General features: G+C 40.1%; 2 protein-coding genes across 2 annotated transcripts; both read left to right on the forward strand.

Moving 5' to 3' along the window:
* The first annotated feature begins 1,439 nt into the window (after positions 1–1,439).
* On the forward strand, positions 1,440–29,006 carry LOC135463974 (ATP-dependent RNA helicase DDX54-like). The gene is made up of 20 exons (XM_064741446.1): positions 1,440–1,718; positions 3,255–3,381; positions 5,968–6,038; positions 8,133–8,321; positions 9,778–9,827; positions 10,825–10,866; positions 12,015–12,110; positions 14,347–14,530; positions 15,709–15,840; positions 16,441–16,651; positions 17,829–17,963; positions 19,001–19,092; positions 20,793–20,928; positions 21,666–21,739; positions 22,664–22,849; positions 23,602–23,747; positions 25,044–25,148; positions 26,168–26,278; positions 27,787–27,908; positions 28,748–29,006. Exons 1-20 carry the CDS (start codon positions 1,440–1,442, stop codon positions 28,960–28,962), a joined length of 2,703 nt encoding a protein of 900 aa, XP_064597516.1. The 3' UTR covers positions 28,963–29,006.
* Positions 29,007–55,271: 26,265 nt separating this feature from the next.
* LOC135463975 (zinc metalloproteinase nas-38-like) lies at positions 55,272–71,884 on the forward strand. Its single transcript, XM_064741447.1, has 16 exons — positions 55,272–55,391; positions 56,369–56,479; positions 57,464–57,731; positions 58,664–58,673; positions 59,338–59,404; positions 60,241–60,444; positions 60,842–60,968; positions 61,343–61,474; positions 62,345–62,457; positions 63,349–63,485; positions 64,663–64,778; positions 66,317–66,401; positions 66,646–66,740; positions 66,899–67,170; positions 68,862–68,967; positions 71,853–71,884. The coding sequence occupies exons 1-16, from the start codon at positions 55,272–55,274 to the stop codon at positions 71,882–71,884; spliced, it is 1,995 nt and encodes a 664-aa protein (XP_064597517.1).
* The last annotated feature ends 205 nt before the right edge of the window (positions 71,885–72,089 follow it).

The raw sequence follows: 72,089 nt of genomic DNA on the forward strand, positions 1-72,089 counted from the left end.
GTTGATTGACTGAAGGATTGACTGCATCCAGACAGGTTAAGACTGTTCAGTAGGTTGTCTGATTTGGTTAATTATTTCATGTTTTTGCTGTTCAGCTTTTCCACTTCTACCACGGCTCACAATTTCAATGGTGGGGGAAAATTTGTTCCTCGAGCCTTGTCATTTTTTTTTTAATTTTCTTCAATAATGGGCCTACCCAAATGTGACTAGATGTCATCAAATTCAAGATGGCAGCGTCCATATTTCAGCTCCTTGTTTTTACACCTACATGTAACTTAGGCCTACGAGCATTATACATAAATGCCCTATATGGCCTACGTTAGGCGCGTATATGGCCTACGTTAGGCGAGTATATGGCCTACGTTAATTCGAACCACCTACATGTAACTTGGCCTACGAACATTATGCATAAATGCCCTATATGGCCTACGTTAGGCGCGTATATGGCCTACGGTAGGCGCGTATATGGCCTATTGCTTCCTTAAAGAGTAGACAACACTAGACCAGATGTTTACATGTATCGGTAAACATCACATAAAGGTTAAAAAAGGTCACTTTTTAAATTTTGTCATTTAAATTTTGACAACCGAGATATTGCAGTTCAAACTAAGCAAAAACGACTACGTAGGGAAAATCAAACCAGCTCTTTGAAACTTAACTTTGATAAAAATTATTTATTATCTTATTATTTATAGAAATAAATAATAATAATAAAAATCGTACGTCATCTTTTCTGTTCTGTAGTTGTCTGTTGCCTGAGAAATACAATAAAGACAGAACGAAGTTACAGTAGAATAATAAAAAAATACGTATGTCACCTTTTCTGTTCTATAGTTGTCTGTTGCCTGAGAAATACAATAAAGACAGAACGAAGTTACAGTAGAATAATAAAAAAAAATACGTATGTCAACTTTTCTGTTCTATAGTTCTATAGCTGGCGTGATAACCAGCTTTTCCACGAAGGTCCCGTTTAAAGAGAAGAGGTAGCTGGCTGGCGCAGTCAGGTTATTGAGTACGTTCTTGTAATAGGTCTGCATAAAACTGTCCGTATATGCACGTGTGTTCTAGTGTTGCCGTCAAGGTTTTCTAGCAACCTGCCGATGGCCGTGGGTTTCACTTGGGTTTCCTTCCACCATAATGCACACCGCCGTCGTATAAGTGACTTATTCTTGCGTGTGGCGTAAAACACCAATCAAATGAATAAATAAATAAACACATGATATGAAAAGAATATTCCATGTTTTTATTTATTTATTTTTTTAAAAAGTGAAAAGTTAAAGGAGCCAGCTTCGGGGGTTACATATAGATACGTATACATCTCAACCTTGTTCGTTTCCTTTTCAAGTCCTAGATTTGATGCAGCACTTGTAGTGGCGCGCAAGCGAGCTTCCGAAACGTGGTCGCTGCTGAAAATTTCTATTGAAATTTAATGTTGTAAAATGGCTAAATTTAAAAGTAGGCGGTTGAGAAGAACCGCCAAAAAGCAATCGAAAAGAGAAAAGGAAGAAGCAAAGTGGGATAACTTTTCAAAAACTGGACAGAAAAATGGACGTCAAGGCAAAAACAGCGACAAGTCCAACAACAACATCAACGAACAACACAGCATGTCAAAAAGTGAGAAAGTGGAAAGAAAGACGTTTCAGAAATACAGGAAGAAAACGGTGTCAGTTGATTCAGAAGAGGAAGAAGTGGAAGTTGTCCCTGAGAAGTCGGTGTCGGTAAGTGCTGAAATTCAATGTGACAATTGAATTATTTCTGACTGCCAAATTTTATTTCATAGTTAAAGGCTCAAGGTTGCCAACGGCTCAGATCAGTTAGATTAACGTTGAGGACTATTTTCAACAATTTGGGATGTTTACCTACCTCAACGTTTAATTTATCTACCAACCGCTTTACCCGGAAATATGCACGATAATCTTGTCCGAATAACCCCAAAACAAGACTTACATTGTGAAACGAAATCAAATGTGTCATAGTCTGCCGAGAAGGAAATGTTTTCCGCCATATTTCTATATAGGGGCCCTTGTTGCCCAGTGTTTACCATGCTAATACAGTACAATGATCTAGGAGACTCTCATCAACATTATCGTATTAGTGAAATATTCCTGAGTATGGCGTAAAATATCAATCGAGTAAATAAATCAATCAAATAAGAGCAACGGGATCATCCGCAAATGAATTTTACAGCTTCAGGGGCGGGTAACCCATGGTAAACTGTACACAGTTTCACACCAAGCAATAGCATCATCCACAAGTGTTATTTCACCGTAAAGTCTGGCCCCAGGAGGCTCTTTCAACTCCCCCACTTTATACTTGGTTTGCAGAGTTTTATAGCATCAGGGACGGGTAATCCATGGTAAACTGTACACAGTTTCACACCAAGCAATAGCATCATCCACAAGTGTTATTTCACCGTAAAGTCTGGCCCCAGGAGGCTCTTTCAACTCCCCCACTTTATACTTGGTTTGCAGAGTTTTACAGCATTAGGGCCGGGTAACCCATGGTAAACTGTACACAGTTTCACACCAAGCAATAGCATCATCCACAAGTGTTATTTCACTGTAAAGTCTGGCCCCAGGAGGCTCTTTCAACTCCCCCACTTTATACTTGGTTTGCAGAGTTTTACAGCTTCAGGGGCGGGTAACCTATGGTAAACTGTACACAGTTTCACACCAAGCAATGGCATCATCCACAAGTGTTATTTCACCGTAAAGTCTGGCCCCAGGAGGCTCTTTCAACTCCCCCATTTTATACTTGGTTTGCAGAGTTTTATAGCATCAGGGACGGGCAACCCATGGTAAACTGTACACAGTTTCACACCAAGCAATGGCATCATCCACAAGTGTTATTTCACCGTAAAGTCTGGCCCCAGGAGGCTCTTTCTACTTTTTCAACTCCCCCATTTTATACTTGGTTTGCAGAGTTTTATAGCATCAGGGGCGGGCAACCTATAGTAAACTGTACACAGTTTCTCGCCACCTTGGATATGTTTTTTTTTTCTCAGCAATAGCTCAAGTCTATAAAAAGCAGTGGCTCTTGCCTATCAGCTCACCCACACCCACAACCTTGCATATATTACACTTGGTAACTACCGTCATACAATTAAGACAAAAATTCTTGAGCACGACTTTAATCATTTGTCAACCAATAAATTAATCAGTCAGTCAATCTGGTCACTCTTGCTATGTGTTTATTGTGCTGTGAGGATAACTTCACTTGTCACGTAGCATACATGTCAATTTTGGATTTCCCAGGCCAAGTCAGCTCTAACAGAAACAGACACCTCTGATGATGACACAGATAAGGAATTCGAGGAAACCAGAAAACTTGTTACGGAACAGAACCGCAAGAAAAGGAAGTCTGGTGGATTCCAGTCCATGGGTGAGAAAATGAGTTCTTGTTATGTATACCGATAAAGGGGAAAATGGTCTTAGTTTTAGTATTTAGCATGAGAAGGGCCACGCCGTCTCATTTATACAGTATTTCCGTGAGTACTCCTACCCATATCAAATTGGACACATTTCATTTGTTGCAGTGGCGTAAATACTTGTCAGATGAGCAAAAAAAAACCCCGCAAATTCAGTTTAGAGACAGCATATTCTTTTGTAATCCTGTGAAGCGGCACTAGTGTGAAGTGCCGGACATTGAGTCATTGTTACATCAAAAATTGATTGTAGCGCCACGTCTGTAATGTTACAGTGTTTCAGTTTCTAGTGTAACGGTCATACTGTCTTTAATTTATTGTGATCATGATGAGCTGGGAATACAACAGTTGATGTCAATAAAATCATGTCCTCACTTAACCTCAAACAAGAAATGCGAATGGGTGGTGATTCTTTCATTTGCCTGACCACGTGAGGCGAACAAAGTTCAAATCTGGGTTTGGACAGGGAATTTTCGGATTTTCCTGCTTTCACCACATGTACGTTTTGTGAAGACCCACCACTATAGTGTGAACACCTGTAGGTCACATGGGCCATACAAATCATTTATTGGTTACTTAACACAGGTTACTGGTTACTTTGGTTTTTCTCTGTACATAAAACTGACCTCCATCGTAAAAATGTAAAATTGTTGAGTGTAGACTGTAACGACAATAAATAAAGGCATCTCAATGAAGCAGTGCCAAACAGAAAATGTTTTGAGATCCCTTCTCCTTGCCCCCTACCACTGTTCTTATTTGGCAGCTCTTGTAGACCCTTCAGGTTGTAGTGCTTGTACCCTAATTCCTCAACCTTTTCACTTCTCAGCGCAATTTATGCACAATTTTGATTTCATTACGGAGCCATAACTACATTTGTTGGATTGACCAGTTTCAGGCCTTCACAAAAGTATAATTTTATCAGTCTACACAGAATGATGCCTTCAGAATATGCTTGAATAAACACCTTGCAAACATGCAAAAAGTTTGAAGAATTACAGCATTTCAATCATGTCAATATCTGTTCATTACTAGTATGCTGTACATATTCATGACTGAGCTTGATTTGTGGGTGAATAAGGTATTGTACATGTATGTATATGTATCACATCTGGTAAAGCCATGGGTTTACTCAGAGCATACTGATTTCCTCCACCAAATTCTGTGAATCTGCCCACAACTGATTTCCCCCACCAAATCCAGTGAATCTGTCCACCACTGATTTCCTCCACCAAATCTAGTAAATCTGTCCACCACTGATTTCCTCCACCAAATCCAGTGAATCTGCTCACCACTGATGTCCTCCACCAAATCCAGTAAATCTGCCCACCACTGATGTCCTCCACCAAATCCAGTGAATCTGCCCACCACTGATGTCCTCCACCAAATCTAGTAAATCTGTCCACCACTGATTTCCTCCGCCAAATCCAGTGAATCTGTCCACCACTGATTTCCTCCACCAAATCCAGTAAATCTGTCCACCACTGATTTCCTCCACCAAATCCAGTGAATCTGCCCACCACTGATTTCCTCCACCAAATCCAGTCAATCTGCCCACCACTGATTTTCCTCCACCAAATCCAGTCAATCTGCCCACCACTGATTTTCCTCCACCAAATCCAGTGAATCTGCCCACCACTGATTTCCTCCACCAAATCCAGTGAATCTGCCCACCACTGATTTCCTCCACCAAATCCAGTGAATCTGCCCACAACTGATTTCCTCCACCAAATCCAGTGAATCTGCCCACCACTGATTTCTGCCACTAAATCCAGTGAATCTGCCCACCACTGATTTCCTCCACCAAACCAATAAATCTGCCCACCACTGATGTCCTCCACCAAATCCAGTGAATCTGCCCACCACTGATTTCTGCCACCAAATCCAGTGAATCTGCCCACTACTGATTTCCTCCACCAAATCCAGTGAATCTGCCCACCACTGATTTCCTCCACCAAACCAATAAATCTGCCCACCACTGATGTCCTCCACCAAATCCAGTGAATCTGCCCACCACTGATTTCTGCCACCAAATCCAGTGAATCTGCCCACTACTGATTTCCTCCACCAAATCCAGTGAATCTGCCCACCACTGATTTCCTCCACCAAATCCAGTCAATCTGCCCACCACTGATTTCCTCCACCAAATCCAGTGAATCTGCCCACCACTGATGTCCTCCACCAAATCAAATGAATCTGCCCACCACTGATGTCCTTCACCAAATCCAGTGAATCTGCCCACCACTGATGTCCTCCACCAAATCCAGTGAATCTGCCCACCACTGATTTCCTCCACCAAATCCAGTGAATCTGCCCACCACTGATTTCCTCCACCAAATCCAGTGAATCTGCCCATCACTGATTTCCTCCACCAAATCCAGTGAATCTACTCACCACTGATTTCCTCCACCAAATCCAGTGAACCTGCCCACCACTGATTTCATTCATTTTACTTACTCTCAGGATGCAACCAGTCAGTGTGTCAAATTCCACTCTGTTTAGATATTTTTTCTTGACAACACCATAATCTTAAGTTGTACTTTCAGGCTTATCACATTCCGTTTACACTGGAATTATAAGAAAGGGTTACAAAGTTCCCACACCTATCCAGAGGAAGGTAATTATTTAGTACATGCATGTTTGGTATTACCATTAGCCTTAAATATGTAATTGATATTTATTTAGTTCATTAATTTATATATATGATATGTAATTGATATTTATTTAGTTCATTAATTTATATATGATATGTATTTGATATTTATTTAGTTCATTAATTTATATATGATATGTAATTGATATTTATTTAGTTCATTAATTTATATATGATATGTATTTGATATTTATTTAGTTCATTAATTTATATATGATATGTAATTGATATTTATTTAGTTCATTAATTTATATATGATATGTAATTGATATTTATTTAGTTCATTAATTTATATATGATATGTATTTGATATTTATTTGAAGGATATATGAACACATACCATAGAATAAACAGTACATTTTAAAGGAAAACGAAGAAAAGGGTCTTCAAAAAAGATATTTTTTTGCATTTTTGAGGAGTATTTTTGACTTCTTAATAACCCCACTTTTGTGTGCATAGTTTCAATAGTTGGAAATATTCAGAAATAATATCATTGATCAACATATTGGTTCTGTGAATACGGGACCAGATTAGTGCCCCCAATTCAAGCTCTCCCCAAAACAGTGTTGTTTTGATAGCTAGCACTGATGTTGTCACCACAGCAGGCTACACACTTCATTTATTTGCTAGTTTATTTATTTATTTATCTGATTGGTGTTTTACCCTCTCCTCAAGAATATTTCACTTATAAGACTGCTGCCAGCATTATGGTGAGTGGAAACCAGGCAGAGCCCGAGGGAAACCCACGACCACCCACAGGTTATTCGCTAGTTTACAATACAGACAAATTTAATATAGTACGGAAAGAGCAAACATTAACATAATTATTTTGTGATATAATGAGTTTAATACATTATGGTACTAAAAAAAAAACAATGGTGGGAATAAAACCCTAAAGGACTTAAATTTACTTAATTTCTGATAAAAGTGCTTGAACTCAAAACTCCCCTATTCCACTATGGAACAGTTGCGTTCAATGAGTCAAAACCTTTAGTAACAGGAAAACATTTAAGAACCTCAAAAAAGCTAAATATGCATGTATATCTGAGAATCCAAAAAAAAAAGCTACATGTACGTCTACTATTTCTGCAGTCGAATAAAAAGCTATTAAAAAAGTTTTTGTCCTATTCATGTAATTCTACTTCAAGGATATATGAAACACTTGGCTTTTACTTGTTACATGAAACACTTGGCTTTTACTTGTAACATGAAACACTTGGCTTTTACTTATTACATGAAACACTTGGCTTTTACTTATTACATGAAACACTTGGCTTTTACTTGTAACATGAAACACTTGGCTTTTACTTGTTACATGAAACACTTGGCTTTTACTTGTTACATGAAACACTTGGCTTTTACTTATTACATGAAACACTTGGCTTTTACTTGTTACATGAAACACTTGGCTTTTACTTATTACATGAAACACTTGGCTTTTACTTGTTACATGAAACACTTGGCTTTTACTTGTTACATGAAACACTTGGCTTTTACTTGTTACATGAAACACTTGGCTTTTTCTTGGCTTTTACTTTTTACATGAAACACTTGGCATTTACTTGTTACATGAAACACTTGGCTTTTACTTGTTACATGTAACATGGAGAGCAGGATGTGTACTAAACATATCAAAGTACAAAAGGCTTTTCATCTTTCTTCTTGGGGGGTAAAAACGGCTTTAAACCACAGTTTTCATAATTTCCAAGTGGTCTGTCTGAAAATTAACTAGCCTGCTGCGTTGGCATTAGCGGTGTCAGCTGTCAAGGAACTGTGTTGCAAAACCCGATTTGGGGGCATAAAACTAACGTCATTTCCAAATATTCCCAACCATTGATGTTAAATGTGCCTAGAACTGAGGGACTCTTAAGAAATATAAAATATTATTCAAAAATGGAAAGAATTTTCTCAGTTTTTTGGCATATTTCCTTTTATTTTCCTTAAAACCATGCTCTGCTTCACATGTGGCCCAAACCACAGGCGAAGTGAAAGTCATTTTTAGAAATTAAAGACCAAACAGTGGTTAATCCATGAAGTCAATTTACTTTTTACGAACAGACAATTCCACTTATTCTGGACGGGAAGGATTTGGTTGCCATGGCCAGAACAGGAAGTGGTAAAACTGCAGCGTTTCTTATTCCTCTGTTTGAGAAGCTGAAGTCGCACTCTGGGAATGCGGGCGCCAGGGCAATCATCATGTCGCCCACAAGAGAGCTGGCGTTACAGACTCTCAAGTTTACCAAAGAGGTACGTGTGCAGTTCTACAAACCTGAAAATAAGCAGCAGGAGTCCATTCCATAAAGCCGTTTCTGACTTTAAGTCAAAATTTAACTTCTCTATATGATGCTTGGTTTTGGGTACTGGAAGTTGAAATTTGGACTCATTTGTCTTAAGATAACATTGATGAGGTTGATAGAATTGTAATGGTTTAACACCCCCCCCCCCCCCCCCAATACGTTAGTTTAAGAGTGTATTTCAACTTTTGACTTAACTCAGAAATGGCTTTGTGAAATCGGCCCCTTTACAAGAACAATGTCCTTCAGCAAATGGTATTTTGAGAGCTGTGTGGCACAGGACATCGCTGCCGTGTAGATAACCCTCTTTCATTTTAATCATGTAAATAACTAGGAGATCTGCCATTATGTCCTGCTCCAACTTCCAGATTATTTCCAGGCTTCTACTGCCACATTCTTATTTTTTTTTTCAGTTAACTAATGAGTGAGTGCTTGGGGTTTAACGTCGTACTTAACAATTTTTTAGTCATATGATGACGAAGGAATCCTTAGAGTGCATGTAATGTGCCTCCTTGTTGCAGAACGTATTTCCATCGCTCTTTTATCTAGTGCTGCTTCACTGAGACGCCTTACCAAAGGCAAGTAAGCCACCAGGCGTGAGCCATTATACTGATACGGGTCAACCATTCGTTGGACTATTCCCTTCATGCTGAATGCCAAGTTACAACTTCCTCATTTAAGGTCTTAAATGTGACTCCATCCAGGTTTGACCCTGGATCTACCGTTCCCGAAGCGGACACTCTATCAGTTAAAAAATGCAAGGCAATGCTAATGTGAAGAACATGTATATCCTATGAAAGACTGTTAAACACTGTCTCAGAAAATGGGTTGATCTTTTTTTTTGTTTAAGATTTTTCCCTGACCCACTGGGTACCCGAAACGTCACATTTTTTGACTTTAAATAGCTAGTTTCACACCCCACGTGTATGTATATGCGGTGTGAATGATGAAATCTCCTCAGTCATACATATATGCGTTATTTATACATCGTTATGAAGACACTGACATGTAAATCATGGAAGTACAGGTATATACAGGTATGCTGTCTACCAAAATCGGCACAGAGATACAGAAAGAGACTTTTTTGTAACATGAAAGATCTCCATTAAAGCATTTCCCAGGAAATAACACCTTGATGGTAAAAATTGTAAATTGGTAACATCTGCTGTTGGGAGGAAGGCATTCAGTAAGGGGTTTGAATATGTAAAAAAAAATATATGCATAAAATAGTATCATGTTATTCATATTTTTCATTGGTAGTCTTTTTCCTGCCATTTAACAGTTATATTTAAAGACTAGAATAGATTTAGTTGTCCGATTTTAACTAAAAAATGAAATTCCTTCTTCTTTAAATTATGCAAAGCTAGAGAATCAAGGTCTTCATAATGCATGGATTTGAATTTTTACAGCTTGGAAGATTCATGGGGCTGAGAGCAGCTGTGATTTTGGGAGGTGATAGGTAAGTCTTTCACAACTTGGATGTTTGCTGATATAGTGAATTCTGGAACCTCTTTTTAATTTTGAAAACGGGGCCTCCGTGGCTCAATTGGTTAGCGCACTAGCGCAGCGTGATGGCCCAGCAGTCTCTTACCAATGCGGTTACTGTGAGTTCAAGTCCAGCTCATGCTGGCTTTCCATCTGGCCCTACATGGGAAGGTCTGCCAATAACCTACGGATGGGCGTGGGTTTACCCCGGGCTCTGCCCAGTTTCCAGCCAACATAATGCTGGCCACCGTCGTATAAGTGAAATATTCTTGAGTACAACACCAATCAAATAAATAAATAAATAATTTAGACTCAGCCAGCGGGAGGTGGATTTGTACTATAATTGTTTTTAACAGGCCATTCCTTTTCTTGTATGTCTTTGTGAAAAAAAGGCAGAAGAGAGGGGTGGGAGGAGGGGAGTAATAGCAATCAAGTTCTTGTCTTCTCCTTTTGGATATAATTGAGATAAGATTTCATGACAGTTTTGTAGGCATTAAACAGACCTTTTGAGGGCGTGCAGGTGCTATTTAGGTTGGGCTGCATCAATTATTCCAGAGTTATCGCCCTTTGAACATAAATGCGGATTTGGAGATACTTGTAGTAAATGCTTGTTAAAGTGATATGCTGTAGAGTCATACCATGGTGATTTATTGGTTCCAAAAAAAAATACTGAGCTTAAAATTGAATTTTTTTTTTATTGGAACCTGAGTGTATTTAGTCAAAAATTCAGCTTTGGTTCCAAAAACTGAATGTTGAAAGAAAAAGGCTTACTATTTTCTGTCTTTAAATGTCAAAATTTTTATTGAAAGGCATTCTGTGAATAGCAGCAGTCACTATCCACTTCGATAATGTATTTGAAAATATTTATCCAGTTAGATTAATTAATTCCGATGTCTGTCGTTATATTATCAGCAACATTTGTAACAAGCGTAATTGTTTCATTTACCATATTTATTTTTTCTTTTTTTTAGGATGGAAGACCAGTTTTCTGCTCTTCATAACAGCCCAGACATGTAAGGGTTTAAGCTTCAACCATAAAGATTCATGCATCAGAAAAATCTTCTCTTAATGGGGGGGAGGGGGGGGGGGGGCGATGAGGGGTAGATTATGGGTTGGATCACCCCAATTGAAACCTAGTATGTTGCTTCACTAAGACAAGTTACAGAAGATCAAGTTTTGGCCTCTTTCGTTTATTTTGAACAAAATTATGGCTATTTTTTTTTCTGTTGTGAATTTTAATATATGGTAAATAACCTTATGACAGAAAAACAATCAACCTGTTGCGAAGTGCATTGACTAACTGCTCAGTGAAGCATGAACTGTTGGTGGTAGGAGCATTGACTAACTGCTCAGTGAAGCGTGAAATGGTGGTGGTAGGAGCATTGACTAACTGCTCAGTGAAGCATGAAATGGTGGTGGTAAGAGCATTGACTAACTGCTCAGTGAAGCATGAACTGTTGGTGGTAGGAGCATTGACTAACTGCTCAGTGAAGCATGAAATGGTGGTGGTAGGAGCATTGACTAACTGCTCAGTGAAGCATGAACTGTTGGTGGTAGGAGCATTGACTAACTGCTCAGTGAAGCATGAACTGTTGGTGGTAGGAGCATTGACTAACTGCTCAGTGAAGCATGAAATGGTGGTGGTAGGAGCATTGACTAACTGCTCAGTGAAGCATGAACTGTTGGTGGTAGGAGCATTGACTAACTGCTCAGTGAAGCATGAAATGGTGGTGGTAGGAGCATTGACTAACTGCTCAGTGAAGCATGAAATGGTGGTGGTAGGAGCATTGACTAACTGCTCAGTGAAGCATGAACTGGTGGTGGTAGGAGCATTGACTAACTGCTCAGTGAAGCGTGAAATGGTGGTGGTAGGAGCATTGACTAACTGCTCAGTGAAGCGTGAGTTTCTTTATTTATTACATTCATGAACTGTCAGTATGATCCCACTGACCATCCCTGATGCTGTCCTGCGGCGCTTAGTCACTAACAACCACAACCAACGCAATGAATCCTGGGAAACACGTTCCGAGTCCCAGGGCGAAACTTTAGGTCATTTATCGTAACCATTGTCCTGATGACTCAAACTTGTAGGGGACATATCTTGTGTTTGCAGTACTTCCAGAATGCTTGCTAACATGTGAATTCTCCCCCTGTATTTCAGAATTATCGCCACTCCTGGACGATTCCTGCACGTGCTGGTGGAAATGGAGCTGAAGCTAACCTCTGTGGAGTACGTGGTGTTTGATGAGGCCGACAGGTGAGTTAATTACCGTACAGGTAGGACTGCTTCAGTGGCCTAATGGTTTAATATTCAGCATCTGCCTTGAAGTCGGGAGACCTGGGATCAAGGTCAAGCTGTGTGATAGTGGAAAAAGGTATTCTTGCTGACTCAGTTGGCACTCAGCACAGAGAGAATAGAACCAGAAAACAGGACTGGTTGACTCAGTGTCGGTATAATGTGACTGGATGGGGTACTGTGTGACTGGATGGGGTGTCATGTCTGGTGTCTTTAGCATAGTACTTCAGTAGCGGCGGCACTTTGGTGGCATTGACTCAAGAAGACACAGTATACGTGTTCATGTATACATAAAGACCTAATAACGTGTCCATAATCATGTGATCAAAAAATTGCTGTGTACAACATAAAACTTCAAGTATACATACAAACATGCACTAAGCTCACAGGTGTTATGCCCCACCTGAATTTGTGGCAAGCAAACATAAAAACATGCACTTAGCTTACACGTGTTGTGCCCTGGCTGAATTTGTGGCGAACGAACATACAAACATGCACTTAGCTTACAGGTGTTGTGCCCTGACTGAATTTGTGGTGAAGAAATATACATTAGACATGAGACACAGATTGGCTGAAAAAAGAGGAAAAGCCAGGTGTCAGTGGGTCTGCTTAGGGACCTTGTAGTTCAGGGGCAATGCCCTGGTAGGGGATTCAGTGGGGTGAAGTGCCCTGAGGAAAATTCATGTCGAATTGTGATTTTTACTTTTAAAGGGGAATCAGAAGCTAGATGTGGTGCATAACAAAACTGTATATTTGTATCATCATAACACTTGGAAATGCGCAAGAGTCCGTGCGTGTGTGTGTGAGGGGGGGGGGGGGGGTCAGGGCGTTGCGGGAGCAGATGAACTCAACGTCCAAGATCGTCTGTGAGTCATTGATAGCAAGGGTTCCAAAGTTTTTGGATACTGAGTAATCCGCACACCCATGCTTGCTCTATCTCCCCCCTATTGTCCTCAATGTGCACTTGGTGCCCTGACCAACACCAGATGAACGTATTTTTCATGCCCTTGTCAATCGCCTCTTTTTAAAGTTCGTACCATGATGGAATTTACACCATGAGCGACAGAGCTGAAACCACAGGCGCACGTGCCAGAACTAATAATGTGCGAAGGTCACGTACCAGAAAACATCCATATTATCAGCTCATCTGATTGGTTAAAATGTCGAAAACAACTGCTGTTATAAACAGCCATTCTACTTGAGTCGACATCATTCAAAATGAACAACATCTCCCATGGAGAATTACTTTGTTACAGATTGTTTGAGATGGGATTCAGAGCGTATTTGCTGGTTACAACTCTTCTGATACTTTGTTACAGATTGTTCGAGATGGGATTCAGAGAGTATCTGCTGGTTACAACTCTTCTGATACTTTATTACAGATTGTTCGAGATGGGATTCAGAGAGTATCTGCTGATTACAACTCTTGTGATACCTTTTTGCAGATTGTTCGAGATGGGATTCAGGGAGTATCTGCTGGTTACAACTCTTGTGATACTTTGTTACAGATTGTTTGAGATGGGATTCAGAGAGCATCTGCTGGTTACAACTCTTCAGGTATTTTGTTACAGATTGTTTGAGACTGGATTCAGAGAGCATCTGCTGGTTACAACTCTTCAGGTACTTTGTTACAGATTGAGATGGGATTCAGAGAGTATCTGTTGGTTACAACTCTTCAGGTACTTTGTTACAGATTGTTTGAGATGGGATTCAGAGAGCATCTGCTGGTTACAACTCTTCTGATACTTTGTTACAGATTGTTTGAGATGGGATTCAGAGAGCATCTGCTGGTTACAACGCTTAAGGTACTTTGTTACAGATTGTTTGAGATGGGATTCAGAGAGAATCTGCTGGTTACAACTCTTCAGGTATTTTGTTACAGATTGTTTGAGATGGGATTCAGAGAGCATCTGCTGGTTACAACTCTTCAGGTATTTTGTTACAGATTGTTTGAGATGGGATTCAGAGAGCATCTGCTGGTTACAACTCTTCAGGTATTTTGTTACATATTGTTTGAGATGGGATTCAGAGAACATCTGCTGGTTACAACTCTTCTGATACTTTGTTACAGATTGTTTGAGATGGGATTCAGAGAGCATCTGCTGGTTACAACTCTTCAGGTACTTTGTTACAGATTGTTTGAGATGGGATTCAGAGAGAATCTGCTGGTTATATCTCTTCAGGTACTTTGTTACAGATTGTTTGAGATGGGATTCAGGGAGCAGCTCCATGAGATCATACACCGCCTGCCTGAGACTCGCCAAACGGTCCTCTTCTCGGCCACTTTACCAAAGCTACTGGTTGAGTTTGCCAAAGCCGGGCTCCATGACCCGGCACTCATCAGACTGGATGTGGATTCTAAAATCAGTGAACAGTTACAGGTCAGCCAAATTTGTCTCGTCGGTTTATTTTTTTGTTTTACATTGCGAATGGAGAAACTCCCCATGGGCCTATTCCACAAGTCCAGATTAAGCTGCGGTCTGAAGGGGAAGTTTGAGTTAAACCTTTTTTTTTGGTCCCGAGGAGGTGAAATTGTTGTTTCAATATAAATTGTGAACTATGCAACAAATTGGAATTTACGTGACTAGTCAATAGTCATATTGTGACAGTCGCTGTGAGTTCAAGTCCAGCTCATGCAGGCTTCCTCTCCGGCCGGACGTGGTAAGGTCTGCCAGCATCCTGAGGAAGGTCGTGCATTTCTCCCAGGCTCCGCCCGGTTTCCTCCCACCATAACGCTGTCCGCTGTAGAATAAGTGAAGTATTCTTGAGTCAGAAATCAAATTAAATGGGTTCTCCTGCCCTCTACTAAGGGAAGCAAATCTTGTAACCCAGAAAACAGTGCAATGCGCTTTACTTACTTGAATGACAATACCACTGATTTCAATAGCAACACCAGTAATCCTGAAAAGTCATAGCTAACCAAAGTATTGTTATTCAAATACATGCAGGTAGAGGACAGGGCTGTTTTATTACTTACAAGATTTGCTTCCCTTTGTAGAGGGCTGGTGAACCCCATTAACTCTTTTTGTGAATTCGTCCCTGTCTCAACATCATCATCATATGACTGAAAAATTGTTAAGCATGGCATTAAACCCAGCTAGGCACTCACTCACTCACTCACTCAGCGTACCAACATGAAGTTCAAACAATTCATACGTACAGTATTTTGTACGTCACTATTACCGTACCATTTTCCTGTACGTGCGATTATCGTACATTTACGACGTTTGTATAAAACTGGGCCCAGGATCTGAGGTCATTGGTACGTCAAAAATTGTGAATGATCACGTCTACAATATTATATTTAACGTGCTGTTTTTAATATGATGTTGTCATTGATGAGCTGGGAAAGGAACGTCTGACGTCAGTAAAATGACGTCAGTGTCATCTCCCGGGCACTTGACAGGTCAACATTGCTTGAAGGGCATTTGTAATCTGATTTTGTGTGCACTTTTCATTTCCTAGCCAATTTGATCAAGTGTAAAAAAACAGCCTGCTCCATGCATTCATGTTACTTTTGCATGGGCTATAAATTTTGGGAATATTTTTGTGTTTGGAGATGTCATATCTGCGGTGCCGAGCTGATGACAAGCCCGCGGTCTTACTGAGCCTCTTGTCTGATATAATCCCGCCTTTCCAGCAGACTGTTGTCTTCGCCGCCACAAAGCACCATGTGGAGTACATCCATTTAGTGAGTTCAAATAAATAAGAAACAGAAATATGTAGATTTGCTCTTTGCTAGCATTCATGTTTTTTGTTTGTTTTTGTTTTTTTTTGTAGTCATTTTTCAGTTTCCGTGGTAAAATGCTGTTCAGGTGAGATGTTTTGGTGTGTCAGCCAGAGATGTGTTTTGACTTTTTCGCATTAAACTTTAGGACTAGTGGAAGTCCTGGTTTAATAATGTTGTACTGTAGTATGGCATATGTCTGTCTGGCCGGCTATCTGTACTTTATTTTTTTGGCAATACAGCTGTTTGATATTTTTGTCCCTTTTTGTGTCTAGCACCACAGGAGTAGCATGTCAAGTCTGTACAGAGTTGTTCCCCTTTGTGTGTCATTGATTTTCTATGTGAACATGTTGTATTGGAACAACAGCTTTCCTTAAGACTTTAAACATGTGACAATCACGTGCATTTTAAACATCAGTGTCCAGTCTTGTAAAATAAAAAAAAATGAGAAAAAATGTCTAATATTTGCTCTGCTACAGCAGCCATATGGTCTGGAAACTATTTTTTTTTTCCTCGTGTTTTCAAGGCACATCACAGGCTTCTGTCTTCCCTTACTGTCCACAGTTACTAACCGCAGCAGGAGTGACCAGCAGTTACATCTACAGCTCTCTTGACCAGACAGCCAGGAAGATCGCGGTTGCTAAATTTCAGCACAAGAAGTGCTCTGTGTTGATCGTGACGGATCTGGCCGCCAGAGGGATAGACATACCCATGTTGGATAATATCATCAACTACAACTTCCCCGCAAAACCCAAACTGTTTGTTCACAGAGTTGGTGAGAAAAACGTCTAAAAAATTTTGTTGATTTTTGTAAATAGTGCTGCGCAAAGCAGCTGCATGTAACTTGGCACATCCCTGATCAGTTAACCCCTTACGATCTGCACTGTGAAACTCTCATTTGGACACCTACGTGCACATATAAACGTTGATGTCTATGAATGCGATTTAATCCCCATTCTACCAAGAGAACGCTGTGATTTTGAATTTATAATGTTTAAGATTTCGTATGTATCTTGTGTATTTGATTGAACAGTTACATGTAGGATTGCCTTTGGTTAGAATTTGACAAGTCTAGCCTGTCCTTTACAAGCAAGTCAGCACATCTCTTGGCCTTTACTGTCATGCTGCAGCATTTTCTGTTAAGTGTAAATGACTTCATCACAATTTTTTGTTACATTTATTTGTAATGTCAGGTCATTTCATAGAGCATATCAGGGCCTCCATGGTTGAAGTGGTTAGCAGTGCGACACAATGCAGTCGCTGTGAGTTCAAGTCCAGCTCATGCTGGCTTCCTCTTTGGCCATGCCTGGGAAGGTCTGCCAGCAACCTGCGGATGGTTTTGGTTTTTCCCCCGGGTTCTGCCCAGTTTCCTCACACAATAATGCTGGCTGCCATGGTATAAGTGAAATATTCTTGAGAACGACATATAACACCAGTCAAATAAATAAATTAATTAATAATTTAGGTCATATCTGAGGAGGACTTTCAATAGCATATTTCTTGAAAATGCTCAACATCAGAAATCAGCTAAAGAAATCAGCAAGGGAAATAAATTTTCGATGGAATAAAAAAGATAATCAGAATGGAGAGTAGTGCATCAACAACGGAAGTGTGATAGTTGGCAGAGAAATACTGGTATAAAATGGTAACCATTGAAATTCGACCTACATGCATTGTTTATTTATCCAGTCACGGTTCTAATTGTTTATGTGCATATAGATGTTCAGGTAGTATGACATGTGAGTCTTGACAACTCCCATGGCTTAAAGAGAATTAAATGTAGGTAAACAATGCAGTGGTGTTTATACTAACAATTTACTTGGCATTGGTCAAGAAATTAAGGCAAAAACTTAAGTCTTGAAATTGATATAATTCTGTTTTTATCTACTTCGCTGGGATTGAAAAGATTGAGTGAGTTATTCTACATGATTGGTCATTTCTCTCTCCCTCAGGCAGAGTTGCCCGCGCAGGCCGCAGTGGTGTGGCATATTCGCTTGTCTCCCCAGACGAGGCACCATTCCTCATTGATTTACATCTGTTCCTGGGAAGACCACTGAAAATTGTGACATCAGATAAGAAATTAGAAGGTAAATGTTTTAATAAAAATCATTTTTAGTTTGCCTGTACAAACCATGTGTAAGGTGAGTTATTTTAGAGTAGGGAGTCTGGTACAGACGGTTGCTATGCTGAAAAATATATAAATGAAATACAACATAAACTGTCTATTTTACCTCCTGCTCAGATAAGTACAGTCGACACGTTTACCTGTGAGTGTGACGTCGCCTGGTGCAGACCCGAAACTGGATGATTTAGTTCACTGAACCAGTTCAGAGCATTCAATACATGGGATGGTCTGCAAGCAACCTTATGAGTTTCCTTCTGGTTCTAACCGAGATTGCTCTGACGTTAGGCTTGGCAAAATTTTGTTCTGCCAAGGATGACCCCAAACCAAGGTCAGAGTGCACTCCATTTGAAAACCTGATACAGTTGCCGTGATAGTTTGTCAGAGTGTTGGGAACAAAAATTACAAATCAAATATTTCTCCAGGGCCTGAAGTTTTTATACATTTGTGTTCTTGATGTTTTCGTCTGTTGATTAATCGCAAGCAACATGTGGATCGCTTATTTCCTAGGGCGCAACATATATGACAGGGAGGCTGTGGGGAGGTGGAGGGGGTGCCTCAGTTGATTAGCTTGCTAACGCAGCATAACGACCCAGAAACCTTTCAGCAATGAGGTCGCTGTTAATGCATCTTATGCTAGCTTCCTCTTCGTTCGTGGGAAAGTCTGTCAGCAGCCTGCGGATGGTCATGGGTTTCCTCAGGCCTCTGCCGGGTTTCCTCCCACCATATCGCTGACCGCTATCATATATGGGAAATATTCTTGAGTACGCCGTAAAACACCAATCAAATAAATAAATACATGTTTGTCAATGTTTGTCACGCCGCATGTGACTGCATTATGTTTTTAAATGACGCTCACTCTGACGTTGGGTTGTTACTATCCTTGGCCAAACACAATTTGTTCCAATCCTAATGTCAGAGCCAACTCGGACTAATATTAAAGTAAAAAATATTTGAATACTGTGTAAAAATAAAACATGTATGTTTTATCTTTCTCCCTAGATACAGATGGTTGCTATGGACAGGTTCCCCAGTCTGTGATAGATGAACAGAATCAACACATCCTACTGTGGACACAAGCCTCTACAGATCTGGTGGGTAGAAAGACAGTGTGCAATACTTCACAGTTTTCTCCCCAAGTTTGCTGAAAACTTTTTTAAGAGCCAAACTTACCCCTCGCGCATTTTATAGCCAATTGCTGATTGTCGTCGAACTGTTTGCCGCCGTACGTGGCAAGGTCTGCCAGCAACCTGCAGATGGTTGTGGGTTTCCCCGGGCTCTGCCTGGTTTCCACCAACCATAATGCTGGCCGCCGTCGTATAAGTGAAATATTCTTGAGCACAGTGTAAAACACCAATCAAATAAATAAATAAATAAAACTGTTTACCAGTGTGGAGAAAAGTCATCACAATATAAGTTAAACCACTCAGGTAGTGACTTCATATTAGGTACACAGGTTCTTATTGTTGTGAACTGGGTTGTTACCATGGCAACTGACTACAAATGGAAAGTTTTTTGAATGATGTGAGCTCTGTAATATCCCAACCTATTACAGGATCCTATTTATTTATTTATGATGATCTAACTGTCATCATACAAGTGGAAAGGAATATTCTTGTGAACTGACTTTAATATAAACATCAGTTATTCAATGAATCACTTACGCATATGAGGATGAAGTGCTGCCAGTGGATGGATCCACCACATCGGATGTCCACAGTTTAAGCATATTTATAATTAGATTTTGGAGACAAAATTACACTGGATTGGACAATTTCAGGGCCTCACGAAAGGTATAATTTTATCAGTCTTCACAGAACATTTGCCATCAGAATATGCGTGAATAAACATCTTGCAGGTTGAAGAACTAAAGTAACTCCAAAGCTATAGTCAGTGGCTGTTAAGCTAGAAATGGATGCCATGTCTTTTTGGCACTCTATGAATTCATGCTTTCAACATGAATGTGCCCAGTAGAGCAAACTTCTGGGCGGAAATGGGTGTGATAATGGTACAGACTGTATTAAATTGGTGTGATAATGGTACAGACTGTTTTAAATTGGTGAGATAATGGTACAGACTGTATTAAATTGGTGTGATAATGGTACAGACTGTATTAAATTGGTGTGATAATGGTACAGACTGTATTAAATTGGTGTGATAATGGTACAGACTGTTTCAAATTGGTGTGATAATGGTACAGACTGTATTAAATTGGTGAGATAATGGTACAGACTGTATTAAATTGGTGTGATAATGGTACAGACTGTATTAAATTGGTGTGATAATGGTACAGACTGTATTAAATTGGTGAGATAATGGTACAGACTGTATTAAATTGGTGAGATAATGGTACAGACTGTATTAAATTGGTGAGATAATGGTACAGACTGTATTAAATTGGTGAGATAATGGTACAGACTGTATTAAATTGGTGTGATAATGGTACAGACTGTATTAAATTGGTGTGATAATGGTACAGACTGTATTAAATTGGTGTGATAATGGTACAGACTGTATTAAATTGGTGTGATAAAGGTACAGACTGTATTAAATTGGTGTGATAATGGTACAGACTGTATTAAATTGGTGTGATAATGGTACAGACTGTATTAAATTGGTGTGATAATGGTACAGACTGTATTAAATTGGTGTGATAAAGGTACAGACTGTTTCAAATTGGTGAGATAATGGTACAGACTGTATTCAACTTCAAAAAGGAAATTTGTGCTACACATATGTACTTGTATTGAAAAATGTGATGAACTGTTCTCGATGTTGTATTTGATGATTGCAGCAAAACATGAAGAGAGTTTGCTCAAACGCCTACAAGCAGTATGTCAGGTCAAGGCCGGCACCATCTGTCGAATCAGTCAAGCGGTGCAAGGAGATGGTGCGAGACCAGGTGGCAATGGGAATACATCCGATATTTGGTGGGTGAAACATATTACTCAAGTCCTTGAAATCCTTGAAAGGTCCTGAAGTTTCTTGAAAGACTTTCAGTACGGTGCTGAAAGAGTTTATCTCAGGATAAATTCGTGGAGGATTTTTTTTTATTTTTCAAAAGTTTAAATGTCACATTGTGATAGGATTATCTTTGAAATGGACAGCTACAGGAGCTGAGTGCAACAGTACCAGTTATTCTCAATATGAAGTTTGAATTTAAGCTGATCGTTTTTGAAAGGGTCGGCAAGAGAACGAAGGAAAATAAGCCCTTGGAAATCCTCCAAAAAAAAATATTTCCTTTCATTTGTGCTGTTTATGGGAACCCTGGTCACATACATTTGTATTTCCTGAACACGTCAGTTTCAGGGTTCTCACAGCGGAAATACAGAGGAAGTTGTCCTAAATACTCACCATATATAAATAAAGAAAAATATTAACGACAAACATTTACAAATAAATATTCACATTTCACTATATTTTCAATTTATATGAAATTTGCATAATTTTTATGCTTTCACTGCCTTTTAACTGTTGATGTTTACAAATAATAACACATAGTTATTCAACAAGTTACCTGTCATTTGTAGAAAAGTATATGGCAATGATGTAATCTTAGCTTAACTATTTGTACAAGTTTTGTATTTTTTGCTTTTTGGATATGTTTTTTATCTGTTTATTATTACATACATATATACAGCGTACATTTATTTGTGTATAATTTCAGGCAATGTTGACCAAGAAACAGAGGAAGAGAGATTAAAGCTGCTAAATGCCATGAAAACCTACAAACCTGTTGCGGTATGAAAACCTCATATATTGTGAACTACATTAACTCCTCGACCTTTTCGCATGTGAAAGAGCAACTTTCAGTGCAATTTGTGCACATTTTAAAGTTTGTTTTGGCAACAAAACTACTTTGGTTGGATTGGCCAATATTCGGGTCTGCACCTAAAGTATAATTTTGTCAGTCGACACAGAATAAAGCTGTCAGAACATGCTTGAATAAACACCTAGGAAACTTGTGAATTGGTCCGCTACTTTTGTTGCTATGTCCCCTTGCAAAAGATCTACATCTTCATGCTAGTCCTGTCAGCTCATGGTTAGTGTTTTGCATAAAATACTTTCAAAAAAACCCTTACAGGAAAAAAAGAGAAGATAGTTTTGAGGACGAGATACACAACACTCATCCGAATTTCATATTTACACTTCCTTTAGTTGATGCATCATACCAGAAAATTGCACACATATTTTCCGTGCCCAAAATATGGGTTGTGCTACTCTGTGCTATGGCTTTTTCTGTCATCGGTTTTGTCTGTCTGTAAACTCTGTCTGTAAAGTCTACCGAAATCTTAGATTCCATGATTCACTTTGGAGATGTGTAAAATTTATTCATGTTTTGTCTACCACAAGAGGCAAAGCTTATTTAATATGACTCCAGTGAACAAAAAATTTTTGAAGTTATCTCCCCTGGCCATATAGTGATACACTGTATTGGTCTTTCATGTCAATACACTATAAATTTATTCGATTTAGAAGTGGATATAGGGCAACCCTGTGAACTTCAATAATTTTAAATTTCTTAAAATGAAAGTCCTCATAAAATCCAATAAAAAAAACGGACAATATTTGGAGACGGTATTGCAACAACTAATCAGAGCGATGTACCCAAAGTGATTAGCCAAGTTTATACCTCTGGCTTCGGTGTTATGTTTGTTTTCACAGACAATATTTGAGATAAACTCAACGACAAAAAACAAAGCCATGGTTGTGATGAAACAAAAGAGGAGCTTCCATGGAGGTACCATAGTTTCCAATACCAAACGGGTGATGGAAAAACGAGAATCTGACAACAAAGCGGAGAGTGAGGAGTCCACTTCACTGGTTCAGAGTACGCAGGATGATGTTCAGGTTAGACTAACGTAGATTTCTACGAATTTGTCCTGTTTTACACCAGTTCCTAATTACAATGCTCTATAATGAAATGAAATGACTTTTCAGATACACAAATATCATTTCGTTGTAAATTTTTTGTTTTCTTGTGATGCAATGGTGGGTTAGTAAATTGGACACCTGGATTCAAATTTTTTTTTTACTTTTTAATTTTTATTGTTCTCTGGTACTTGGAGAAGGTCTGTCAGCAACCTGCAGATGGTTGTGGGTTTCCCCTTCGGGTTCTGCCCGGCTTCCTCCCACCATAAGGCAGACCACCGTCGTAAATGTGAAATATTCTTGAGTACGGCATGAAACACCAATCAAATAAATAAATTAAATGCTTATCCACTGTTACATTGTGCTGTTGATCGCTCATTAAAGTCCCTCTAAGATAATTCTTCACAATCAAATAATGATATGTTTTGAAAGACATGTGGATTAACAATTCTACAATGTCGGTTTCTTGGTTCTAATATGTCCTTGGTACGAGTGACGTTGAACTCTGCTCATTGATTCAGTCATTCAATCCTATGTGAGAAGGTCTGCCAGCATCCTGTGAATGGTTGTGGGTGTCCCCAAGGCATGGTCCCAAACCAGCCAAATCTCACCATAATGCTGGCTGCCGTCATGTAAGCAGAACATTCCTGAAAATGTTTTAAAACACCAATGTCCGATAAATTGATTCAGTTTGGAATGCTTGGATATTTATTTATTTATATTTGTTACAGACTACCTTTTCCACAGTCATTGTGTCCAAAAAATATCATGACTCTGACTCGAGTGAAAAACGAGGCAAGAAACAGAGACGAATACAGGTCAAGGATGAGGAGAATTACCTGAGTTACAGACCCTCGGATTTCCAAAGTGAAAAAGGGTGAGGTTTTCTCCATTAGTATTGCTATCTCACAGGTTTTGAGCTTGTGTTGCTAGGCTTCTCGGTTGTTCAAGAAACTGTTATGTATTTGTAGATCTTTATGTAGAAACACATGTAACTGGCAAACAAGTTAAGTTATGGCGTTAGAATCTGACTCACTTGAAAGGGTTGCAGTTTTGGTTCAACTGCCCACTTAGACATTTTTGTTGGCAAGCAGGTTTTTGTAATTTTCTCGTGGTTTTTATCAGTAAACTACCTCTGGTGTCTTATTCCTTACATAATATAGCTCGCATCAGACAAGATCCTCCACTTTCCTTTGATCAGCAACAGCCATTTAGAGGACCTGGACATTCTAATATCCTACAGCTGATGTCTGTGGTCTAGGTTATCTCCCTTTGTCCGATTCACATCTGTACTGAATTGATGGGCTTTTTGTAGGATAAATTCTAATGCCTTGCCCAAAGTGAGGGTCACTGACACTATATATTTCTGTATCCTATCACTTAGTAACCATGCAACTGTAAAAGTGCTATATTCAGAAAGTGTAATCCCTATTAACAATAATACTGTTACTTAATCCACTTTCAAAATAACTCCTGGGGGCCTCCGTGGCTCAGTTGATTAGCACGCTTGGGCAGCGTAATGACCGAGGAGCCTCTCACCAATGCGGTCGCTGTGAGTTCAAGTCCAGCTCAAGTTGGCTTCCTCTCCGGCTGTAAGTGAGAAAGTCTGACAGCATGACCTGCGGATGGTCGTGGGTTTGCCCCGGGCTCTGCCCGCTTTCCTCCCACCATAATGCTGGCCGCCGTCGTATAAGTGAAATATTCTTGAGTACGGCGTAAAACACCAATCAAATAAATAAATAAAATAAATGACACCTGTACGCATCTGATATATTCACCTAAGGGAGTGATGTCATTTGTGATCATCAGAGGGGTAATGCATGTTTGCTGTAAAGTCTACCGGTCAACTACAGGTACCTCCTATTTTTGTGGGAGGCCTGTTGGTCGAGTGGTCTAGACAGTTGACATGTATTGCTGGCGATTTGGTGCCTGACTCTGACGTCGCTGGTTCGAAACCCACGATGGTAACAGCCAAATTTCAGCACTAGAATCTGTGCTATGTTCAGAAAGTGTAATCCCTGTTAACAATAATACTGTCACTAGTAATTTGTAAGTAATTTTTGGAATGCAATTAAAGGCCACAGAGCATTTCAGTTTTATTTTGTGAAGTTATAAAAATATGAACATTCTAACTGTCTGTGTGGTGTTTAAATTCTTGATTACTTTTGGACAGGTTGAGTTTGGGGGGCAGTTTTGAGCAGCAGGTGACTGGAGCAGTCTTAGATCTTACCGGGGATGAATCCAAATCCATGAGTAGTGCAGCAAACCAGCTTAAATGGCAAGTACAGTACTCTAAAGCTTTGAGAAACCCTTGATTGCTCCTTAATGTATTTGGCATTGTGCTTGATGCACAGGTTCAAATCCAGCTCTGGCATGTTTCGCTTCGGGTTTTAGTCAGGAGGTTTGTCAGGTGACTGGCAGTGGTGATTTCCTTCAGGCACTTCGATTTACGCCTGGGCCTCTGTGGCTCAGTTGGTTAGCGCGCTACCGCAGGGTAATAACCCAGGGGCCTCTAATCAACGCGGTCGCTGTGAGTTCAAGTCCAGCTCAAGCTCGCTTCCTCTCCGGCCGTATGGGGGAAGGTCTGGCTGCAAAATGCGGATGGTTGTGGGTTTCCCCCGGGCTCTGCCCGGTTTCCTCCCACCATAATGCTGGCCGCCGTCGTATAAGCGAAATATTCTAGAGTATAATTCAAATAGATCAATTCACGCCACCACAGCCTGACCACCTGACCACTGTCTTATATGTAAAGTATTCCCTGATATGGGCAAGCGCCAGTCATTTTGAAATTAAAATTAAATTTCAAAAAAATTCCCAAATCTGATTGTAAGTTTTTTGCTAATTAATAGTTTTCTTGATTCTGTTCATTGTTTTTTTTTTTTTGTACAATACAATGTAACTGCCTCAAATATTCTCCTGTTTTGATAAAAATTTTGTGTGCAGTTTAATTTTTGATAGATACATATGTAGAAATGTGTCGCACCTTACATTGTTCCATTTCCATGGTTACCATGGTAACCAAATTTGAATCTTCAGTTTTAATTTTCTGTAGGATGCATTTACATTTACCTACACATGGATACCATCGTGCTGTGGTCACCAGATAGCTAATACCTACTCTATATCTACCGTCTACTAAAGTAATGATGTATTTTTCTTTGTGAATATTTTGTGGGTATTTTTCTGTGGTTTTTCCCCCCATTTCTGTGCCAGTGTAATGTGCATATATTCTTGCATCTGAAGTTTGTGTTAATATACTGAAACTGAAAAACTGTGTTCTGTTTCTTTTTCGAACAGGGACAGAAGAAAGAAGAAATATGTCAGAGTGGGAGCTGGGCAAGACCCAAAGAATCGCAAGATTCAGACAGAAAGTGGAGCGTGGATTCCAGCGTCTTACAGATCCAACGTATATCCTTTTGTGAATTTTGTAATGGTTTTTTTCCAATAGTTCAGACACGCTAGGTGCTGTGTGGGGAGTTTGAGTTTTCCACTTTTTCCAAACACCTGGTAGCCAGAAGAGCGAGTGCTTGGGGTTTAACGTCGTACAATTTTTCAGTCATATGACGACGAAGCAATCCTTAGAGTGCATGAAATGCACCTCCTTGTTGCAGGACGGATTTCCACTGCTCTTTTTATGTACTGCTTCACTGAGATGACTTACCGAGCAAGTAAGCCGCACTGCTCAAGCCATTATACTGATACGGGTCAACCAGTCGTCGCACTCTCCCCTTCATGCTGTAAGCCAAACGAGGGAGTTACAACTTCCTCTTTTAAGGTGTTAGTTGTGACTCGACCCAGGATTGATCCTGGATCTACCAGGGACGGTACTCTACTAACGGTGCTGTCGGGGCCGGTGGTAGCCATAAGAGCTTGTAGGACTAGTGGAGTTGCCTTACGTGAAGGTCTTCTGATTTGCCTTCAGCCATGTCCATCCAGTGTTCTTTTACATTTTTCTGTTTTGAAAAGTTTGTCAATTCTGGTATTTTTCCTTAAGTCTGCATTTTTTAAGCAGCATATTTTGCTTGATTCTCATTGATTCATCCACCTTATAAAACCACCTAAGACCCTTTTATTTTTTGAAGTTTATTAATTTCCTTATAGAAAACCTTAAGTGTTACCATCAAAACAATCATTTTATGCTCCAAACATACATGTACATATATTTGTATAAGGTAATTATATCTTTTTACATACCAAACTTGAAGTGAAATATCTGTTTCGGGGTGGTAGATCCAGGGTCAATCCTGGGTCGAGTCACACCTAAGACCTTAAAAGAGGAAGTTGTAACTTCCTCTCTGGGTGTTCAGCATGGAGGGGATAGTGCAACTACTGGTTGACCCGTATCAGTATAATGGCTCGGGCGGGGCGGCTTACTTGCCTTCAGTAAGGCGTCTCAGTGAAGCAGCACTAGATAAAAGAGCGATGGAAACCTATCCTGCAACAAGGAGGCACATTACATGCATTCTAAGGATTCCTTCATTGTCATCTGACTGAAAAATTGTTAAACCCCAAGCACTCACTCACTCGTTTAAGTGAAAAACAACGCATTATTTGCTCTAGGTTGGGTTGTTTTTTTTTTTAACACTCCTATTTTCTCTACCCTTGGAACTGATATTGTACATGCACATGTGTATTTTTTTATATCTGCATGAACTGCTTCAGAAAACTTGAAGCCAACCCGTACTAAAGATGAACTGCCTATTTCCTCAACAAAGTTAATAACAAATGTTATAACACAGTTTTGAAAAATTGAGTTCAGAAAAATCTCACCTTGAATTCCATGTGTCCAGTGTTAACATTTCCTTAGTAGTTCATCTGTACTGTTATTTATTTATTCGCTTTTGTTTTTTATTCTTCACATGTAAAGATCTTGTCTTGAACGTCAAATCTATGTGTATTTCCTTAACACTCTATACTTACAAAGATTGGTTAAACAAGAACAAGATGGCGGATGGCGGCGGCGATGATAGCGACAAGGAAGACAACTCTGCGCATAACAGGTTCTCGGCGTCAGGAACCACGAACAGGCAGAAGCGATGTGAGTGACGCTTTCTGATCACTTTTGTTATCTAATTTTACATCAGTGCTCTTTATTGGGGACCTAACTGGTCTGAATGTTGGACCGTGTAGACCATGAAAGGTGTCACGGACGTTACAAACTTTTGATTCTAAATCACTAGTCAGCTTTACTAGGGTGAAACTAAAATTCTAAAAACTCCTGCCACAGAAAAAAAAAATGACTATTCTGTTTCACAAAAGTAAAACTGTCTGAATCATAGCCGGTTTACCATAGCTGGGTTTGTGGCCACACTGCAGCAGTCTGATTTTATGGTCATTGTTAAATTGGCGTCAAAATACACGTATAAATGAATTAAAAAGTACTTTGTACAAGTAACGCAGAAAGATATTTATTCTACGTTTTTGCAAACGAAGGGCGATAACTCGACGCGAAATAACAATACAGGATGTGATTTGGTAGTTTGTGAGCTTTAAAAACTTTCAAAAAACGGGAATGGTAACATCATTAAAGCCGAATTTGTTTCGTGATTAAGGATTTCGAATTTGGACGTGATTTAGGATTCTGGTTTTTTATTTCAAAATCTCGGACAAGAAAGTTTTAGACCATAGTCCATATCCAAATATTTTCTTTGTGAAACGTGTTAGACAAAATTGTTGGCGAGTTCGCCGTCTAAGCTTAGCCTTTCTTGTGGAATGGGCCACAGTGATCTCCCCTTTGGCGCCTACTTTTTACCTCTTTGACTATATACTAAGCCTACTACTGACACGGATCTCTAGGTGTATCTTTTATATGTACATATATCCCACTTCTTTGTTTTAACTTCATTTCATTTACACGAGAAAGGTTCCCTTTTTCAGGGCACACGGCCGGTCCAGATAATTCCAAGTCAGGACCTTCTGGACAGAAAAAGTTCAGATTTGGCAGCAAGGAAAAGGAAATACGTCGACCAGAGCAGATTTTAAAGGAACGTCGGAAGAAAGCCAAGCAATACGCTTTCCAAATGAAACGCCAAAACATGAGACAAAGACGGAGAAACTTTCAATCCAGTCGCACGAAGAAAGGAACGCGGTGAAACTGTCAAGTTCTGGATTGTGTAAATTGTTTGAAAACATGACCTACAGAAAGTTATTGTGTTTTGGGTGTTTTTTGTTTGATCTTGTACCGGTCATGCATGAACTGTGTTAACAGAGAAGTACATGTAGGCTGCTCTGAGGTTTGTGATCTTAATGCCTAAGACGTATACAACAGTCATCAGTTTTATGGCTGGGATAAACCGGATTAAACAACCCACGTCAGGCAAGTTAGTGGCAAATTTCCCACGCCTAACGTTCATCCATTTCTTTATTTGATTGGTATTTTACGCCATACTCAAGAATATTTCACTTATACGAAGGTGGCCAGCGTTGTGATGGGAGGAAACCGGGCAGAGCCTGGGGGAAAACTCAGCATGAGAGGAGGCCAGCATGAGCTGGACTTGAACTCACAGCGACCGCGTAGATGGGAGACTTCTTCTCACACCTAACATATTGTTGAAAAACAGCTATGTTAATATTCACTGTATTAGTATTGAAACGCCAATTATCTTTGTTAATTAGAGTAATCAAGTTAATTCAAGTAATCCAATACATCCATTTGCAGATTTCAAATCGAGCGTTCCCCCGGGCTCTGCCCGGTTTCCTCCCACCATAATGCTGGCCGCCGTCGTATAAGTGAAATATTCTTGAGTACGGCGTAAAACACCAATCAAATAAATAAATAAATCAAATCGAGCGCGTGGCATGTAAAACGCCCAGCACGGTATATCGGGGTGTTTTGAGAGTGATCATGATAGGTCTTAAACAGCCAAGGGCAAGGATTTTGCACTTCTCAATAACCCGTCTGTGTCATGCATTTTTTCCATCAGTGGTCGGAAGCATTCGGTGATGACGTCATAGACGAACATAGTGAACGTGTTTGTATCTTAGGAATTACGCAACTCCGAATACTAGTTTCTCAGGACACATGAAAATGGAGTATAAAGCGAAGAGTATAGTTGTAAGGAAAATAAAGAAACCTGCCCCAAAGAATAACTGAAAAATTTTCATTTTACAGGCATATTTTATACTTCTCGATAAACCCAGTGATATGCATATTTTCCGTCAATGTTCGGAAGTATTCAGTAATGACGCCAGTGATTGACATGCTTGGAACGCGGGACCAGCCTAACGCCCTCTATTCTATTCCAAAGTACTTCTGTATCTCGGGCTTAGAATGGGTAATATTTTCAGGGCTATACTTCGTTCTCGGGAGGGCGCCACAAGAAAGCTTATCCGTACTCGTATGGTTTACCACATGATTAAATGAGCAAGGCCATAACAGGTATTCAGAAAGCAAGGTAGCCATGGCAACAATTCTCCTGAATATAAATGTATAGACCTTGAAAGAACAGACCATTTAAAGTAGGCTAAGCATCACCCAAAAGGCCATTTCGTGCTGATTCCAAATACGGTGTCCATTATTTTTGGCTGTTTGTTTTACAGTTATTAAAATGGAAATAAAGATTGGTGAACGTTTTGAAGCATATTGAAAAGGATTTCTTTTTTGGCTGCTGAACATGGTCTTTTAATTTCACACTAAGTACAAATACGGTTATTGTACTACGTGTAATACTCTGTCCGGTTTCCACCCACTATAATGCTGGTCGCTGTCGTGTGCGTGAAATATTCTTGAGTACGGCGTAAAACACCAATGAAATAAATTTATTTATTTATTTGATTGGTGTTTTACGCCGTACTCAAGAATATTTCACTTATACGACGGCGGCCAGCATTATGGTGGGTGGAAACCTGGCAGATCCCGGGGGAAACCCACGACCATCCGCAGGTTGCTGACAAACCTTTCCACATACGGCCAGAGAGGAAGCCAGCATGAGCTGGACTTGAACTCGCAGCGACCGCATTGGTGAGAGGCTCCTGGGTCATTGCGCTGCGCTAGCGCGCTAACCGACTGAGCCACGGAGGCCCCCTCCAATGAAATAAATAAACAAATAAATACTACATGTAATAAACATGTAGCAAGCCATGGTTTTACTATGATGTTACAGATGCTTTGAACCAATCATCACCAATTCTTTAGTGACGTGACTACATTACTGGAGGTGAAAGCAAAGTGGAGTAACCCAGGAGAAACAGGCAATTTAGACGATTTAAGCATAAAAAATGAAACATATCGCTTTTAATAGCAATGAAGTCAAGGCATCACCACAAATGTAACGAAGTGATGCGAGTAACAACTGTTACGTTGCGATACCTTGACTTCATTATTATTATTGAACCCACATACAACTATGCGTCTAAAGAAGTATATAACGTAGATTTTAGGTAAGAAATATTTTCTGGAAAAGTAAACAGTATATTTAGCTTTCATATATGATAGTTTCAGTGTCCTGCAGAACTTTAAACCTGAGGAATCGGCAAAAAAATAATCATTTCGCCCATTTAGCTCCATGCTAGTCACCTCTTAGTCCGATATGGTGTAAAAAGTCCACCGTAACCCCTGAATCTCACGTTGATGCACGTTATGTACATAGCCTATGTACTGTAGTTTACGGAAAGTTTCAACTGTTTTTTTTTTTTTTTTGTAACAGGAACGTGCGATGGACGCCAGGCAGGGCGAATGAACGAATGCTTGGGATTAAAGGTCGTAATGAACATTTTTTTCAGTCATATTACAACGAGGACCGAAGAGCCGGAGGCGGTGCCATGTTTTGTGGAGCACTAAACGGGGTCCTCCAGCTTTATACGCTGTAACGCTCGTCATTTTCGAACTGTATCTAATACCGCTTAACCTGGGGCTAGGGGCCGTAAAGGTAGCCATGCTCATCACATCTGCATGACGCCTCTATGAACAGTTGCAATCAAAGCGGGACTGAGATACTTGTTTAATTGTTATTTGACATGGAACTCATTCACGGACTACAAATTTGAACTTTGATATGGAATTCATGCCTGGAATATCCACTGTCTGCCCGGTATCATTGAAAACTGATGACCGCCTATCTCTTGTTTGTTACCGGCTTTATTTCTTATTTGTATAATTTCTTACATACTTTGTCTTTGGGAGCTAGTGTTAAACGTTGTTTTGGAAATGGATCTTGCGATTATCGACTTGGAACGCCCTTTACGGACTACGAATGGTATATGAATGTCGGACATGACACTTATATTTATACAGAAAACAAATCTTGTATTTCATGAATCAAACCTGCCATCTAGCCTACATTCATGTCTGAATAACACCAACATTTTTATAACAATTCCGGCAATAATCATGGTCTTGACCACTGAGGTCGCGTGTTCTAATTCTGCATGTGCTAGTTTTGTTGCAGGTTCAAGTCATGTACTCCTCACATTTTGCTTTCTTCTACCCCAAGAGAGAGTAAGTGAGTGAGTGAGCGCTTGGAGTTTAACGTCGTACTTAACAATTTCAGTCAAACGAAGGAATCCTTAGAGTGCATGTAATGTGCCTCCTTGTTGCAGGACAGATTTCCACCGCTCCTTTATCTAGTGCTGCTTCACTGAGACGACTTACCGAAGTCAATCAAGCCGCCCCGCCCGAGCCATTATACTGATACGGGTCAACCAGTAGTTGCACTATCTTCCTTTCATGCTTAACGCCAAGCGAGGAAGTTACAACTTCCTCTTTTAAGGTCTTAGGTGTGACTCGATCCAGGATTGACCATGGATCTACCGACCCTGAAGCGGACGTTCTACCACCTGTGCTATCGGATCGGTCTTAAGTGAGAAAGTTTTAAGAGTAGGCCTACAGCGTTAATTACCGATCAACTATATATAGTTATTTCCTGAAGGAAATTTTCAGAAATTTTCAGCACAGACGTCCTTCAAAAATGGCATTTTGCCCATTGAAAGATCTATCATTAGGCAAAGAATACTCACTGAGAATATTTAGGTAAATACATATTTTGAAAGTGGCATCACACATTGTTGAAACGTACATACATGCATGTAAATATTATATTCTTAATCATCGAACGCAAAGAGCTTAGTACAACTTCGAAACTTCATCTCGTTGAATATCTGTCTTTAGGAAAAACAAAGACACCGTAAAATAGTGAAATCCTGAGCCAACCTCGAAGGCGTCCATTACCATTAGTATGATTAGACAATAGCACTCTTAGTCCCAGTGTCTGTCTGGATCACGTGATCTTTGATGATAAGATTCATTGGCAGGATTTTAAACGAACGGAAACCATGATTTGTGGGGCTGGCGTAACATTCAAGGATAGCAGTCATCGAGTGGCTTGGAGAATTCCACGAACAGATTCCCTTTGCCATCAACTCTTCCAACGTCACCTAAAGGAACAAAATAATAGCAATCGATCAAATTCATCGTACGTGTAGAGTACCATTAACTGGCCTTGCTTGGAGCATATTTTGGTCTTCGTATTATCTTGTCTTGTGGCAAAATTATGGGTGGCAACATTGTGGACTCCAACTGTATCGGCGATATCGATAAGGCAGACACGCTAATCGGTAAACAACATTGTTTAAACAACACTAGAGGCTCGCAGCAACCTGCGGATGGTCGTGGGTTTCCCCCGGGCTGTGCCCGGTTTCCACCCACCATAATGCTGGCCGTCGTCGTATAAGTGAAATATTCTTGAGTACGGCGTAAAACACCAATCAAATAAATAAATAAATAACTAGAGGCTCGACCAACATGGGTGATAAGATAATGGGCGTATTACCACTCTAGAGAACAACTGAGAAGGGAAGAAATATTCTGCTTCCGTTCTTGTTACTTTCAAAGATATTTTTTATAGTCTGCAATCCTTATGAATTGAATTTGAAGCCATAAACGCCATGTTAAAGTGCATAGGGCTAGCTTATTATATTTAGCGATGTTGTCAGTAGGCGCAAAGACGACAGCACTGCGGTGCAGTATAATTAGTGCGAAATCCCGCTTCCCAACGTGAGTTTTTCAAAATGAGAAGGCTGACACGTGAACATTAATCTATCTCATAACATGTAGATCTCGTAAAGCCTGAATTTGCTGCTCATGAATTCAACAACAAACCATTACACAAACCTGTGTATATCCATTCGTGTGTTTGCCTGGCTTTCCCGGGAGTACTTCGATCACTAACCATCGTGCATTGCGGCCCTGTCACCCATATCTCTCCGCTTGTGTCCGTATACAGAGGTCTCCGTGTGCCAATATCAAGTATCTGCTTGTTCAGGTGTAAAATGACATACTTTTCAATTTGTTACGAGAATTTAAGAACCTTAATAGCATCTTCAGTCATTCACGGAATACGAATTTAAACTTTGATATGAAATTCATGCCTGGAATACCCACTGCCTGCCCGGCATCATTGAAAACTGATGACCGCTTCTCTCTTGTGTGTCGTACGAGATCCTTACATATTAACGGGAAAGACGTAACCGTCCGTTACTTTTGAGTCACAATCTTTTTGCTTAAGGTCTGTAACGCACGTCATTTTCGAACTGTATCTAGTACCGCTTAGCCTGGGGAGAGGGGCAGTAAAGGCAGCCATGCCCGTGATGCCTTTATGAACAGTTGCAATCAAAGCGCGACGAGATACCTTGTTTAACTGTTATTTCAATTGTTATTTGACCTGGAACTCATTCATGGACTACGAATTTGAACTGTGATATGGAATTCATGCCTGGAATATCAACTGTCTGCCCGGCATCATTGAAAACTGATGACCGCTTCTCTCTTGTGTGTTACTGGCTTTATTTCCTATTTGTATAATTTCTTACATACCTTTGTCTTTGGGAGCTAGTGTTAAACGTTATTTTGGAAATGGATCTTGCGATTATCGACTTGGAACGCCCTTTACGGACTACGAATGGTATACAAATGTCGGACATGACGCTTATATTCCTACGTCGTATCGAAGTGTTGTTTTTTTTTTTTCATGGCACAAAATCTGATCAACTTTGAATCTAGGTGTCAAAACAGACATTCGTATAGGAGCTGTCAACGGAAATTGACGTTTGAGGTCAAAAATCATAATTTATTTATTTATCTGATTGCTGTTTTACGCCATACTCAAGAATATTTCACTTATACGACGGCGGCCAGCATTATGGTGGGGGGAAACCGGGCGCAGCCCCGGGGAAACCCACGACCATCCGCAGGTTGCTGACACTTAAGACTGGAGAGCAATAATCACAAGGCCAATTCCTAAACAACGTTGGATTCTAACCACCAAAGCACTATTATGCAAATATCCAAAGTACGAAGTTAAGACGGCTTCACGCAAAGAGAGCAAGTGAATACTTTCCAGTGGAGTTAGATATAGACGCAAAGAATGCTCTATGAGAAATAAATAAATAAATAAATAAATAAATAAATAAATAAATAAATAAAGTCAATATCCAAATCATGTACCATGTTACTGTAGCTTGTAAGTTCTCGAAAATCAGAATATGAATCTCCGTTGCGCTTTTATGTATACACAAACAATAGCTACGGCTCCAAGTGATATTCTCTCCGGCCGTACGTGAGAAGGTCTGTCAGCAACCTGCGGATGGTCGTGGGTTTCCCCCGGGCTCTGCCCGGTTTCCACCCACCATAATGCTGGTTGCCGTCGTATAAGTGAAATAGTCTTGAGTACGGCGTAAAACACCAATCAAAAAAAAAAAAAAAAATCCAAGCGATATTTAAGCCAGTTTGTAGCGAGAACAATACACTATGTGTGAATGCTTGGAGTTTTATGTCGTATTTTACACTTTTTCAGTCATATGACGACGAAGAGTCAGTAGGTGTGTGTACACTGTACAAAAACGGTATATTCTTGTGGCAGACCAAGTCCATGCCGCTGAAGTGTATCCGTCACGTAAGTATCATGCCGAGGACACCAGAGATGACACCCAACCCAGTCACATATACTGACCCCGGACCAAACAGTCATGTTTCCTTGCTCGAACCTCTCCGTGCTGAGTGCCGAACGAGGCAACAACAAGTTCCATTTTTTAAATATTTTTGGTATAGCTCAACCTGGGTTTGACAACACAGTACGAGGCACGTAATGCACGTGACACCATGTCATTTATAGATAAACTACTTGACGAATGAACAGAAAATGAGTTTAGTGGTGTACCTTACAGGCTGTGTTGGGCGCCAAGCTGCCACAAGATCCGGGGGGTGAGGGGGACAGGGTGCACCCACAGTGAGTTATCAGTGTCGATGTGGAACCGTAAGCTGTAAAGAGAACAATATTTCTCTAATCTATGTCTTGCATTCATGTTTTAATCTGTGAATATTATTGATATTCATAAATATTTATAAAAACCATGATACACTGACCGCAAATAACCGTTTACGACAATCAGCGGTAAAACCTGAGAACTGGACCTGTATTTCAAGCAGGTTAAAACATATATTTTACAGCCGAACTTACCAGTTAATGGATGTTGGAAGAGGCCGTGTTCAAAGCCGGCCTTGGCCATGGAATCTTTAGATTATCTTGTTGTCAGTGAGTGTGGATCATTGGTGATAAAAACAGCAGACCACCCTCAGGTGGTAGTTCCCACAGTCAAAAGTTCGTTGAAGACCGTCTGGTTTTCTGATAGCTGTGGCATTTTGTCGGGTGTATGTGACTTTTCTCTGCTGGTGTGATCATCTATGACCAGTGTGACATGTTTATAGGCCAATGTGGTTTTTGATGCCATCTTTGATTTATTTATTTATTTGATTGCTGTTTAAGGGTTACTCAAGAATGTTTCACTTAGACGGCGGCCAGCATTATGGTGGGTGGAAACCGGGCAGAGCCCGGCGCAAAACCAAGACCATCCGCAGGTTGCTGACAGACCTTCCCAATTATGGCCGGAGAGGAAGCCAGCATGACCTGGACTTGAGCTCACGGCGACCGCATTGGTGAGAGACTCCTGGGTCATTACAATGCGCTAGCGCGCTAACCAACTGAGCCACGGAGGCCCCTGATGCCATTGTTGATATGTAATTTGTGCCTGAGTTACTACAAATGCGATATTTCCAACACATCCCTGCTGGTATACTTTACCTTGCGAGACAACGGCTGGTTGGACTTTCTCAGCAATGGCGGATTGTGCTTCTGGTGTGAGCGGTGACGTTCCGCACAAAAGATGTTCCAGGTTGGACAGATCACAAAGTGATATCATCTCATCATCAAACATCGTGACGGCCAGATCTGATGATATGTGGATTCGCCTCGGCTGCAAAATTGATGAATCCTTTTTGATAAATACTATTAAAGACGTACAGCAAAGAGATGTAAAACTAGAGTAGCGACGACAGTGTGATAGATGGCAAATACTCCGACGTAACCGGTGAAATACGGCTTCTTGTTAGTTTACATAGTTCACCTCAGTTAGGATTTTGTTCTAACTGTCCACGTAAATAGTAGCACCATGGGTTTAAGCAGAAATGAGAATAAAAAATCCTGAAAGTGCTACGTTGTCATCACATTTAACACACAATAACATTAAAATTATGCAAACTGACCGGATCTCGGGGATGGTTTGATCGATAACAAAGATCAAATGCCATCTCTATATACAATGCACACTTTTCTCCCTCTCTCTCTCTCTGTTTTTTGCTTTTTTTTTTTCTTTTTTTTTTCTTTTTTTTGTTCTCTGAGCACAGAAATAGACATTCAGCGACTTTACTTGGTTAGTAAGTTTTGAAAGCAAGCTGTCATCAAAACCTTGTGCAATTGTCGCAATCAGTTGACCTCATTTTGATTTTAACCGCCAACCTTTTGAAGGTTCATAATTTCTGAATACAAATGCATTAAATGAAGTCTACACCGGAGGTCACCTAATAGGCGTTACTTCAGATCTATTTATGGACAGAAATGCCAGAAATGACTTCAGCGAGATTGGTACGTCAGGTGAGCTGGTATAGACACCTTTTAAACTTTCTGGCCATGGTTGCCATGGGCTATAGAGCTTTACTGCATCCTTAATTTATTTGTTTATTTTATTTGATTGGTGTTTAACGCCGTACTCAAGAATATTTCACTTATACGACGGCGGCCAGCATTATGGTGGGTGGAAACCGGGCAGAACCCAGAGGAAACCCACGACCATCCGCAGGTTGCTGCAAGACTTTCCCACGTACGGCCGGAGAGGAAGCCAGCATGAGCTGGCGACCGCATTGGTGAGGGGCTTCTGGATCACTACGCTGCGCTAGCGCGCTAACCGACTGAGCCATGGAGGCTCCTCGACAGAAATGACTTCAGCGAGATTGGTACGTCAGGTGAACTGGTAAAGACGGCTTTTAAGCTTTCTGGCAATGGTTCCCATGGGCTATAGAGGTTTACTGCGTCCTTCATCCATTCCCAACGAATTTAATATAAAGTAACAAGACCAATGCACTATAGGCCTGAGTGGCCTAGTGGTAAGGGTGGTAGCAAAGAAGAATGATTCAGGAGCCTCTCTACAATGTGCTAGCTGTGAGTTCAAGTCCAGCTCATGCTGACTTCATCACCGGTCGCACGTGAGTTCCCTCCCATCATAATGCAGGACGTATTGAATAGATGTTGAAGATTCTTGAGTACAGCGTAAAACTTCAATCGAATTATCAAATAAATAAATTCATTTGTTATGTATTTCATATCGCATATACGTATTAAGACAAATGTATTGTACAGATTCTATCTCCATTCAATGCAGATACATACAGAGCATTTCTCAAGCATGTAACTCAAAGACAGGCCTACTTATTTACTGTATTATTGTCCAAGTACCATTTTAGAAAAGCCGCTTGCTTCTTCTGCAAGTGTGTCCCATTCGACTTATTCTATAGAGCCGTCATTACTTCACCATTAATTCCGCTGTAAGAATTTGGTGTGAACAATTTTAAAACGAAAGAAATTACGTCACCTTGTATTTGATAAGAGCTGTAATGCAGTGCTCCATCGTATCCGACTTCACCAGGATGACTTTGGTTCCGGCCATAAGGCCACACAGCAGAGTTCCTATCATGCCAAAGTGGTGAGTTATGGGTAGAAAACATCCAAGTGTCGACCCTCTCTTCATGCCTAAGGTTGTTCTGCAATCATAAAACGTTAACTACCTGTAGAACTGCCTGCAGTGTCACGGCTTCCAAGCAATCTCCATGAATGGCTGCCAGACTCTGTTTCATTACAGTATGCATTTGGCGACGTGATCGTGTTTGTAACAGTCAATCGCCGTACTCAAGAATATTTCACTTATACGACGGCGGCAAGCATTATGGTGGGTGAAAACTGGGCAGAGACCAGGGGAAACCTACGACCATCCGCAGGCTGCTGACACACCTTCCCACGTACGGCCGGAGAGGTATTATTTAAACACATTTGATTTTGTAGCAAGAAACTTAAAATGGTTCAGCCCCACGAACTGAGTATATATACAAAAGAAATAGTGGCATAACGCCGCAATGAAAGTAAAAGAAGAAGAATGTCTGATACCATATTGTGACAAATTAATTATTGATCGTTGAAAACAATATAATATGGTGTTACATTGATACGATTTATTTATTTGATTGGTGTTTTACACCATACTCAAGTATATTTCACTTATAGGACGGTGGCCAGCATTATGGTGGGCGGAAACCTGGCAGAGCCCGGGGGAAGCCCACGACCATCCTCCGGTTACTAACAGGCGTTCCCACTTACGGCCAGAGAAGAGCTAGACTTGAACTCACAGCGACACAGAACTTAAAGTACGTTTTACAACACTCAACTCACAGAACCTGAAGTACGTTCGACAACACGCTGTAATGGCTCAAATGGACGGGTTTGGGACTGCTAAATTGTTCGGATGAGAAAAGAATCAGTGCGCATGTCTTCTTGGGTTGTAGCTTTATTCCAGTCGGGAAGCAACTTCCGTTATCAGCGTGGAGTTCGGAAAGTGAGTGGAAGCCGTCCTCTTTGCCAATTGTGTAAATTTCCTGGAATTAGTAAATACGTGCACAAGGTACACAAAATAAGTGAGCATAGTGAATAATAAATCAATCAATCTATCAATCAATAACAATTGAGGAAAATAACCAAAAGTGATCACATTCAGTTAACAAAATAATGTTCTCCAATGCTATTCGAACTCCGAAGGGTCTATGTGACCGAGTGGTTATCGTGCTAGCTCTTATTAATGCGATCGCTCTGACTTCAAATCCAGCTCAGAGTGGTACGTGCAAAGGTCTGTCAGCAACCTGGTGGTGGGATTCCGGCGGGCTCAGCCAGGCTCCCCCCCCCCCCCCTCCTCTCCAACCACAATGCTGGCCGCTGTCGTATAAGCGAAATATACTTCAGTATAGTTTAAAACACCAATCCAATAAAAAAACTTAAATTTGAAGCCAGAACGCATTTTGGTAGAAAGGGTATTCTTCAGAGTTGTACAAATCTAGCTTTTGTAAAAGTGTCTTGGGATTATAAAAAGGAATTATCAAAAGGGATTATCGAAGGGAAATATCCTCTCTCTCTGGTGATCGGTAATAAGTGACAGGGATTGTTATTAATTTCAACCTTTAAGGTTATTATTTTGATTATTTGATTGGTGTTTTACACCGTACTCAAGAATAATTCACCTCGGCGATAATTCAACGACGGGTAACATAATAGTGGCAGAAAAACCGGCAGAGCACGGGGGAAACCCACGACTATCCGCAGGTTGCTGCAAGACATTCCCACGCACGACATGAGAGGGGGCCAGCATCAGCCGAACTTGAGTTCACATCGGCCGCATTGGAGAGAGGCTTTTAAGTCTCTACACCAGGACCCGAACCACTTGGCCACGGATACTCCGAACCTTTAAGACAAAATTAAATGCCGAAAGGACAAACCTTGGGTTATTTCCAGAAAAAGGTGACGTTTAATTAGCACAAAATCAGATCGTCTACGTTACGACTATAAGTAGATGCAGTCTATATTACCACTATCTGCAGATGAAGGCCTATATCTTTTGAGAAAAGTTCTCCATCCACATAGCTGGAGTTAAAATATCATTATTATTATTAAAGGGGTGGACAGTATCTAATGAAGAAACTTTTAGAGGAGATTTCAAATATTTCCCATCTGTTCTTTCCACACACACACATACAGTCAAAATGCCGGCCGTGGCAGTTGCTCTAAGACAGGCATCGGCGAGAGCAGCTTCCGTGACAATGACCATAGGGTGGATCTCCCGTATGCGGCGGGATAGTATCACTAGAAAGATAAACATTTAAGAGTAAGGCACAGGTTATAAATAAATTTGTAGAAAACATCTCCATTTAATCAACCCAGCGATGTCCAACATCTGCTACCTTGAATCAATAAGCCATATTAACACTTTAAAGCCTGATCGTTAGCTCGTGATTCACGGCCCAATAAGGTTCCACTTTACAAAGGTCGATGGGCACCTATAAGTTGTTGACAATGACAGAAGTTGAAAAAAACATGGGGCAGTGAGACAAAACAGGCATGATAGAAATTAGTGGCGGACAACAACAAAGGCTACATTAGTCGTTCGACTTCTTTCGTTATCGTCGGTATTTTCTCACATTACAATGAATTTCCGCTGGCTCTTCGTTTCGATAAAAGCACTTCACCGTTCATAGCACTGCTTATTGGTGGCGTGTAATATAGTGTCACGAAACGAATCGAATCTGAAAGTAGATGCATTTGGCTCGAAAGAAGGGAATACACACTTATAAGGGAGGATCACTGATTGGCGGACAATCCTCTGGCGGAAGCACGCTGGCCGCAATTCACACTATATTGGTGGGAGACAAGAGGACTTCAACAAACGTTATACTGTGCAAACGGTCATAGGGCCTTGACAGCGAGGTCTCACAAACTGTGACAGTGGGGGAACTCCAATTGTTAAGCAGGCATACGGAGTTTTACACCATTCAAATAATTACTCAGTTCCATCTTCACTTGAATAAAACTGGATAGTAAGAGGAATTTCTGTATTATGCTTACCTACAGGTATGTTGGGTTCTATCATGGCGCAAATCCCTCCACTGCAGAGGGCTGCGCACATAACAGGGATGACGTCGATAGAGTTGGAGGACACGACACAGACAGTGTTTCCTTGACGGAATCCCCTCTTCCAGAGAGCGGAAGCGATACTTCGGACCATTTCGGCCATATCCCGGTACCGGTAGCTTTCATCGCGCTGTGAATCTATCTGGAAAACGCATTTTTATTCAGCATCAGTCTGTTTTAATACTGAATTTCTCCACGTTTTAATCGTTAATATCTGCAATTTTTATTTTGTTCTTTTAAATTGAAAACGAGAGAGCGGGGGTGAATGCAAATTCTTTTGGAAACGCAGAGAACCATTCTATAAATCTCCTAACTGACATAAACCCCGCACTTTTTGATAAGTATGCCTATATTATAAGTATGCCTATGTTATAAGTATGCCTATGTTATAAGTATGCCTATGTTATAAGTATGCCTATGTTATAGGTAAAGAAACATGGCAACAATCCATTTGTGAATTAACCTTAAAACTAGCAATATAAAAAATTACGTACAACGTATTCTTTTTAAGCATACATTTTTAGAGTTTCTATACTACCTATCTAAAATATTTAACGTTTTAGTTTTCTGCACGAATTTCTGATGGATTATCGTAAAGGTGGTTCAGTTTTAAGACTTGAGTGAAAAAAAGTCACTGTACATTATATATAAATCTAGCTAACAGAAGCACGATCGATTAACTATTCCATTTCTTGTAGGCTTCATAATTTCAATAGAACTACCTCAGTGCTCCGCTATACTGGTACCAAAGACGCCATGACCCAATTCCACAAAGCCATTTTTTTTTTAAAAAGGCAGAATGTCCTGAATATGCTTACTTTTTTGTAACCGAAGGTGAATATTGACACCTGTATTAGGTGGTCAAGCTTTTAATTTCTACGGCCCAACAATAACTTTTATAATCGCATTTCAAAAGTCGACATAAGTCAAAGAAATCGGTCTTAAAATTTAAAATGGTGTTTGAGTAACTACGTACCAAACGCGTTGGACACGACACGGTTATCTCATCTAACCACAGCCACTGTTTGTTAACTCGCATAAAAGTTGTGTGTACTCACAACTGCCACCTGGTCGCCATGTAGATCAAACTGACGGAGAAGGTAAGAGCCAAGTGGCACTTCCGGAATATCAATGTGAGTGTAAGACATGAAATGAGAGACGTTATGGTTCCCATCAGCTATCCCCACGGACGTGGCCTTACGGCAGGCACCTCCGGGGCTGGTGACCAGGATCTCGGGGACAAACCGCGGGGCAAATTGCGGGGCAGCCTCAAAACCTTCGTTACATCTTTCTTCACCGTTGTCGGTCTTCTCCTTGCCCCTGGTTTTTTCCTTGCCCCTTTTCTTGTTGAGGAGAATCTTGGACCGCTTTTTCTTCTGCGTACGCGTCACCGTGGTTGTTTCTTCCACCTCTACCTGTAAGGAGAGTCAACATTTCTTTCTAAACAAAAGTAGTGGCATTTGGAAGGTAGGAAGTTTTTTTTGTGGCAAATGTGAAAGTGACCAAAGTCAAGGGTCAAATCAACATCTTCTGTCAGCTTGCTGTTGCTCTCACAGTTCCAGTCATTTTCTTTAACCAAGCGTACTAGCAGTTAGACCCTGCTAAACTTTATAGTCCGGACTAAAATGTCATTAGTTTTGTGGGTGGAAAACGGGCACAGCCCGGGGGAAACCCACGACGATCCGCAGGTTGCTGACAGACCTTCCCACTTACGGCCGGATAGGAAGCCAGCATGAGCTGGACTTGAACTCACAGCATTGGTGAGAGGCTCCTGAGTCATTACGCTGCGCTAGCGCTAACCGACTGAGCTACGGAGGCCCCTTTAAACCTGGCTTAACTTTTAATAGACTTATGAAACACCCACCTGTAGGCTGTAGGCTCACATTTCTCGAAATTTCCAAGTCATGTTGTACTGGATCCAATTGTTCAGAAGTGTATTAGTTAATGTTGGTATTGAGTAATACTTCAAATTTTAGCCAAAAGTCATACTTCAAATTTTATCATTCTTTGGCGACCGGAAAGTTGTGAAAAAAAAGAAGATACACGCAATGAAGAAAGGCTACTGACCTGCGAATATTATAACTTCCGACATGATGTTATCTAAAGTCAGATTATAACACCAGAGGGCTTAGTTTATAGCTAAATACCACTACTCCAGTATTTTGGGAATAACTACAAATTTGAAGATTTGGCGATAAGATTCTGGTGATAAGTGTTAATAAGTTTAGAACAACTGGACCCTGGATTTCAACATCAGCTAGAAAAGCATACTCGCGCGGGTCTATGAACTAAATGGTCCACACATTTTAAGGATCTAGGTGATTTGGTTAAACAATGACAGCTGGAACAGTGATAGACTGTTGAGTTGGCCTTGCGGTTTGTTCAATGTTAAACCTTAAAAAACCAGTCCCATCTTTATATACAAAACCAACGGTACCAGTGGGTCCGATTTTCTGAAGAAATGAATGAATGAATGAATGATAATGGCTAAGCGTCACTTTTGTCAGTACTGTTTGATCTCACAACAGCTTTGGATTGCCGGTAATATGTCCAGAAAATTGTAACGTTTAGGTCGATGCTTTGCCTTTAGATGATTTTACATCATAAAACAAAGAAGTATGGAAAACTTCGTGTCAATACCGCACAATGGCGACTCGGGTCCAAGCTGGACTGACCATTGTTCTTTTGTAATGTGTGAGTAATACCTCACCAGTTGTGGCGTCACAAAACGTCATTGCTAAAGGAGGAATATACAATAGAATTGGGGCGCTTAAGATTATAAGGAAACGCCGGTGTCGTCAGCTTATGGGGACCAATCACATAACAATAACGGCGAATAACGTCACACGATTTGCTAGGCTAGGCTAGCGACATCATTGTTTCCGTATAATCGTAGGCGCACTAAGCCTCTACTTTAGGATGCAACGCTTTTTGACTGTGTGAAGGTAAATTTGATCTGTCTACAAGTACATACAGAAAGGATGTTGCAAAGCTTATAGTTCTTTTTTTATTCTATAGTTCTATGCCTTCAGTTGTCCGTTGTAAAAGACATCTTTTCATTGAAAGTGGCGTTTTATCCTCTATCATGTAACTAAAATGGTAGTATACTTTACAGCTGCGAAGTACAGTTTGCTAAACAAATCTGCACCAGACTTTTGTGCAAAATACATAATAGCTGAACCTTTCATCTTCTATATAAAACATCCTTACAAGCAAAGAAATGACGAAATTAGGGTGGAAAGTATTCAAACACATCCATGTTTATATCTGTTCATTTGTTTATTTGACTTTTGTTTAACACCATACTCAAGAATTTGTATGTTATATGATATCGGTCAGTTTGATGCGTGGAGGAAGCAAGTGCCCGGCGTAAATCACCAACATTTGGCCAGTTAGTGATGAACATTCCCCTATGTGACACACAGATAAGCAAACCATATTGACAGAGGACAAGAACCAATGGTCACACGAGCTTTTTGTCACCATGGCGACGCAAGCAGTGAGAATGAGGCAATCCACAAATTCCTTGAGGAAGGCCGCTAACTGTTCTTATCACATACCTATTGTTACATGTTACCCGCCTGATACAGGACCGTGCGATATTTTTCCATATCACCACCCCCCTCTGAGCATTCGCACGCGCCGAACTACTTCGGCACTGGGTGACCTTTGGCTGGGAAAGCTTTCTAAATGGGAATTTCCATGCAGCGCTCACCTACTTACATGATCATGCGATTTACTGTCTTTAAACCCTCGGAAAAAAGTGTAACTTTCTACACTGTCTGCATGTCATTATCAAAGGCAAACTTGTCACAAAAATGCTGCAAAGGTCAACAATTACGCTGCAGCTTCTCATAGAAAAGCTATGTAGGAAATAATGAGCTACGTCATTTCAAAGGCACCAGTTGCACGTATCCTTCCACCTCAAGCGTAGCCCTGTCCTACCCACTCAGTACATAAAAAGAAATGGACTCGTGTGTCCCATCCAGTATTTCTCCCTTGAAGAACGATGCGTTTTTTGTTTGTTTTTTTTTCCCACAAAATCTCACACACAATGTCAACCATGGCACTCGCAGAAGTACAACTTCAGGAATTTTCCAGGGAGTATCCTTCTCAAACTGTACATTCCACTGTACAAGTCCCGATAGCCATGAACTTTGATAACAAACTTTCCAATGCAGAAACCTCAGAAGTTTTGAAAGTCTTTCTGTCGTCTGGCGTGCAACTGGCGTGCAACTCACTAATTTTGTAAATTATTGAAGTTATATGTTCTCTTTTAAAGTAGGTCAATTTTTTGGGGGCGCATACAAGTCTGGACTATACTCTTATGTCAAAGTGTACCACTTGACCCCACTGGTGAGGCACAATCCATATGAAGATTAGATTTTTGATTTTTTAAAAATTGACCGTATTTTGAACCAGGTCATTAATTATCCAACGGGCTATTTTCTCAATTTTCACTCATTTTGTTTGGAAAAATTGACCTTCTTAGCGCAACAATCGTCTGTTTCAGGTAAATGGGACGAACTAATTCTAACTAGAAAACACAATTTTATCATTCTATGGCGACCGTAAAGTTGTGAAAAAAAAAAGAAGATACACGCAATGAAGAAAGGCTGTTGTCCTACGAATATTATAACTTCCGATAAAATAATCCTACCGAGGTGATTAAAATGTCAATTTAGATCTTAATACACCGTTGATGTGCGAGGATTATGTTAACGCTTTTTCCATAGAAGCACATAACGGGATCCCTCTATAGGCAGATCATGCGAAGCTTCTCTCGTGTGTGCACTTTGAAACGCGATATCGGACATTTTTTCATTTCATTTATTTACTCAATATGTGGCGGATGCATTTGATCTATTACAGGTATCTAAAAAAATGTCTTTAAAAGCACTGCTCCACGTACAGAATGTCTTCTAAATTTCATTTTCATCGCTTTACACAACTTTGCATTGTCTGTTATTTTTTTTTCCTACGACTAAACTGCGGCTGCGAACTATTGCAATACGTTAAAATTTATAACAATCTCCATGAGCGCGTACTGGTTTTAGAGCGTGGCGCAGGCCATCGCACTACCAGACACCACGTAAAGCAACAGAGTGCCAGGTACATAACTGGATTTTAATGTCACAAAATAGCTTTTATATGAGATATGTGATAGATAGATTGTCAGTGCAGTGATCTGATCGGCATCATCGTATTGCTCGAGTTTTGCACTATCTAGAAATATATATGTATTTTTTATTTGATTTATTAATTTATTTATTTGATTGGTGTTTTCCGCCGTACTCAAGAATATTTAACCTAGACAACAGCGGACAACACTATGGTGGCGGAAAACCGGGCAGAGCTGGGGGAAACCCACGACCATCCCTACCTAGAGATAATTAGTGTAAATTACATTTGGTGACAATTTATAGGGAAAGGAAACAACCGTGATTCCAGCAAAGTATCGTTATATACATGGACGTCTTCTTTATTCACTGTTTCACAAGAATTACTTCTCACTGTTGTGCTATGTTTAGTATAAACCAAAGCATGGACGAATAACGGCACATTCGCAGTTTGAGAAATTTAAAACGAGGAAACCTTTTTGTTGAACGAAGCAGTAGAAATAAAGTGAGCATCAGTTAATATTTGTACCAACTGTATTTTTACGTTTTCCTTTCTTTTAAGGGTCTTCTAATGTAATATTTCTGCAAGTTCATACTACATTATACATGATTTACGCTGTACATAGCACATCTAAACAGAACTCAATATAATCTTTACAACACAGTTTACATATACATATACATGCACCCACAGTATACATGCAGATAGAACAAAGACTGCTTTACATCTAGCGGTACCTAAGAGCTTCAATGATACATGAATAGGTACTACAAAGCGATGAGTAATGTTTAAAGGAAAATAAAGACAGATATGCCAAAAAACTTTTTTACATTCATTTTTGAGGTATATTTTATATTTGTTAATTTCCGCTCTATTTTATACATATTTCCGTCAGCGGTCGGAAATGTTAGGAAATGACGTCATCTATGAACACGTTAAGAACACGGTACCAGGTTACCGCTCCCAATTCGTGCTCTCTCCCAGGAAATGTTGTTTTGAGGCTTATCTTTAAGAACGTTACCACACCATACGACTTTATCTCCATACCGACCGCTGGGGCGTCAGCAAAACTGTAGTTTAAGACAACTCTTACATCCAAAGAGGAAAGCTGATAATTTTTTTCACTAGTACTTTAGTATGTTAAGGATACATCCTTCACTCGTATTAACATGTAAAAACCAAGCATTTCATCCTGCAATGTCTTTCTTCTTAAAGGTTGGTACCTTATAAATAGATCCAAAAGTCTCTGTGAGGGGAAGGGGACGTTGGGCGATTCAGTCACCACGTGAGCCAAATATAATTGTGTTCCAGGATAATCAGAAATTGTTGGAAAATATTTAATTAGTGTTTCGTCTTGATCTATAATTGTGCACATTCTCTGTATTGTTTTAATGTGGTTGTATGTTAAATGTGATGACAACACAGCATTCTGCGTAATTCTAGACCAGCGATGCCACTACATTTTTTCTTACCTAATTCTGCTTAAGCTATGGTGCTAGGGGGTGTATAAGTTGTTACTATGTATGCATTTACATGAACAGTTAGGAGAAAACCCTGACTGACGTAAATTGGTAAGAGGCCTTACTTCACTGGTTAGGCTACATATGACCATTTGCCAGCTATCAAACCGTCGTCACTACTCTGGGTTTTCTCTTTATGCTGTAAGTCTAAATCATATCCTGAGGGATATTGTGATAGGCACACTGTTAGACTGCGCGAAGTCGAAGTCAAGCACAGCCTTGGCAGATCTCTGATACATGACACACGTATGGATAGCTCGGGTTACCTGTATGGATTCGCTGGAAGTGACAGGGGAGAGATACTCAAAGGAACGGTACGTTGCCTCGGCTGACCCCAGACGACCCCTGGACATGCGGAGAGTCGATGACAACACTGTGACGTCTCCCTTGTGGGTGATACAGTTGCCCATCCTTAACCCCGGGGCTTGTTGTAGTTATGTCCGACAATATTTCTTGTAAGAGTCCACTCTTCCGTGCATGACCAGAAAGAGGAAGTCAAGAGCGTGAAGCTGCGCATGCGGAGTCTCTGGTTTCTCTCCGAATCAAATGCTACTATTTAGTCTTTTGTAGAATCGTTATTGTCATTGTATTTGTAGATCTCCAACTGAGTTGACACCAAACTGTACCGGTTTTATTGTGTAAAGCGAAAAGCTGGCCTATGAGACATTTTCAAAAACAACCAGGTTCTACATTTTAGCAGCTCTTGTAAATGTGGGTGAAGCCAGGCTGACATAAACACACGACGTGTTATGTAACAAATACGTTGTTACCAGAATTGCGTGCAATAAGAATCTGAAAAAGTGTAGTGGGCACAGCTTACCTTTGTACAATGTGTCAACTCTTTAGTCTCGTGCCTTGTTACACAAAGGATATATGCACAGACATAAGAACAATCCCTAATCCTGCACTGTTTAATATTTGTCCACAACACATTGTCGCTCACCCTCCTTTGGTGATGTTGCAATGAATTGACGTCATATCCCCTACCACATGACTAAAGCGGCAGTCGATTCTTTGCCAGTCCCAATCTAGCACCTCATGGTCTGCTCATCTTCATCTATTTACGATAGTATTCTTTGCCTGACAGTTTTCGTTGTACATTTCGCCTTCTCACTACAACGAATTGACCGCAGTCGTATAAGTGAAATGATTTTGAGTACGGCGTGAAACTCCAATCTGATAAATAAATAAATACAATAAATTGTTAACATACATCCATAGACATGTTTCTCTCTTTTTCAAAATACTCAATAATGTTTTAATTCAACGACGACAGCTTCAAGTACAGCTCGTGCTAATTTTCTCTAGTCATACGTGTGACGGTCGTTCAGCAACCTGCGCATGGTCGTGGCTTTCCAACGTGTTAAGCCCGTTATTTTCCCCCTTGGTTATACTGGTTGTCATCGTGTAAGTGAAATATTCTTGAGTATGGAGAAAAAATAAACCGTATCGTTTGGCAAGATACTGACACTCTTTCTGTTATATGAGGTACAAATATGCACCAATGTGCAAATATGTGGAAGACCAATCGTTTAAACAGCAGAAACGAACACATGGGCGTCATCAAAAGCTTTATGTTGTCGCCGAGTCACGATCAGAAGTGAGAGCGGGTAATCTACAATTTTTACATTCACTTCAAAGAAAAGACAACTCTTGACTAAATGAATATATGCATCGTTAAAGCTTGTCATATTAAAGGAGAAGAAAGCTTAAAACAATGACACTATAGGCTGAAAAGAACACATTTTTTATATCTGGTGGTGCCTGCTGCATAATTTTGCGATTTTTTCTCGCCATACACGTAAAGCCTGAAAACGGCAAAGCTGGCGTAAATCCCTGAGTCCATGGCCTCCTCCATGTTTAACACCCTGTAATTTATGCTGGGGGTGTGTTGCCTCTCAGCCAGTGAGAGTTGTTAAACTGTCGGCTGGTTCGTGTAAACTCGGAACCTACGTCCAACATTTCGGTTTCCCGATCGTCAAGCGAAAAACAAATTGTACTCTTCTGGGAAGAAGAGTTCTACCGGAAATATACGAACTGTACTTCGGCGGTTTCCGACAGCAAATCTCTTCCTAACACAGAAGACTTCAGTACTAGTTCTTAGGCAAAAAAGGAGTCGCCCACAGTGGATTTTGGCGCTGACGTTATTTATAATTTATCAACTTGAGGTACATATTGGAATTTTTTATGGCATGCACCCGTGAGGAAATGCATACTCTTTTCAATGGTATTTGTTTGATATTTAAATTTTCTTCTCCTTTAAGACGCATGCATTTTTACTTTTTTGATGTTGTTCACCCGACATATCATATATCGTACTAAGCCAAATAGCGCCATACTCCTTACAGCGCATGCGTATATGCATGATGACGGATATGTCAGTTTCAATCTGTCTAGGTAATCTACATGTACATCCAGAGATGACATCAGCTGACGTAAGATGACGTCAGATGATTCGCAACCCCTTGAAATACATTTGCTTACAGCACAAGAAGCATAACTGTCGACTTATTCCTTTTTTTGCAAATACACAGTGTAAAAGTTTGCTACGTCTGGATACATTGTCTTAGAGCTTCAAGCAGTACTGACATGTGTCAGTTCAGAAATTTTTTCCCAATCGTCTGTGTTGTAAGGACAATTTACAGGATCGACCAAGCGTGAAGTCGTAGACGTTGTTAAACGTTGGATTCATTTGTCGGCGGTATGTGATGAGCGGCGAATGTTTTTTTTTGTTGTTGTTGTTGTCTTTGGATTTTGAATAGCTTTAAGTAGAATTTGGGTACGGTGGTGTCTAGCAGATTGGAGGGACATCCTTGGCGGACTGGTTTCTCCAGGTAATTAATGAATGACAGGGACTGAATGAATGAAATAGGGGAAAAGAGTTCACTGGGAAATAATTTCAGCCATATCGTGAGAAATGAAACTGACAAGTAGTCATCTATCTCCACGCTTGGGGATTAACGTCGTACTTAATTTTTCAGTGACATGACGATGAAGGAGTCTTTAGAGTGCATGTAATGTGCCTGCTTGTTGCAAGACGGATTTTCACCGCTCTTTCATCTAGTGCTGCTTCACTGAGACGCTTTACCGAAGGCAAATAAGCTGCCCCGTTCGAACCATTATACGGATACGGGTCAACCAGTCGTCGCACTCTCCCCTTCATGCTGTAAGCCAAACGAGGGACTTCCTCTTTTAAGGTCTTAGGTGTGACTCGACCCAGGATTGACCCTGGATCTACCGCTCCCGAAGCTCTACCAACTGCGTTATTGGGGCAGTACGTATAGAGTGTAAATGTTTAGTATACATCAAACTACAGGTAATGACTGATAAGAAGCCTTCTTGGCCGAGTGGTTAGCGTGCTTGCGCAGCACAGTAAACCAGGAGCCTCTAAACAATATCAGCAACAATATGCTGATTTCCTTTTCAGTCCTGCGTAAGAAGTCTGTCAGCAACCCGCGGATGGTCGTGGATCTCCCTCCACCACGACCCTGATCGCCGTCGTATAATTGAAATGTTTGTTTTATTGTGATGTAAAACAAATCAGTATTGAATCAAATTAAATCAATGACTGATTAATAACGTCGTTATCCTCATGTATGGGCAGGTCTCAAGAATTTTTCAGTGTGTATTCATGACAGTCAGTTTTACGGGTGGAGAAAACGGATGTACCCAGTGTGAACCACCAATCTTTGACAGGTTACCCAGATATCCACGCCGTCTTGGTGGTAGATATTCGAGTGCTTCTCAACAAACGTCAGTCTGCACAAAGGAACACGAGCGTTGTCAACCGCTCAGTGTTATACAAGTTCCACGAACATGCAGTTAGATTTGTTTATTTATTTTATTAATTTCATTTGTGTTTTACCCCGTACTCAAGAATATTTCACTTATACGACGGCAGCCAGCATTATGGTGGGAGTAAACCGGACAGAGCCAGGGGGAAACCCACGACCCATCCACAGTTTGCTGGAAGACCTTCCCATATACGGCCTGAGAGGAAATCGGGTGGACTTGAACTAGCAGCGACCGCATTGGTGAGGGGCTCCTGGGTCATTGCGTCTTGCTGGCCTGCTAATCTCTTCGGCCACGGAGGCCCCAACATGCAATGAGAACCTTAGAATGTGCAAATTTTTTTTTAGATATTAAAAGAGCTGTTCAGCGAACGTCAGTCTGCGCAGACCGCCACAGACCGTCGTCAACAGCTCAGTATTATGGAAGACTCACCAACATGCGGTGAGAGCCAACGAATCTGCAAGTGTTCAGTCCTATGCCAGCTTTGAACCTGCGCCGTGCTAGTTTTAGCTACTGAAAATCATGGCTGTTCACCACTTGTCAAGGGCAACACTGAAAAAACTAATCTGCTAATTTTTACAGAAAATCCTTTGTCTGAATGATGTTAGAATGCATTACGCTAGACTATTCTGTTAAATATAACACACACATTGTATTGATTCAATATAAAGATTTTATTACACTAGCAGGATACTTTGTTAAATATGACAGAATATTATGTTATAATAACAGAATACATTCTAGCATCACTCAGACAACAGACTTTCTGTTAGAATTAACAGACTAATTTTTTTAGTGTAGCTCCCAATAACGGCAGTAACTACAAAGTTTTTGTCACTGCAGCTGAGTTAGTGATAATGGTGTGAGGTTGTTGAGGAAATGTTGTATGCCCATTTTCACTTCATATCATACACTCTTTGTGTCATGCAAGCGAAATAACTTTCTGCACACTTTGTCAGTTACAGGCAGACCAAAAAAATAAAAGCATCACAAACCATTTGAACTATTGTTACTAAGCCTACTTCCTTCAATTAAATTCGCCATATTTAAAAAACTAATTCATATCTCGACAAATTATAGGACGTTTCGTAGTTGTTCCTCAGCCTGCAGGCTAAAATGGCTGTATCTGTTGTGACAAGATGAACACTACATGCCTGTAAGACTTCCGTGCAATGAGCTGTCAAGATGACAGAGTGATAAAGCGTGATGACGATGTTCGTACCGCTTACAGGGTAACACAGCGAAGACAGCAGCAAAATTATACACCGCCACGTAAAAAAAAAAACAGATCATACACATTGCACTAGGTTGTGCGAATTTAATTTTAGTGACATCCGTTTTGCTAACCTAGCGATCGAACAGAGTTGGTTTTGCTAGATTAGACAGGTACGGGTGGTGTCAGTTATGATGACGTCACGGTTTAAGTTATTAACTCCTAAATGCCTAAACATTACCTCTCACCATAGTAATAGCCGCTATCGTATAAGTAAAATATTCTTGATTACAACGTAAAATACCAATCCCACCCCCCCAAAAAACATCAATAAAAAATTGCTCACAAAAACTAACAAAATGCCCTTACATTATAACGAGTCCATAAACTCCCACCCCCCAACCCCCACCCCCCAACCCCCACCCCTTTAGTTGATCAACTGATCAGACTATACACAAGAAAATGTGAATGAAAATGATTAAGGCATATCACCAAGCTCAACTTCCGCTATATTGTGGCACCGAGTCTGCGATTTAATCATGAAGATAATATTATGATTTTCAGTATTAAAATGACAATACCCCACACAATATCCAAATGGACTCCAGGAATTCAACCTACATGCTGCAAAGCATAGCACTACTCTTTTGTTTTACATTTCATAGGGACAGTAGTTTATTTGTTGTATTTGGAACGAACTAAGCATGCGCAGTGCATATGTTATCCATTATTCATGTTAAACGAATAATTTGATTTTGATTAGTATCTAATCGTGTTTGACTGTCATAATTATGTTTACCTCCAAAGGCTCTTTTGATTTTATCTGATTTGTCTTTAGCGCCGCGCTACTCGTTATAATTCAGCTGGTTCATGGGAGAAGACGGCAGTAAGCTAAATGTAACTTTCTAATGTAACCTTTTCTCTTGACAAATATTTACTGCTCAAAATCTGATTGACAAATCTCTTAATTTCACCATTAGCCAAAGACTTTGACCGATTAACTCTTGCCGCCCTATTATAATTTAGATACTACGGTGTAAAACACAAATCAAATAAGATAGGCCAAACTCTTATAGGCCAAAGGTTCAATTTTACTGTACCGGTAACAAATAAATAAATAAATAAATAAACACGAAAAAAAACAATAAGAAAGCAATATAAAGTGTTGTCTCATGATATACACCAAACTGAATTTGACAATTAAGGCAGTATTTCAAGGAACTCTGAAATAAACAGCTGAGTGAAAGCATCGCTTGATTGCTCATGTGTAACTAATGTCGATGCGCCTTCAGTTGGGAAAAAAAGCCAACCAATAAAAAATTAGCAGGCCCAAACATATAAGTAGTGAGTTTCACCTAAGATATCATAATAACCCCGGGAATCAGTCGATCAGTCTTGAACCGTTCAGGCAGTCTCTATAACGGTTTGCTTCTTTTTCTGAATAGCTGCCGTGGTCTTGGAAGGAAAAGACACAGACGCTAAAAGCTAACATAAGCTGAAAACTTATCTATAGCAACTGTAAAAGTGATTAACGCAAAAAGTTACTGCGTTTAGATTTCGGATTTGGATCAAAGCTCCGAAACCGTACCCCAGCAGCCATGTTGGTTCCGTTATGTATATGGCTCTACGTGGCCTGTGTGTCCTTGATCAAAGGTATGCCCCTACTGGGGGAGAATGCTCCTCATTCTCGTGTTACACGAGCAGCGATGGAGGGCTTGATGAGACGGACGTTCGACTTTAGCACGACGTGTCCTGGTGGCATCATCCTTAAAGTTAAAGACACTCAAATCAACAGGAGAGACCTCCGGCTAGGCGCGGATGAGGCGGTGAGTTATCTCCCTTAAAATGGCCTGTTGCGATTTCTTGTTTCGTAAAAATGATTTCAATTTCCACTATAACCATTCGTAACTGTGTGAGACTTTCCGATTTCTGTGCATTCTAAATTCTACGACGCACTCTATTTCTTATACTCTCTTAATTGCCACGGTCTTTCTAATTTTCTGCGCAGTTTTCAGTTGTATGAAAATTTAAGATCCCGGTATCTACATATACGGTATCCTCATCACCACCCTCCCCCCCCCCCTGTCCCCCCACTGCCCCCATCCTCTCCTTCCCTTACATGCTAATATACCTATATTGGTATTTCTATGAAAATTTCAGTTGTATGATTCATTCTTTCCTTGTCAACTTCTCTTTTCGATACACTCTTCACCGTGGTCATATACGAGATACCAGCCATTTTAATTATTACTACTTGGGGCCTCCGTGGCGCAATTGCTTAGCGCGCTAGCGCAGCGTAATGACCCAGGGTTCTCTCACCAAAGCGGTCGCTGTGAGTTCAAGTCCTCTCTGGCCGTATGTGGGAAGGTCTTGCAGCAACCTGCGGATGGTCGTGGGTATCCCCCGGGCTCTGCCCGCTTTCCTCCCACCTTAGCGCTGACCGCCGTGGTATAAGTGAAATATTCTTGAGTACGGCGTAAAACACCAATCAAATAAATAAATCAATAAGTTAATACTACTATTATTTAATAATATTTTACTCCGTGTATTTCACGCATATCTTCGTTTCTTTGATTCTCTGGGCTCGCCGTCTATTCTTTCATTTCCTTCGCATTCCTAGATGTTGCCTTTTCTATAAATTCCATCATGGGTAGTTTTAAACATTCAGCTTGGCTGAAAAATATAGTCTTGAAAGGAAACAACTGAGAAAGTCCTTATCATTTCATTCATCTAACAATCGATCAGTCACTTAACAGTTAATCAGAAATCAGAAACAAAAACGTCTACACTGTTTACTTGGCAGGCGGTCATAGCTGAAGGGTTGTTTGACCAGAGCTTTGAGGACCGAGTGGACGTCTGGTGCAAAGTCGCGAAACTCACCCAGGAGTTGGCGGCCAGTATAGGCCGAACAGTGGTAAGTAATTTAATGTATTACTTTGTTGAATCTATTCGTTTATTAAACAACTTTAGGGTGCCTCCGTGGGTTAGTAGTTAGCGGGGTAGTTCAGTACAATCACCCAGAAGCCTTCCAGCAAAGCGATCGTTGCGAGTTCAGCTCATGCTGGCTTTCTGTCCGGTCGAGCGTGAGAAGGCCTGTCAGCAACCTGGTCGTGAGTTTTCCCTGGGCTCCATCCGGTTAGCTCCCATCATAATGCTGGCCGCTGTCGTGTAAGAGAACGCCAACATTTTATACACGCTTAATTCTATAGTGTGTCCACCGTAAAAAATAATTTGACATTATTCACAAGACAAGGGTAACAGTGAATTCAAGCACTTCCAAATTCCTCCGAAACTCTTGTTTTACTCTTTTAATCAAGTAAAAATTTTGAAATTAGGAGGAAAATTAATATTTTATCATCCAAAACATCATTCGGAATGCTTAACCCTGTTGCTGCAGTTTGAACACCATCAGCCATTAAAATAAATAAACAGATAGCAATTCCTTTGCTTATGGGTATAAATTTTCCCTGAAAACTAAAGTAAATATCTTATCTGGCTGCACAAACATGCTGTCGTCGCTAACCAGTTTAAATAAAGTTATCGTATTTAACTTGAGACGGGCTCTGTCCAATTTCCTCTCATTGTAATGCTGGCTATCGTCGTATAAGTGAAAAAGTCTATATAGAGTAAGGCAAAAAACACCAGTAAAACAAATAAACACCACATGTTATTTTTTGGGGGGGTTTGTTGTTGTGTTCCTTGCTTTATAATTCAGCATTTAGATGTTAATATTCTTAATAAAGATTAGTCCTCTGTACATTGAGAAAGTAGATGACAACTACGATAAAAGTGTGTGTTATCGCTCATCACTTGTATTCATTGGGTTAAATTATGTTCTCATCTACTAGTATTTAAGTTGTGCTAAACACGTCATAACTTATAATGACCCGTTTTCCAGGACACCTTTGATATCAGCGAATTGAAGTTGTATCAAGGTGACATCCTCTTGACTCCGAGGACGGTGGACAAGCTAGTTGACCATGACGAAACTCCCGGACGTAAGCAGAGAACCCTTCGTCCCAGTGGTTCAAACCCGGACTTCGCACTGCTCGCTAAGGATCGTTCAGCCCGCTCTGCGGAAAGAGTAAAGAGGAAGGTGATCACCGATAAACAGTATTTCTGGGACAACGCAATAGTGCCATGGAGATTTGATGACAGCAAACTTAGTAAGTAACAAAGTTTGGTGGTATTTAGAAGTTGGTTGTTGTTGAGGAAGAGCATGTTGTTTATTGCAAATGCCGAGTTTTATGCTCAAACTTGAGACTACTGATAATATGATAATGTGGAACAATTCCCGCCTCCAGTAATTCGCGTCCAAGCTGTATATTGTATTCATTCCTGCCTATATGATGACGAACTGTGTGCGAGCTGTAAGCCTGCATGAAGTACTCATTAGAAGAGAAAATTGGTCGTCGCGGATTAGACCCTACTATTCCGGCGTTCTCATTCACTCTGTAAATATGGAAGTCGTTAATTTTCTGAAATGAAATATCGATATCATCATTGAACATTACTTTGTAACTTTGCCTTGTACATATTCCCGATATATGTAGCCAACATATTTAGAAACATTTAGTTTTCATTCGTTTTATTTTATTCCTCTGTCCGCGAACTACTGTTATAGCGTTTCGTGTCTCATTAGTTTCATTTTTTCGTAAATTTGATATGTAAAAGTTTATGGGTGAATGGAGGGTTTCAGGGAAGATCATTATTGACTCAGTGTGTCATATAAGCGTTGAAGTTGAGATTAGGCTTGGGACTTGAGATTATCTTTATTTCTCGCTAATATCGCTTGTGTTTCACTTCAGCCCTTGATACAAGAGAGCTCATCAGGGAAGCTATAGCTTCATGGGAGACAAATACATGCATGCGATTCCCGGAAAACAATAGCCCTGGATCCACACCACATCTTCGATTTATTCAACATAATGGGTAAACGTTATCTTCATATCTGTTCCCCGAAACATACGTATTATAACAGACGTAATATATTTATGTCTCTGTTATTGTATTTATTTATTTATTTATTTTATTGGTTTTTAACACCATACTCAACAATTTGTCACTTATACATTGACGACCTGTTTTATGAAACCAGGTGGCCCTTGGTGAGCCACTGACCCTTGTCAATCTGCTAACAAACTTTCTCATCTACGTGTTTACGTACCAATATTAGTGGGGGGGGGAGGGGGGGAGTGGCTCTCGTCAAACGGTAGAGTGCGCCAGCGCTCACGTAGGCGTTATTGTAACCAAGGCCTCTCGAAAACTGAGAAGCAACAAGTCAACTGCCCAAACACAAAAATGTTTGAATCCAAATAAGTAGCTAGTCTTTGAATGTCTCAGATTGTAATCTAGTACATGTATTCATTTGGTGGTCTTGCAGCACCCTGCGGATGATTTTGGGTTCCCACGGGGCTCAATCCCGTCCGCACCTCTCCTAATCTTGGCCGCCGTCGTATAAGTGAAATATCCTCAACTACGGCGTAAAAGTAAATAAATACAAATATATAAATGATTTTGGGATGGGGCTAGTGTGGGATTATTGGTAAGATTTGCTCCAGCAATTGCTGTCAGCTAATGTACCCGGTTAACCAATGGTGGTTTCCTTCTGGATAATGTTTTCCCTTTAACATTTGACATTTAACTCATATGTAAGGCTACGGCTTACATTTTTGAATATTGATCTATTCCACGTTGTTTCATTCACAGCCACTATAATCTGTCACAATTAATAACAACTGATAGATCATTTCAAACTGTATATTTCCACAGGTGTTATTCCTACATCGGGAAAGATCCGGCTGGACAACCAGTTTCAATTGGTCGTGGTTGCGAAACTGTAAGTCATATTAACATTCAAGCTAAAATGCCTTAGGATAAAATATTATAATAAGAAACAGAATCTAAAACACCATTAGTCATAAATATTGATCATAAAACATAGGTTACTAATGAAGCGCTGGATACAAAACCATGCTCTGCATTACATTCCCGGGTAAGTAACATTATCACTTCAAGTGCCTGAACATGTCACTGGAAAAGAGAGATGTATTAAAGACTAAGTGTAATATAGGCATGGAGTGTAATAAAGACATTCGGTGTAATAATACCGGGAAGTGTAATAAAGACATTCGGTGTAATAATACCGGGAAGTGTAATAAAGACATTCGGTGTAATAAAAGCGTTGTATGTGAGACAAACCTGAATTATAAACAAAAAAAGACATGAGGCGTGAGAAAGATCTGGCCGCGGTATCCCGAAGAGATTTTCGACTTAGGTCAAAATTTCAAACCCCTTTAAATTTGTTATTTCTCGTGTAACAAGGTCAAAAAAAGTTCTGTGTAAGTTTTTGTATAACAAATTTCAAATACCAAATTAAATGGTTGAAGTTTTGACTTTAGTTTAAGATTGCTTCTTGTTACCGAGCCGTGAGGTGTTAACACGCATGAGATTTAATGGGAAAATGAGATGTCATAAAAGCAATGGATGTAAAACAGATATGAGGTGTGATAAAGGCAGACGATGTAATGGATGTATGATGTGTAATAATTGGGAGATAACTCTAAAAAAAGTCCAAAATGCACTGGGTATGTCGCCATAACTCTTGTATTAGAACTATATCACCTCGTCGACGTTTTCTCACTCACTGTCATTTTTTTCATTGATGTATTTCAGTTGGGAATAATCTCTCATGAAATTGGCCACGCAATCGGATTTTCTCACGAACAGTCTCGCCCGGACAGAAATCGTTATGTCCGGATAAACTTCAGTAATGTCTGGCGAGGATTTGAAGGGAATTTCTACGCTAACAAATGGAATACTTTTCATACAGAGAACACGCCATACGATTACAGCTCTCTCATGCACTACGCTTCCAGAGTAAGTACGAAGTTCCTTTGGCCGTTTGTGAAGTCATCATCGAATTCCTCTAAATTCGAATGAAAATGGTACGCACTATTGGGTTTTCTCGACCAGACACGTGACTCGTAAATTCTCGTTTAAATTTATGCCCCAATATACAGGTCTCGCGTGATAATGCGTGAAAAGCCAGTAGTGTACCAGGCTTCCTGTTTTCCATCAATATCGTGTGCATATTTGTATCTCTCATGTGACAAAGTTCTTCAGTAACTTGACACAATTCGGTGATTTACGCAAGAAACTGGAGTGGCAAATCATGGTACCAATCAAAACTGCCTTAAAAATGAGTAGACGCTTTCCTTATTCTGGAAAATAACTTATATCATTACTGTGTTTTTTTTCTTTTTCCATCTCACAGGACTTCGCTCGAGACGTGTCGCGTGACACTCTGGAAGCCGTGGACCCTGCAATGAGGGCGACGATGGGCCAAAGAGACGAATTATCTTTCTGGGATATCAAGGGGGCCAACAGCAGATACTGTTCTCGTAAGTCACAGCCAAAGCAGGGTCACCACGGGAAGAGCTCTTATAGACTCATACCTTCATAACAGGGTACAGCACAGAGAGTAAAACTGGAGTAGCGACGACCAATGTGATAGTTGACAATTTATCACACGTGCTCTAAGAGATCTTTGCTTAAAGTTAATGCTATTTTTGAAATGTTGCTAGTCTTGACCCTGAAAATGTTTTTGTTGCCATCATTGTGGCTCATCATGCAAATACATTGCACCATGTATCATATCTCAGCTGGATTTGTTGGGGGAGTAAAATCACTGGCACAATATCTAAAAGTTATGGACAACGACGGTTTGTTCTTTCCTCATGGAACATGTTTATTGGGATTGTTTTTTGTTTTACAGAGAGCTGTGGCGAGGATTCCTTGGAATGGGACCGATGTGCTCATGAAGGGTTCAGAAACCCAAATAACTGTAGCGAGTGCCTTTGTCCATTAGGATGGGCGCCACCATTCTGCGAAGAGCCCATCTCTAGTAGTAAGTCACAGCTTTGCTATACTCTTCAGTGTGTGTTGAGACCAAGTTCGTGTTGAGTACTACTGTGTGTTGAGTCTAAGTGTGTTCTAAGGCAAAATGTGTACTAAGATCAAGTCACTGATAGGGCTAAGTCTAAGCTCAGACAAAACGTGTGCTATGTCTGTGCTAATCCGGAGTCACCGCCAGGAGCTTGTTTTCAAAAACGGAGTCGAGTCAGTTGTTTGGATTTTGTTTATAGCAATCTACATGAAGCTTGTTAATCTGGATTAAGCTGTACCCCTGCTTCACATTTCTTATACAGTAATAAGTTATCTAATGTTAACGCTAATGTTAACGCTTAAATTATTCATTTAATCATTAATTATTACATAGTAAACAAATCGTCTGAAAAGAAGACGTTAACAACAATTTCAACTGATTTTATGTTATTTTCTGTCTAGAATTTTTGGTATTTATAAGTGTTGTTCAGTAGTTTCTAATTTTAATTTTTGATGTAAATCTTTCTTCATGAGGAATAACCACAGTCTACAAGGCACTCGGTGGAAAGAGAAAGCTAGAGAGTGTGTGTGTGTGATGGGTTCGGGCGTGAGATGGTGTCCTCAGTTTAAATGTACATAACTGTAGCCAGGAAAAATTGAAATACATTACATTATAGTTAATTATTACACAGTCATAAAGTACACTTATATACCCTATATTTATTTGTTTATTTGACTGGTGTTTCACACCGTACTCAAGAATATTTCACTTATACAACCTCATATATGTGCGTACTTTAAAATACAGGACTGACTGGAGGAGTTCGCCTACATCTTTCCATTCTTCACGAGAATGTCAACCAATAAACTGTGTTTTTTTTTTATCCTACAGCTGATTGTGGCATTAACACTTTTGAAGCAACAACCTCCGTTCAAACTTTCACCACGCCTGGTTACAATGAAGATGGAATGGCGCTGGAGACTACCTGCGCATACAGGTTCACGGTAAGCACAGAAGATTTGATCTACTGTTTTGAAAGATAATACAGCACATAACATAAACTTAGTTCATTCGTAAGAGAGATAACTGTAAATATAAATCAACTTTTAGTCTGGGATTTTTATGAGGCCATGCTAGAACAGCGAGAAACGACGTCGCGTCAGTCGTACCCCAGTAATTTGAAATGGTGCGCTCATTAAACTTAATGTGGGATACTTCATCGATATGTATTAGACTTCAAGACTAGAATTCCAAATATGTATAAAAACGAAAATTTTCCGTTTATCTTCCGTTTTACATATACACACTGCCAAAAATGATTTTACAACAAACATTTCTGGTAGTTTTCTTCCCCAAAAACTGACTAACTTAAAAGACACGCATCGTTAGATAGACCACATAAAAGGTGCGCATAAAATAGGCCCATTTATTTGTTTAGAATTTTTAGAGAGAGTTAAAAGCATTTAAAGGTTTGAATTCCAAGGTGGACTTTATGGATAACCCTATCGGTGTATAGGAACAGCCTTAGGAGAATAGTGCAGATTAAAATTGTTAAAACATCTACGGCCGTAAGTGGGAAGGTCTGCCAGCAACCTGCGGATGGTCGTGGATTTCCCCCGAGCTCTGCCCGGTTTCCACCCACCATAATGCTGGCCGCCGTCATATAAGTGAAATCTTCTTGAGTTCGGCGTAAAACACCAATCAAATAAATAAATAAATAAATAAATAAATAAATAAATAAATAAATAAATGAATGAATGAATGAATGAATGAATAAAACATCTAATTATTCATATCCGTATTATTATTGTTATTGGACATTCCGTCAAAAGGTCAGCTGTACATCCATTTTCTTCGATTCTAATTAGTAATTCAACATTTTTTACGCATGCCAGGCCCCGGACAACATGAGAGTCAGGATGAAGTTTGTGAATGACTTTGTTATCGAGGACAGCTCTAGGATTGCCCGTGCCCCAGCCTGTGGCTCTTTCGTAGAAGTCCGACACCAAAACATGGCTGTAACGGGCCCAAGGTAAAACCGATGTTTTCGTTTGAGGGTCAAATTTCACATTTGTACTGTATGCCACTGGTGGAAGGTAAAAGATGTAGCTACTAAATGTAAGGTTAGAAAATATGCGATATATTAACTGGGTAAGACTAAACTGCTATCAGAACCTGCAGAGATACTGAATTCCGTAAAAAGATATTTCACCAGGACTATTTTGAATTACATTCCATGATGAGACTGTAACCCTAAACGCAACTATCACGACGACATATTAGTATATCTGTAATACGTTTCACAATGACTCTTACATTTGACCTACGTCACTCCTCTCTTAGCTACATGAGTCCCAGCATTGACTTCTGGCAGATAAAAGGTGCAGCCATTCGCAACATCAGTAGACCAAACAAAGTGCGGCCATTCACAACATCAGTAGACCAAACAAAGTGCGGCCATTCGCAACATCAGTGGACCAAACGAAGTGCGTCCATTTGCAACATCAGTAGACTAAACAAAGTGCGGCCATTCGCAACATCAGTAGACTAAACAAAGTGCGTCCATTCGCAACATCAGTAGACTAAACAAAGTGCGGCCATTCGCAACATCAGTAGACTAAACAAAGTGCGTCCATTCGCAACATCAGTAGACTAAACAAAGTGCGGCCATTCTCAACATCAGTAGACCAAACAAAGTGCGTCCATTTCCAACATCAATAGACCAAAGTGCGGCCATTTCCAACATCAGTAGACCAAACAAAGTGCGTCCATTTGCAACATCAGTAGACTAAACAAAGTGCAGCCATTTCCAACATCAGTAGACCAAACAAAGTGCGTCCATTTGCAACATCAGTAGGCTAAACAAAGTGCGGCCATTCTCAACATCAGTAGACCAAACAAAGTGCGGCCATTCTCAACATCAATAGACCAAACAAAGTGCGGCCATTCGCAACATCAGTAGACCAAACAAAGTGCGTCCATTTGCAACATCAGTAGACTAAACAAAGTGCGGCCATTCTCAACATCAATATACCAAACAAAGTGCGTCCATTTGCAACATCAGTAGACTAAACATTGCGGTCATTTGCAACATCAGTAGACCAAACAAAGTGCGTCCATTCGCAACATCAGTAGACCAAACAATGTGTGGCCATTCGCAATATGAGTGGACGGATGAAAGTTTGATTCTGTCACTTTCTATTTGGCAGATTCTGTGGCAGGGAAACTCCACAAGAGGAATTCGTCTCGCACGGTTCAGATCTTCTACTCACAACCGCCAACTTTTTCACTTCAAACAGAGGATTCCAAGTGGAATATTCTGCAGGTAGGACTATATTTGTGTGGATGCAGCAAAATTCGGTGAACAAGGGATTCGTTGATTTACAGATACACAATCTTTTAAAGCTTAACGAACATAGATTCTGACATGATTTATTTATTTATTATTTGATTCGTGTTCACGCTGTACACAAGAATATTTCACTTATACGACGGCGGCCAGCATTACGTTGAAAAACCCAGGGGAGACCCATAACCAGGTTGCTGACAGACTTTCCCACCTAGACTTTTGTATGAATACATGATGGCAACAAAATTCTGTGAACAATATTTATTTGATTGATGTTTTATGCGGTACTCAAGAATATTTCACTTGTACGACGGTGGCCAGCATTATGGTGGGAGGAAATCGGGCAGAACCAGGAGAAAACCCACGATCATCCGCAGGTTGTTGCCAGGCCTTCGCACGTACGGCAGGAGAGGACTGTGAACAATAAGATGTGCTTGCAAGTGCAGGTACAATACCCTTGAAAATTTAGTCAACGTCGTCTTGGTATACATGATACAGCAAGAACTCAGTGAAAAGAGAGGTGCTTGTGGCTACAGGCAAAGAACGTTGTAGAACTTAACCGGCATAGACTTGGCAGAATTCTGTGAATAGAAACATGCATATAACTACTGGCAAAGCACGTTGTAGATCTTAGCCGGTATAGACTTGGCAGAATTCTGTGAATAGAAACATGCATATAACTACTGGCAAAGCACGTTGTAGAACTTAGCCGGCATAGACTTGGCAGAATTCTGTGAATAGAAACATGCATATAAGTACTGGCAAAGCACTCTTATGCTGTTGTAAATACTCCTGTCCGTAATATGTTCATATTTGTAGTGTTTGTTTTGATAAATCCACAGTTCTTGATTGGGCCACCAAGCACCTGCCATTTTCACAAGCGTTGCATCATATCTCGTCACATTGTTTGCGTTATGGTAGTTTAGAGGGTTGTTTAGCTTCTCATATTACCTGGTCGTATAAACCGTCGTACAATTTTCAAGAGGGGCCTCCGTGCTTCAGTTGGTTAGCGCGCTAGCGCAGCGTAATGAACCAGGAGTTTCTCACCAATGCGGTCGCTGTGAGTTCAAGTCCAACTCATGCTGGCTTCCTCTCCGGCCGTCTGTGGGAAGGTCTGTGAGCAGCCTGCGGATGGTCATGGGTTTCTCCCGGGCTCTGCCGTCGTATAAGTGAAATATTCTTGAGTACGGCGTAAAACACCAATCAAATAAATAAATAAATAAACAATTTTCAGGAAGTAACTTGATGTGTGTCTATTCCGCCAAAGGGCTGAACCCCCCTGAAGACACCGAAGACACCAGACATGACACCCCACACAGTCACACTATATTGACACCGGACCAACCAGTCCTGTTTCCTTGCTCTCACCTTCCCAGTGCTGAGCGCCAAGCGAGGCAGCAACAAGTACCATTTTACAAATCTTTTGGTATGACTCGGCTCCAAGTTTGAACCCGGGTCTCCCGTCTTCAAAATAAATATACCGTTGTATATAAACTTTCTGCTTTTCATTTCAGAATTTTGTGGTGGCTGTTCGGCCGAATCGAACTCAGATTCTCAGCCGGCTTGCTTGTCAACCGAGTTGTACCCGTGTAACAGTGTGTAAGTAGAAACCTTAATCGAGATGCATGTGTAAAATGTTATAATCTAACATTTGTCTTAAGAGCAATCTTTATTCAGTGATGGACAGTTCACGTAACATAAGAAGAATTTAGTTCTGCAAAAGGAGGTAATTCATTTTTCCTTACTTTATAACGTACCGCAGTAGCAGTATCGGACATTTACTGATATTTAGAGGTTATTCGTTCACTCAGTAACGGTCTATCTGTTTATCTGTTTGACTCAGATCTACGCCTCGTGAGAATCTATGCTTTGATGTGGCCGCTGACAACAAGTATTATTGCTGTGATGGCTTCACCCTCTCAGGAGATACTTGCTCAAGTAAGTCTTCACAGTTGAAAATGTAAAACATTGCCTGGATTAGTAATTAATCACAGGTGGACGCGTTCAACATTAGCATGGAATCGTTATTATACCTACAGAGAATGGAATTGTGCCATGGAGTCGTACATAACACATATGATGATGTCATTTTGCAGGACAGACCGGCATCATTTCTCCGGCCACAACAGAAGCCACTACGACGACAGCTGAACCAACCACGACTACAACTGAAGCGACTACCACTACTACTCAGCCGACTACCACTACAACTCAGCCAACTACCACTACCACTCAGCCAACTACCACTACCACTCAGCCGACTACTACCACCACTCAGCCGACTACCACTACCACTCAGCCGACTACCACTACCACTCAGCCGACTACCACTACCACTGAAGGCACGACCACCACATTCTCACCGATTGTAGGCCCACTGGTCAACAGATGGTCGAAATGGTCGAAATGCTATGGATCTTGCGGGAGTTGCGGATCGCAGTTACGACGATACATATGTCACGTAGATCCCTGCGCGTAAGTCCTGAGCTTTACATATCACAGGGTTATGTTTATTTCCATTATTTGTCGAAAAACAAAAAAATGAAAAAAGGGGATTAAGATACACCGAAAAAATCAATCTGTTATTTTTAGTCTGTTATCTGAGTGGTACGAGAATGTATTCTGTTATTGCAGCAGATTATTCCGTTAAATATAACACACATACATGTATTCTATTAGTTTAAAATAACGGTTCAATTAAACTAACAGGATATTATGTTGAATATAACAGAATATTGGGTTATAATAAGAGAGTATTTAACAGTCAAACAGGTGGAATATTAGAATTTCCGGGGGCATCAATGGGTCTGATGGTTAGCGTGCTAGCAGTGCTTAATGACCCAGGAGCTTCTTACTTAACAGATAAAAATGTGATATATCAGGATGTAGTTAACAGATGTACTTAGGAGGTGAAATATCTGAACTTGATGACCACTTAAAAAAAGTGAAATATCAGATCAGAATCGGTTCATGTACTTAACAGATAAAAAAGATCTTAAAAGATCTTGATTTACTTGGCAGATAAAAAAGATGAAACATCTGAAGTTGATAACCGGATAAAAATCCACACTTCACCTACAATTGTTCGTATTATGCAGCCGAAACGCTACATGCACAAGATAAATTGAATGCTGTATAATAAAGTTTGAATTCCATAAATAAGTTTTCTGCAGAAAGGTGAACTCGAGCTTCTAGGCGACTGTTTGGCGTCTTTTCGCTGAATATGGTGTAAACCATAACCAATCAACTTCGAATTTATGTGAAGGAAATGGCACACTCCGTATCTGAAGATGTAGCATTGAAATTGGTATCTGAAAATACGTTTACCTACTTGGTTTGGTTACTTTTTTCAGCTGTGCTAAACACTGTCAAATGTTTCGAGTGTATGGTAGAATGTGCGACCATGCATGAAAACTGAATCTGATTTTGAATAACCAACTACTTATAAACCACTGGCCTTTGGCAAACCACTGACGTTCACCCGTTGAAAGTTGCTCCCGTTCATCAGCGCTGTTCATTGGCTATTTGTAACATTTCGAATCGGTCTAAATCCAGGGACATTCCATTTTCTTCTATAGGAATACGACAAATTATCTTATATACTAAAGTTGAATACTTCAATCATTTATGTTCATTTTTCAGCGCGCTCTACCAATTTAGACAGTGCCAGTTAGAAGGATGTGCCGAACCCCAACCTCAGTGTTCTGCAGATGTCAGGTAAGTAATTTTTCAAATTTTTATTTAATTTATTCATTCATTAGTAACGTTTATTGTTTTTCTTTTTATTCCCTTCATGCCAGTTTCTTTATAACTTTCTGTCCGAAATTTTTGTCGATTGTTATATCTAAGACCTGTTTAAGACATATTTCTCACCCCAGTTTTAAGGAATTGTCAGTATTTAGTTCTGCCATTTCCTCTAATTTTGAAATTATGCAAGACTATGGAAGTCTGCTTCTTTCTTAATTCAAGACACATTTACATTTAGAGTCACACTTTTATTAAACATTTACATTATATCGTACTTGATGTACTTTTGTTTTTTTGTGTGTGTGTTTACAGGTAGTATTTACCTCAAGTTTATTTTTCGTCTTCTTTTACGTTTTAGAGAAATTCCTGTACCAGGAGGAGGACAAAACCCTAAATTCCGCGGAAATAATCTGTGAATGTAAGTATATCAGATTTTAATTGTTGACTTAATTATTCATTAGCTTGTTGATTAACTCCATAATTAAGAGTTTTCACCTATACAATGGCGGTCGTATTTCTGTATGGAGGAAACTGGAGTGGCCTAGGCAAACCACTAACATTTCTCCTGTTACTGAGGACCTTTCCGGCATGTGGCATACAGATATACGCACTATAGCCAACTATGGAAGCCAACTTTCTCTCAACCAATGTTAGATTACGCAAAATGTCACAAGACCCTCATTGCCACAAATTGTCCTTCTTGTCACAAAGGCCATACACGCCGTAAAGGCAGTTGTCCCGGAATAGATTTTCCTTTATTGAAGCGCTTATTTGCTTGCTATTTAACGCTGTGGTCCAGACCTTTCTGTTAAATAAACTATGTAAAAGTTTAATATCTATTTATTTGTTTGATTTGTGTTTTACGCCGTAATCAAGAATATTTCACTTATACGACGGCGGCCAGCATTATGGTGGGAGGAAACCGAGCAGAACCCCGGAGAAACCCACGACCAGCTGCAGGTTGCTGACAGAACTAAGGTTTAATAAGGGAAGAAACATAAATTCAGAAAAGAACGGACAAAATAGAACTGAATGTTACATGATACAATGACTATAATCCGAACAAATTTTAAGCAATAATAGTGTATGCCACATGAATCTTGTGTTGCACTTGTTAAGTATGGTAAATACCTTGTCAAACAACGAAGGGGGGACCTCCATGGTTCAGCTGGTTGGCGCGCTACCACAGCGTAATGACCCGTAATGACTAATGCGGCCGCTGTGAGTTCAAGTCCAGCTCATGCCGGCTTCCTCTCAGGCCGTAAGTGGAAAGGTCTTCCATCAACCTGCGGATGGTCGTGAGTTTTCCCCGGGCTCTGCCCGGTTTCCTCCCACCATAAATCTGACCACCGTCGTATACGTGAAATATTTCTGGGTACGGCGTAAAACACCAATCAAATAAATAAATAAAAGAATGGAATATTTGCATCTTGTTATTCAGAAGTTTCCTCGTTTACAGGTTTGTAAATGGACATCTACCTGGTGTGGAAGATATAGCGGGCACGGAAGAGTGATTCAGTACATCCCGGGGGTAGAGGGATGGGTTGTGCATGCATAAGCTATTTGTCTTTGGGTCATAGATGTAGCAAAAATTCTGACTTTCATGTTTCATTTACATCAAGATATGTATAATACTGTACATTTCACCATGCTGGAAACGTAAACTTTCCTTCTAAACATAAAGCCTTATCATTTGATGATGAACGCGTGGGGATTACATGAGGAGGGGAGAGTGGGCGTAAGTAATACCACTGGATTAGCTTGTCAGCTCTTGCTGAAAAATCCTGTGAAGTATTCCAATACATCTTCTTTGAGGTGCTAATCCGTTGTGCGTTAAGTGAACTTTACTCTGCACTCAAGGGGGTTACAAGAATTACAAATTTTAAAATACGCCATTATAGATTTTGGATTGTTAATTATAATTTATTTATGCATATTTATTATTGCACTCCAAGTTCTAAAGTGCATAAAGTGTGTAAATGTTTCAAAATGATACTTTTTTCAATACAATGTTTCATATCACCGGAGCATTTTAAACTTTTTTAAAACCAGGGTTCCATACATGATGAAGATGATATACTTTTATGTTTTATATATATATTTTTTTAAACATCATTGTTTACACTCCAGATGTAAGTACACTAAAAAATTGAAGTGTTTGTCTGAGTGATGCTAGAATGTATTCTGTTATAAGAACACAATATTCTGTCATATTCAACAGAATATCCTGTTAGACTAATAGAATCTTTACATTGAATTACCAGAATATGTGTGTTATTTTGAACAGAACAATCTGCTGGACTAACAGAATACATTATAGCAGCACTTAGATAACAGGCTTTCTGTTAAAATTAACAGATTTTTTTTAGTGTATTTTGGATGAGACCTTTTCTTAGTGGCGTTTTATTTTGAGTGTGTAAGACTAATTGATTAATTGGTGTTTAACAATGTGTTCACGAACTTTTCAAGAACTTTTCACGAACTTTTCACGAAATCATTAACATCAACTCCTTCGATCTTTGCCGTAACCCTTTGAATATATCGGCCTTTGTTGTAAACTTCGTGCTATATACTGTAAGTTATATTTATTGACACACCTATGTGTTATATAGTTTCTTCAAGTCATCTGGAAATCTCACTGTATCCAGTTGTGTGATATATATGGAAAATGACATAATTAATGGCATTTTTCCATGAAATATATTGTGCTATATCATAATGAAAAATAAATTATTGTCGTTTATTATATCGCAGATCGCATGCGTCCATGTTGTTTGTCCATATTTAATCACCATACGTACATTGTATTTACCATTAGATGTGTACTTCTGTTTAACTCTAGGTCCAAACGGTGGACATGTTAAATATGTGCCATATCTCTGAGCTTTCAGTGCCACTTAAGCTCGATAATAGGTCTTCACCACAGCCAAATGACAAATCACCAAACATATTACGGACATGTAGCGACTGTAATATGAGAGCAACTGTAATGTGAGAGCGACTGTAATATGAGAGCGACTGTAATGTGAGAGCGACTGTAATATGAGAGCGACTGTAATGTGAGAGCGACTGTAATATGAGAGCGACTGTAATGTGAGAGCGACTGTAATATGAGAGCGACTGTTATGTGAGAAAAAGTGTAATTATGTATACTTGTTATGTTATTGGTTGGTTAAAGCCGCGGTGAGTTCAAATCATTCATACGGAACAGGAAATAGCGCAAACGGCCGAAAGCCAAGCATATTTCAGCGGGGTTATATCTGTTGTTGCTGTATACAAAGGTTTATGTCTTTTCCGTTACAGGGCTATCTGATAAACTGTCAGATAACGTGTGACTATACGAGAATTTGTAGAGCTATGTTCAACAGCAGAATTAAGCAGTAAACTACGAAAGGTCTCATTTTGCTTGCAACGTCAAGAGTGATCCAAACACAGTCTGATGGTTGAATGGTGACAACACAAACACAGTTCACTTTCTAGTGTAACAACAGCACAAAAACAGTTCATTTTCGTTTGTAACAACAACCCAAACACAGTTCA

This window comes from Liolophura sinensis, chromosome 3, assembly GCF_032854445.1.
Source record: "Liolophura sinensis isolate JHLJ2023 chromosome 3, CUHK_Ljap_v2, whole genome shotgun sequence".
Lineage (NCBI taxonomy): Eukaryota > Metazoa > Mollusca > Polyplacophora > Chitonida > Chitonidae > Liolophura > Liolophura sinensis.

Excerpts from the sequence above, each read along its gene's own strand:
- LOC135463974 (XM_064741446.1), top strand. The coding sequence starts at position 1,440 with ATGGCTAAATTTAAAAGTAGGCGGTTGAGAAGAACCGCCAAAAAGCAA. Across the intron at positions 15,841-16,440 it reads ATGTGGAGTACATCCATTTA|TTACTAACCGCAGCAGGAGT; the intron begins GTGAGTTCAAAT and ends TACTGTCCACAG. Across the intron at positions 21,740-22,663 it reads AAACCTACAAACCTGTTGCG|ACAATATTTGAGATAAACTC; the intron begins GTATGAAAACCT and ends TTGTTTTCACAG.
- LOC135463975 (XM_064741447.1), top strand. The coding sequence starts at position 55,272 with ATGGAGGGCTTGATGAGACGGACGTTCGACTTTAGCACGACGTGTCCT. Across the intron at positions 60,969-61,342 it reads CAACAGCAGATACTGTTCTC|AGAGCTGTGGCGAGGATTCC; the intron begins GTAAGTCACAGC and ends TTTGTTTTACAG. Across the intron at positions 67,171-68,861 it reads CCACCACATTCTCACCGATT|GTAGTATTTACCTCAAGTTT; the intron begins GTAGGCCCACTG and ends GTGTGTTTACAG.